We start from the raw sequence: 58160 nt of genomic DNA on the forward strand, positions 1-58160 counted from the left end.
GATGAAATTTCCCATTTACGTTTCATGTTTCACGCATGGGTTTTCTTACAATCCTAACAATTTATGTTTGGATTTTCTTACGAACCTAGCACTATTTAGGGACTAGCATGCCATTTCGGACACAGACTCAGTCTGACCCAGATTCGAGAAGTATAAGCACTCAGCATAATGTATTAGTTACTTCTAGGAAAGGACGCCAGTTAATATTCACCCACGGATTTGAAGGAGAATTTACAGCCCCTCTTAAAACTGATGTTATAATTAAGATCACTTTATTTGTCAAATGAACACAAGGTCTAACCAAAAACTTCCACTTTAATCCCAACTTTTTCGAAAGAACCACATACAGTCGTGGCCAAAAGTTTTGAGAATGACACAAATATTAATTCTCACAAAGTCTGCTGCCTCAGTTTGTATGATATCAATTTGCATATACTTCAGAATGTTATGAATAGTGATCAGATGAATTGCAATTAATTGCAAAGTCCCTCTTTGCCATGCAAATTAACTGAATCCCCAAAAAACATTTCCACTGCATTTCAGCCCTGCAACAAAAGGATCAGCTGACATCATGTCAGTGATTCTCTCGTTAACACAGATGTGAGTGTTAACGAGGACAAGGCTGGAGATCACTCTGTCAGGCTGATTGAGTTCGAATAACAAACTGGAAGCTTCAAAAGGAGAGTGGTGCTTGGAATCATTGTTCTTCCTCTGTCAACCATGGTTACCTGCAAGGAAACACGTGCCGTCATCATTGCGTTGCACAAAAAGGGCTTCACAGGCAAGGATATTGCTGCCAGTAAGATTGCACCTAAATCAACCATTTATCGGATCATCAAGAACTTCAAGGAGAGCGGTTCAATTGTTGTGAAGAAGGCTTCAGGGCGCCCAAGAAAGTCCAGCAAGCAGCAGGACCGTCTCCTAAAGTTGATTCAGCTGCGGGATTCGGGCACCACCAGCACAGAGCTTGCTCAGGAATGGCAACAGGCAGGTGCATCTGCACGCACAGTGAGGCGAAGACCTTTGGAGGATGGCCTGGTGTCAAGAAGGGCAGCAAAGAAGCCACTTCTCTCCAGGATAAGCATCAGGGACAGACTAATATTCTGCTAAAGGTACAGGGATTGGACTGCTGAGGACTGGGGTGAAGTAATTTTCTCTGATGAATCCCATTTCCGATTGTTTGGGGGGTCCGGAAAAAGCTTGTCCGGAGAAGACAAGGTGAGCGCTACCATCAGTCCTGTGTCATGCCAACAGTAAAGCATCCTGTGACCTTTCATGTGTGGGGTTGCTTCTCAGCCAAGGGAGTGGGCTCACTCACAATTTTGCCTAAGAACACAGCCATGAATAAAGAATGATATCAACACATCCTACAAGAGCAACTTCTCCCAACCATCCAAGAACAGTTTGGTGACGAACAATGCCTTTTCCAGCATGATGAAGCACCTTGCCATAAGGTGTCTCAGGGAACAAAACATCGATATTTAAGGTCCATGGCCAGGAAACTACCCAGACCTTAATCCCATTGAGAACTTGTGGTCAATCCTCAAGAGGTGGGTGGACAAACAAAAACCCACAAATTCTGACAAACTCCAAGCATTGATTATGCAAGAATGGGCTGCCATCAGTCAGGATGTGGCCCAGAAGTTAATTGTAAGCATACTAGGGCAGATTGCAGAGGTCTTGAAAAAGAAGGGTCAACACTGCAAATATTTACTCTTTGCATCAACTTCATGTAATTGTCAATAAAAGCCTTTGACACTTATGAAATGCATGTAATTATACTTCAGTATTCCATAGTAACAGCTGCCAAAAAAACCTAAAGACACTGAAGTAGCAAACTTTGTGGAAATTAATGTGTCATTCTCAAAACTTTTGGCCACGACTGTACATATACAAATTGGAGAGGTTGGAGCAGGGGGCTGCCACACTGGGCGCCCTGTGGACCAGTTGACATTCCTTGCTCAAGGGCACAACGGCAGGCAATGGCATCTACTATGATTTGATACCATCTACTATGATTTGATACCACCCTCCATTTGCCAGCTCTCCAACAGATTTTTCCCACCAGACCCGGAATTGTGGAATTGTTAGATATTACTGCCCTATCAGAACTAGAAGCATGTGAACCATGTGTGTGACCAATAAAATTTGATTTGCAACCCACCAGCTGCTGGCTCACCTCTAACAACTAGGCTACTGCCTTCCCTTTTTTCACCTGGCATGGGGCTTGAACCAGAGGTACCACAGATAGAACAATGAAACAGATATTTCACAAGATGTATGAATGTGAAAATCCGCTTGGTGTTTCCCGTCACTACCAAATATAGTTGTAAGAGTTGGCAGTGGGATGTTGGCAGTGGGAAAAGATGGAAGGAGATGGATTTTTAACTTCTGCAAATTTTCTCATCAATTAAACATTTGATCTCAGTACAGTTTTCTGTTCCCAAAACTACAATAGGTTATGAACAGAGGAAACTACTTTTTGTACACTTTAACCTTTGCCACAGTTGTAAAAAATTGGGTTGTTTAGAAGGGATGGAAAGGCGAATTGCGTTATTGTACACGTGAACTTCACAGTAGGCAGAAATATGCAGATGTATGCTAGAACGGGCTAATAGGATCTCGCTAGCTCGTGCGTGGCTCTGCCCACCTCCTTGCTTGTTCAGCCCACTATGAGTAATTTGTTCCCATTGTAAACGAAAGGCTGTGGTCTATATTGGCTTAGTCATACAAATATTTGCAGGTACCAACCGGCAACCAGTTCCGGCTACCGCCCCTGTCTACTGAGACTTCCTTCATGCGTTGGGACATTATATAAGGACTTAGCGCTAGAAAACTCAAGGCGCCCACGTGTGGCTCATGTGAAATACAATCCCGACGTCAATAATCATCGCTTGCGATACGGCTTTCGTAACACATGTATCGCTCATCAACGAGAAAGATAAAACAATATATTAACTTAATGTATCTGTTTTGAGTGCCATGATCAAGGGCTACTAAAGGCTAGCCCTACTATAGACTACTACTACAAAATGATACATCCACATATTTTGATATATTACCAACATGCATTGTATAAAGCTATGATCACTAAAGTCAAAATCAAGATTATTATCATTTTAGACATTCATAATATTGCAAATGAATGTGGGCGTCTTCTTCGACGAGGTACATTGATGGCGATTGACATCCAATATTTGTTGCATTACCGCCACCAACCACACTAGAGTATAAATGCAGTATACTTTGTAACACTACTCATCTGTTCCTACACCAGCCAACAGACAGATGGTGCTGCTCAATGACGTGTATAATATGCACAAGAAGGCGTTCCAGTTTAATTTCATGCTCTCCGATTGGTCATCGTTTGTGTCCAGGGAAAGCAACCGGGGCCCGCGTTGTTGGGTTGTGTACTTGTCCTCTCTGAAGTGATTCGTCGTGCGCTTACCGCCTCCCACGTGGCCGAAAGAAATAAACTTCTAGCTAGTTTACCAAGCATTCCATAATTTAGCTAGGATTCTCGGAGAAATGTCTAAAATAGAGTTGTTGGGATTGATTTTCAACCAGGGATTTAGAGCGGCTCCTGAGTTGTTTAGAGCCGTTGAAAAAACTACAACAAAGTACCAGGGAAAACATTCCCTATCGAAAGAGGAGAACGCCCGTCTACAGAAGCTGCTTGATATCCTCCTGAAACCGGAGATAAAGTTACATAGAACAGGTTTGTTACGCGTTGCATCGCAACGTTTTTTCTAAACATTTCATTTGGTAATGTTGTTGGTGTGGTCAACCTGGTGAAAGTTGATTGCATTTGTTTTGGAACCGGGCTGGCTCCCGGGCATGACCTATATGAAGCTAGCCGCCTTAAATAAACGTCCCTCATTGAAAGTATTTTTATTTATTTAACTAGGCAAGTCAAATAGTGAAATCATGGACTATAAGGCTAAACAAGGTTCGAATGTGACAAATTCCCAAAAAATACAATAATTAGTTAATAGAAAATAAATTAAATCAGTTAATTGCACTGTGAATGTATTAGACTAACATTTTATTGGGAGCATACTTATCACTATACAGCCTTGCCCATGGATTGTGGATCCATAAAATGGGTATCATACTACTCAGCGACACCTACAGAACATAACTGTTTAGCGTTTAAATAAACAGGGGGAAAAAACATCCTCACTGTCATCTGCGGTTTATTTTCAGCAAACTTAACATGTGTAAATATTTGAATGAACATGAGATTAAACAACTGAGACAAACTGAACAAGTTCCACAGACATGTGACTAACAGAAATGGAATAATGTGTCAATCAAAAGTAACAATCAGTATCTGGTGTGGCCACCAGCTGCATTTAGTACTGCACTGCATCTCCTCATGGACTGCACCAGATTTGCCAGTTCTTACTGTGAGATGTTACCCCACTCTTCCACCAAGGCACCTGCAAGTTCCCGGACATTTCTGGGGGGGTGGCCCTAGCCCTCACCCTCCGATCCAACAGGTCCCAGACGTGCTCAATGGGATTGAGATCCGGGCTCTTCGCTGGACATGGCAGAACACTGACATTCCTGTCTTGCAGGAAATCACGCACAGAACGAGCAGTATGGCTGGTGGCATTGTCATGCTTGAGGGTCATGTCAGGATGAGCCTGCAGGAAGGGTACCACATGAGGGAGGAGGATGTCTTGGTGTTTTTCAGAGTCAGTAGAAAGGCCTCTTTAGTGTCCTAAGTTTTCATAACTGTGACCTTAATTGCCTACTGTCTGTAAGCTGTTAGTGTCTTAACGACCGTTCCACAGGTGCATGTTCATTCATTGTTTATGGTTCATTGAACAAGCATGGGAAACAGTGTTTAAACCCTTTACAATGAAGATCTGTGAAGTTATTTGGATTTTTACAAATGATTTTAGCATCATAACTCATTGCAGGACTTTGAAACCACTGAAATTAGCCACATTTAAGCTTACCTGTCAACCTACTATGAGTATTAGACATTCACATTGCACTGTACAGCCTTATGTATAGATTAATTGATTCACAATATTCCAAACATGTTTAGTATCATTTTGTCAATATGACATGATTCCAATGTTTGTATAAATGTATCACTTTCAATTAGTAACTTTTTATTTTGAAGGCGAACCGCAAATTCCACTATTTTGGCTTATCCTTATTGTGGCTAGCTTCATAGGTCAGGGCGTGAGCCAAGTGCCCTGTTCAAAGCAAAGGGCCAGGGTCTTGGTCTAGAATCACGGTTTCAACTGCTCATACAGATTTACTTCGATACTGCAGTTTAACTGACCCCGTCCAGGAAAGACAATTTCCATAGACGGCCATATAGAGAAGTCAAATTTGAAAATGACTAAGACAGTCATCCTCGTACACTAATCATCTATTGAATTATTCTAATAATTGTCGCTCAAGCGTTTTTTTTTTCTTTCACTCAGACGAAGATATTAACATTTTATATTCATTCAAAGTCTACCATGTTTTTTGATGATGTGATGACATTGTCGCTGCTCCCTGTGTACACTCACGCTCAGTTCGCATATAATGTTGGTCCATATAAACCATAGAGAATGAGATGGGACTCTTCTGGCTATATTAGTATGGGCAGCGCGATTGTAGGCTTCTACCATTTTAATGTCATCAACTGGGTAGGACTTCCAACTTCATTGGCTGATCCCTCCTTGTGACCCTGTTGGAGGGATCAGCCAATTATGAAGAAGAAAATAGTCTCAATGGCACTACCCTTGCTGTCACCGATGCTATAATGGCACAGGTACAAAGATGAGTCCTCTAGCTCTATGGTATAAACCGAATGCAACCGGATATAGAAGTCAATGAATTGGCTATGCGAACGTGAGTAGATTACCTTGAATAGGGAGAAGCTATACGGACCCGCCAGGTGCCCAAATTGAAGGGGTATGTTGCGCAGATGAGACGAATGGATTCAGTTCAGTCAGTCCTTGAAAAATAGGGGTTGGGTTGTAGAGAATTGAAGGACCATGAATGTAATGAGAAATCTTAGGTGCAGTATAGCCCCTCCCCCTTAAACGATGATCGGACATCTTGTTCTCATTATACCTCAGTGGTTAAGGCCACGGTCGAAGTCGTCTCAAAACAAATGTTATGCAGTTCAGAGTAATGAGTAGGATTGTGTTTGTGCGAAAGTGATTACTTTGAATAAAATTACTGTTGTATATATATATATGTTGCACCATGCTGCCTTGTTGACAACATAACCGAGCAGCACAGGTTACTGCTCCACTTGAGAAGGTCACTCCTCCCTCTCTGCTTTTGCGTGTTCACATCACAGGCCATAGACCGGTGCCCTGCGGCTCAGCATAATCCAATCCACCCAATATCTATCTGCAGACTGCAGTTACTACAATGAACACCCCACAAGAAACGTCCATTAGCATTGCGTCATTACATGCTACGCCCCTTGCCATTTGAAGCTGCTTGTAAAAGTACTGTTGGTGACACAATTATCCACACTGTGGTAAGTTTAGCTTCGACTTCACACACAAAAAGACATTAAAGGCCGGGCGCTAGTTAAAAAGAGTTATGTTTCGATGTGCGAGCAAGAAATAACCTGTAATATTGGTCACCATCTGAATGTCACAGTGGCAATAAGCTAACGTTACTGCCTTCGGGAATGACACACCTGTGTTGTATTGAGGTGGCTGCCGACCTGAGGTGCTTCCTACTGGGCAGCTGTATCAAATCAAACTGTCACATGCGCCGAATAGAACAAGTGTAGACTTAACTGTGAAATGCTTACTTACAAGCCCTTAACCAACAGTGCAGTTCAAGAAGAAGAAAATATTTACCAAGTAGACTAAAAAAGTTATCATTAAAAGTAACACAATAAGAATAACGTGGCTATATACAGGGGGCACCGGTACCGAGTCAGTGTGCAGGGTTACAGGCTAGTTGAGGTAATCTGTACATGTAGGTGGGGGCTAAGTGACTATGCATAGGTAACAAACAAACAGCAAGTGGCAGCAGTGTACAAAAGGGGGGGGATGGGGTCAGTCAATGTAAATTGCCCGGTGGTGATTTTATGAAATGTTCAGCAGTCTTATTTATGGCTTGGGGGTAGAAGCTGTTAAGGAGCCTTTGTCCTAGACTTGGCGCTCCAGTACCGCTTGCTGTGCCGTGGCAGAGAAAACAGTCTATAACTTGGGTGACTGGAGTCTGACAATTTTCTGGGCTTTCCTCTGGACACCGCCTATTCTACAGGTCCTGGATGGCAGGAAGCTTGGCCCCAGTGATGTACTGGGCCATTCGCACTACTCTCTGTAGCGCCTTACGGTCAGATGCCGAGCAGTTGCCATACCAGGCTGCGATGCAACCGGTCAGGATGCTCTTGATGGTGCAGCTGTAGAACCTTTTGAGGACCTGGGGACCCATGCCAAATCTTCTCAGTCTCTTGAGGGGGAATAGGTTCTCGTGCCCTCTTCACGACGGTCTTGGTGTGTTTGGACCATGATAGTTCGTTGGTGATGTGGATACCAAGGAACTTGAAACTCTCGACCCGCTCCAATACAACCCGTCGATGTTAATGGGGGCCTGTTCGGCCCGCCTTTTCCTGTAGTCCACGATCAGCTCCTTTGTCTTGCTCACATTGAGGGAGAGGTTGTTGTCCTGGCACCACATTGCCAGTTCTCTGACTTCCTCCCTATATGCCATCTCATCATTGTCGGTGAATAGGCCTACCACTGTTGTGTCGTCAGCAAACTTAATGATGGTGTTGTAGTCGTGTTTGGCCACGCAGTTGTGGGTGAACAGGGAATACAGGAGGGCCCCAGTGTTAAGGATCAGTGTGGCAGACGTGTTGTTGCCTACTCTTACCACCTGGGGGCGGCCCGTCAGGAAGTCCAGGATCCAGTTGCAGAGAGAAGTGTTTATTCCCAGAGTCCTTAGCTTAGTGATGAGCTTTGTGGGCACTATGGTGTTGAATGCTGAGCTGTAGTCAATGAACGGCATTTTCACATAGGTGTTCCTTTTGTCAAGGTGAGAAAGGGCAGTGTGGAGTGCAATATAGATTGCGTCATCTGTGAATCTGTTGGGGCGGTATGCGATTTGGTGTGGGTCTAGGGTGTCCCCGTGTGGGCCCCGTGTGGCTCAGTTGGTAGAGCATGGCGCTTGCAACACCAGGGTTGTGGGTTCGATTCCCACGGGGGGCCAGTACAAAAAAAAGTATGAATGTATGTACTTGTAAGTCACTCTGGATAAGAGCATCTGCTAAATGACTTAAATGTAAATTTGTCCGGGAGGATGCTGTTGAAGTGAGCCATGACCAGCCTTTTAAAGCACTTCATGGCTACCGACATGATTGCCAAGGGGCAGTAATCATTTAGGCAGATTACCTTCGCTTCCTTGGGCACAGGGGCTATGGTGGTCTGCTTGAAACATGTAGGTATTACAGACTCATTAAGGGAGAGGTTGAAAATGTCAGTAAAGACACTTGACAGAGCTTTACAGTCATCCAGAACAGCTGGTGCTCTTGTGCATGCTTCAGTGTTGCTTGCCTCGAAGCAAGCATAAAAGGCATTAAGCTCGTCTGGTAGGCTAGTATCACTGGGCAGTTCGCGTCTGGGTTTCCCTTTTGTAGTCCGTAATAGTTTTCAAGCCCTGTCACATCCGACGAGCGTCAGAGCCAGTGTAGTAGGATTCAATCTTAATCCTGTATTGACGCTTTGATTGTTTGGTGTCACCTGTCACCGGCAGAAGTTACAAGTGGCCAAATGTTTTCCGATATGACTGTGTTAAAGTGCTTTTGAAGTCGGAACAATTCAACCAAAAAGATTTTAGCTAGCTAGATACGCTAAGTAACGTTGCTAATAATATAATTAGCTAAGTTGCTTAACATTGGCAATATGGTCAAACTAGCTACATTATCCACATTGATAAGTTTGACAATTAATGTCATCTTTTGGTTGAAAAGGTGTAAGAATCCCCCCCCCCCCACTTGTAATTTCAACTTGAACGGTCATTGAAGTGAAATTTCCCAATTGTAACTCCAAACTTCCAATAGCATGTGAACGCCCCATAGGTCTCTGTAAATCTTCTTGGAATAGCTAGTTAAATTCAATTTTTAGTTCCATGAGCAAACACAGAATCATATATTAAAGAAACCACGTCATATGTAAAAATGTCCACAAAGCTCTACATGTGCATTCTAATGATAATTGTTGTTCACAACACTTATGGAACTAGGACTATTCCCAGGTTTACTGAGACCCCTGTCTATCATGTCAATGTTGGAGTTCTAGCTAATTCATCCTTTCTCCTTCCCTTCAGACCTCCAACAGCTCAATGTCTCTGAAGTGGAGGTTCCCCCTGAGCAGCAGCACTGTGAGCAGGAGTGGAGCCCCAGTCTGGGGCAGGAGGACTTGGAGCCCACACAGATTAAAGAGGAACTCTGGACCAGCCAGGGGAGAAACAGGAGGAGAAAGAAAGAGAAACAGGAGGAATGTCAAGAGCTGGAGTATAATACTAAAGACTCTGTGTTCACTCCTCCCTGTGTGAAAAGTGACTATGATCAGTACCCAACTCGGTCGTCACATCTTAACAAAACCCAAAATAAGGAATGCAAAAATGGAGACTCGCCCGCTGAACAGATGAAAACAGAATCTCAAGAAGAGAACTCTTCAGAACCAGCCAGTGACTCTCAGGCCCTCTCTGCAGTAAACCCAGGCTGTTCTGCAGCTCAGGGTGATGACAATGAAAGTGTTCATAGGAAGGAGAGTGCAAAATCACTGTCTGCTTTCAAGACGCAGATATCAAAGAGGAGGCGGACAGAAAAAGGACAAAGCCCTGCTGGTCCTTGTTGCAAGGTGTGTGGAAGGCCTTGTCAGTCCTTTGGAGCTTTATTGATACATTTGAAAAGTCACAGAAAAGATCATGAACAAATTTGTGGAGTTTGTGGAAAAAACTGTCAATCCCTAAAATGTGTGATGGATCACATTTTACAAACTCACAGAACTAGGTTTTGTGATGTTTGTGGTAAAAGTTTTGATGCTACTAAGGATCTGGAAAAGCATATGAGGACCCACACAGGGGAGAAACCATATCCCTGTAATGACTGTGCTAAATATTTTGTCAGTATTGCAAATCTGAATTTGCATATGAAGACGGTCCACACAGGGGAGAAATCACACTCCTGCCATGAATGTGGCAAATGTTATGCTCAGAGTGGAAATCTGAATGCGCATATGAGGATCCACACTGGAGAGAAACCATATCACTGTAATGATTGTGGCAAAACATTCCGCCTTGGCACTTCCCTTAAAATGCATATAAGGACTCATACAAGGGAGAAACCATATCGCTGCCAGGATTGTGGCAGTTCATTTGCTAGGATGGAGCACCTGAAAAATCATAGCAGGATTCACACAGGGGAGAAACCATATAGCTGTCCTGAATGTGGCAAATGCTTCCTTCAGAATGGTAATCTAAAATTGCACATGAGAATTCACACAGGGGAGAAATCACATCAGTGTCAAGTTTGTAACAAATGTTTCACTTATAGCCATACTCTAACAGTGCATATGAGAGTTCACACCAATGACAAACCGTTTCACTGCCAGGAGTGTGACTTATGTTTCAGTCAGAGCTCCAACTTGAATCGGCACATGAAGAGACACAGAGGGGAGAAACCACACCACTGTCACGTTTGTGGCAAATCTTTCTCCACAGGTTTTCAGTTGAATGTGCATTTGAGAATTCACACAGGGGAAAAACCGCATGCGTGTCCTACATGTCCAAAATGCTTCAGCGACAGAGGGGCATTAAATAGTCATCAGAAAATACACACTGAGAAGAAGCCATATTGCTACGATTGTCTTAAATGCTTCAGATCAAAGCAACGCCTGAGAGAACACAAAGAGAGTATGCACAAAAACATGGCTGTGCCCTGTGTAGGGGAAGGTGATTTGACAGAAGATTGAGAGGGACATTCAGTTTTCTTGGGTGGATAAGATATGACTGAATTAACGCTTGAACTATGAGAACGTTGCCAGGCTAACAGGGCTGCTACACCGGACACGTAACATTTGCACAGCGTGATACATGCATATTCATTTAAATGAAATCAGGCGTAAGCACGCTGGCTATGCAAGTGGAGTCCTTGCTCATTTGACACAAAGGACATTTGAACTGTAGAACTGTATCTGTATTTAACTTAGTGTGTTATTGATGAGCTTTGTCTAGTAAGCATAAAGTTATGTCCGGCTTCAATCCGATCTCGCGTTGTTCCGATTTCAAGTAAATTTCAGATTGAATTGACGTATGCAGCGTTCAGCCTACCGTGAATGCAATATCCCCGAACATTGCCTTTCAAAGGTGCGTTGTCGGATTGAATCCTGGCCATAAACATCTGCAGTGTTCATATGAATCTTACAGCACTAAAGGGTGGTGATACACTTTTTAAAATTGCGGGCAAACATTTGAGGACTGAAATCAACATCCTCTGCATAACAATGGCTAACTGAACCTTCCCAAAGCAGCTGTTTTGATTATGCAGAAGATGTTGATTGTGCTCTTCAAGTCCTCACTGTCAGCCCTAGCTATGGAAACAATTTCCCTAGTATAACACAAGGGTGTATACTTTGGTATAACAGTCAAAGCAGCATAATGGCATTCCCCTAAACTAAAGAGGCTACAGGCATGCTAGTAGATACTCAGACTTCCAGTCATTGCGCTAAAACTAGTTGGTCGCGAAACTACATCCAACTTCCTTCATGCTGAACACAGACATAACAATGATATTGCCAAAATCCCGAAGTATTTTAGTCTAAAGTGGCTGGTCTCCTTTTCTGGGAAACCCTTCTGCAGGCTTCCAAATGAGTGAAGATGGAGAGGAAGTCTCTAATCGCATCTTCTTACTGAATAAGCCAAATATGTTCTATTATAGAGATAGTCGAGTGACCGCTCTAATGGAAATGCATGTCCTCAAAGATGGGAGGTCAGAGGGGAGTTAGTTAGCGAGGTAACTTTGGTCAACTGAGTACAACTCGGGATAACCGGTCATAAGAAAGTAGCTCACCTTTTAGCCAGCAAAATTTATATGGCAACAAATCCCTCAGAACTAACTCATGACTAGTTCCAATTACCCTTGAATGGAATGACTGTGCCACAAGTTGTGGTTCAATGCAATCAGATTCCTTCCCTCTTGCAAAGATCGCGTCACCATGCCCTTCATTTGATGAAGAGTACTGATTTAAATATTACATTATACTTTTAATAACAATGCATTTTAAACTTCACGCACAGTTGCGCTTTTGTATTACTTAATACTTATTTTATGGATAGTGGGAAAAAAGGTTGTGGTTGTGCATTGATAAACATTACTTCTAAAAACCTATTTTGCAAAATAACTTTTTTTCCCCGATTTCGGCGCAAAAGAAAATGTGGAACTAACTAGCCCATGGATTGATGTTTCATGAAGAGTTTGCCTAATGGTCGACCGATTAATCGGCGCCGATATCAAGCTCTCGTAGTTATGGCCAATTATTTTGCAATCCGTGAAGAAACTGCGTGGCAGGCTGACCGCGAGTGCAGTGTCAAAAGGACATTGTGGCTGCAATGAGCCACGGTAAGTTGCTAGCTAGCATTAAACTTATTTTAAAAACGATCAATCTTCACAATCACTAGTTAACTACATGGTTGATGATATTAGGTTAACTAGCTTGTCCTGCGTTGCATATAAATTAACAGGCATCGCATTATTATCATCTAATCACAGCCTCATTCAACTTCGCCAAACGGGTGATTTAACAAAAGCGCATTTGCGAAAAAAACATTCGTTGCACAAAATGTACCTAACCATAAACATCAATACCTTTCTTAAAATCAATACACAGAAGTATATTTTATTATATATTTAGTTTAAATAAATGCATGTTAGCAGGCAATATTAACTAGGGAAATTGTGTCACTTCTCTTGCGTTCAGTGCAAGCAGAGTTGGGGTATATTCAACAGTTTGGGCCGCCTGGCTCGTTGCGAACTGTGTTTCTCCCTAACAAAGACCATAATTAATTTGCCAGAATTTTACATAATTATGACGGTTGTGCAATGTAACAGCAGTATTTAGACTTAGGGTTGCCACCAGTTCGACAACACGCGTTGGTTCTGTATTTCACTGAAAGAATAAACATTTTGTTTTCTAAATGATAGTTTCTGGATTTCAATATATTAATGACCAAAGGCTCGTATTTCTGTGTGTTTATCATTGAGTCTATGATTTGATAGAGCAGTCTAACTGAGCGGTGGTAGGCAGCAGCAGGCTCATAAGCATTCATTCGAGCAGCTCTTAGCAATGGTTGTTGCACAGCGCTGTTTGACTTCAAGCCTATGAACTCCCGAGATTAGGCTGGCAATACTAGTCTTTTTTTTATTTCACCTTTATTTAACCAGATAGGCTAGTTGAGAACAAGTTCTCAATTACAACTGCGACCTGGCCAAGATAAAGCATAGCAGTTCGACCCATACAACAGAGTTACACATGGAATAAACAAACATACAGTGTGTGCAAATAAGGGAGGTACAGCATAAATAGGCCATAGTGGCGAGTTAATTACGATATACAAATTAAACACTGGAGTGATAGGTGTGTGAAGTTAGTGAGGGAGATATGGGTCTCCAGCTTCAGTGATTTTTGCAGTTCGTTCCAGTCATTGGGAGCAGAGAACTGGAAGGAAAGGCGGCCAAAGGAGGAATTGGCTTTGGGGGTGGCCAGTGAAATATGCATGCTGCGGGTGGATGCTGCTATGGGGACCAGTGAATGGAGATGAGGCGGGGCTTTACCTAGCAACTCGTAGATGACCTGGAGCCATTGGGTTTGGCGGCGAGTATGAAGCGCGGGCCAGTCAACGAGAGCGTACAGGTCACAGTGGTGGGTAGTATATGGGGCTTGTGACAAAAGGGATGGCACTGTGATAGACTGCATCCAATTTGTTGAGTAGTGTTGGAGGCTATTTTGTTAAGGACATCGCCGAAGTCGAGGATCGGTAGGATAGTCAGTTTTACGAGGGTATGTTTGGCAGCATGAGTGAAGGATGCTTTGTTGCGAAATTGGAAGCGAATTCTAGATTTAATTTTGGATTGGAGATGCGAGTCTGGAAGGAGAGTTTACAGTCGAACCAGACACCTAGGTATTTGTAGATGTCCACATATTCTACGTCAGAACCGTCCAGAGTAGTGATGTTGGACGGGCGGGCAGGTGTGGGCAGCGATCGGTTGAAGAGCATGCATTTAGTTTTACTTGCATTTAAGAGCAGTTGGAGGCCACGGAAGGAGAGTTGTATGGCATTGAAGCTCGTCTGGAGGTTAGTTAAGTGTCCAAAGAAGTATACAGAATGGTGTTGTCTGCGTACAGTCACCAGCAGAAAGAGCGACATTGATGTATACAGAGAAGAGTCGGCCCGAGAATAGAACCCTGTGGCACCCCCATAGAGACTGCCAGAGGTCCGGACAACAGCCCCTCCGATTTGACACGCTGAACTCTGTCAGAGAAGTAGTTGGTGAACCAGGCGAGGCAGTCATTTGAGAAACCAAGGCTGTTGAGTCTGCCGATAAGAATGTGATGATTGACAGTCGAAAGCCTTGGCCAGGTCAATGAATACAGCTGCACAGTATTGTCTCTTATCAATGGCAGTTATATCGTTTAGGACCTTGAGCGTGGCTGAGGTGCACCCATGACCAGCTCGGAAACCAGAGCGGAGAAGGTACGGTGGGATTCGAAATGGTCGGTGATCTGTTTGTTAACTTGGCTTTCGAAGACCTTAGAAATGCAGGGTAGGATAGATATAGGTATGTAGCAGTTTGGGTCTAGAGTGTCTCCCCCTATGAAGAGGGAGATGACCACGGCAGCTTTCCAATCTTTGGGGTTCTCAGACGATACGAAAGAGGTTGAACAGGCTAGTAATAAGGGGTTGCAACAATTTCAGAACGAGAGGGTCCAGATTGTCTAGCCCGGCTGATTTGTAGGGGTCCAGATTTTGCAGCTCTTTCAGAACATCAGCTATCTGGATTTGGGTGAAGGAGAAATGGAGGAGGCTTGGGCAAGTTGCTGTGGGGGGTGCAGGGGTAGCCAGGTGGAAAGCATGGCTAGCTGTAGAAAAATGATTATTGAAATTGTCAATTATTGTGAATTTATCGGTGGTGACAGTGTTTCCTAGCCTCAGTGCAGTGGGCAGCTGACAGGAGGTGCTCTTATTCTTCATGGACTTTAGAGTCCCAGAACGTTTTTGAGTTTGTGCTACAGGATGCAAGTTTATTTAAAAAAGCTAGCCTTAGGCTTTTCAGGGAAGTTATAAGAACATCCAAAGGTATATGAAATACAAATGGTATAGAGAGAAATAGTTGACACGTCATAATTCCTATAATAACTACAACCTAAAACTTAACTGGGAATATTGAACCACCAGCTTTCATGTGTTCTGAGCAAAGAACCTATATGTTAGCTATTCACATGGCACATTGCACTCTTTCTTCTCCAACTGTTTTTGCATTATTTAAAACTAAATTAATTGTATTAAGTTAAAATTAAAGTTCATTCAGTATTGTTGTAATAGTCATTTAAAATAAATCGGTATCGGCGTTAAAATCAGTCGACCGCCTACTTTCGAATAACCATGTGCGACACGCACGCGCAGTTAAAAGCCTGCGACGCTAACTGAAGCTGGTTCGCTTTAGAAACCCTGAGTAGATCTATACCGAACAAAAATGTCAAATCTAGTTTTATTGGTCACAGATGTAGCGAAATACTTGTAAAGTGTTGGTTCCATATGCACAAAAAGCTTTTCTGTTTGTGAGCATTTCTCCTTTGCCAAGATAATCCATCTACCTGACAGGTGTGGTATATCAAGAAGCATGATCATTACACTGGGGACAATAAAAGGCCACTAAAAACGCACGCAAATGGCATGCTGAATACCCACCAGATCTGTTGCTAGAGAATTGAATGTTATAAGCCACCGCTGCCGTTTTAGAGAATTTGCCTGTGCATCCAACCGGCCTCAATTGCAGACCACTTGTAACCTCCACATCCAGCTTCTTTACCTGCGGGATCATCTGGGACAAACTGAGGAAACTGGGTTTGCACAAACTATCAGAAACCGTCTCAGGGAAGCTCGTCGTTCTGACTGCCTTTTAGTGGGCAAATGCTCACCTTCGATGGCCACTGGCAAAAGTGTGCTCTTCACAGATGAATCTGTTTCAACTGTACTGGGAGGTTTGCTGATGTTAACAATGCCCCATGGCGGGGTAATGGTATGGGTAGGCATAAGCTACGGACACAATTACACTTTATTGATGGCAATTTGAGTACACAGAGATACCGTGACGAGATCGAGGCCTACTGTCATGCCATTCATCCGCCACCATGTTTCAGCATGATAATGCACAGCCCCATATCGCAAGGATCTGTACACAATTACTGGAAGCTGACAATGTTCCAGTTCTTCCATGGCCTGCATACACGTGTCACCCATTGAGCATGTTTGGGATGCTCTGGATCGACAGGCGTGTTCCAGTATATCAGACATTGTAGAGGAGTGGGACAACATTCTACAATCAACAGCCTGATCAACTCTATGCAAAGGAGATGATTGTTCTGCATGATGCAAATGGTGGTCACACCAGATACTGACTGGTTTATCTAATTTCCTGGGTAACTAAATTGCTGCATTTAAATTTTTGTTCAATGTAGCCTGCTTTTTAGGATACCCCTCAGGTTGGACCATTCTAGCCAATGAGAGGGCAGATACGCATGTGAACAGGCACAACTCCAATAAAATAGTTTCCCCCAAGTTCCAGAAATTCCACGTGTCCACTTATTCCGATGCATTCGTAACAACCTGAAACTTACATTCGATCTAATAAGCCTCACGTAGCGACCAAATTCGACACTCAAAATTCCTCACGACTGATTAAGCTCCCTCTGTTGCACTGAACACAGTAAAACACACCAATGCGTCACATCTCTAGAGTTCTGAATCATTACTGCATTTATTTTTTTTGCAGAGGTCAGAATTAAGCAAAATTGTACACACACACACAGAATGACAGTGCACAGCCATATTTAAATTCAAGTATTGCAATTCATACAAGCCAGTTGCTGCTTGGGCCTTTCCAACTGCCTTCCCTTACACCTTTTGAAAAGGTGTTTCGTTATGCTTCAGTCTTAAAAAAATAAAAACTTGTCATGGCTTATCTCTTATTGGTAAATACAGCAGTAGTCCAGCCAACCCATGGTCATTCTCTGAAACTATGAATAATATACATCTGAGCACTGCACTAAGAAAGTGATGTTGGGAAAATGCTAGATATCCTGCGACTAATTTATATAGCAGCGAACCATTCCAAGTAGAAAGTCAAGACTAATCTCCCGTCTGTTTTTACCACCCAAACCCCCTTTATTGAGAACATTTATATACCATATTAAAATGTAGTACACGGGTTGTCTTTATGTATATAGAGTATCCCCCTGAGGGTGTCACGGTACATTATGTGTGCGTTGATTGTTGGAGACAAAACAGTTATGTAGATTGCTGTGCGGACAAAGACAGTTAAAAGTTGATAGCTTTCCCGAAGGAGGCTGCAAGGTTAGCTTCTCTGAAGGCCTCGGACACAGTCTGGAAGAGGGGTAGATGGGAAAAGAGGTTAGATTGACTGGCATCTGACAGTTGGGTGGTGTGGTTCCACAAAATGTGGATGCGTGTGAATGACATGGTTGAACTTCTATGATATGACAGTGTGTAACTCACAGGATGGGCGTGGCAAACTCTGGCAACGTCCTCGCAGGACGCGCCGTACTCCATGGCGAGCGTCGCCTCGTTGATTATCTCTCCTGCCCCCTAAACACAAGGGTCACCATAGTTAGAGTACAACTCTATACGTTATAGCCCAAATTCTCTCTGCTAAGGAGCCTGAGGCGACATGACTCACAGAGCCCAGGATGTGAGCGCCCAATATCCGGTCGGTCTCCTTGTGGCCGAGGATCTTCACCAGGCCATCGGTGTCTGCGTTGGTTTTGGCTCGGCTGTTGGCGGCAAACGGGAACTTTCCCACTTTGTATGGGATGCCCTGGGAAATAGAGTTGGAGGTTAAAGTTCTGTTTCAGTGTTGATACGACACGTACAATACTTTGTCTCCTTTAGGAGGTCAACAATTTTGGGGAAGGTATCTCGCCACCCTGTGGCTAACTCTTAGACCTGAAGAGATTTCAATGTAGCAACATTTTAGCAGCTGAAATATAAACAAATAATTTATCATTATATATAAAAAGCCATGTCCACTACTTAATTTGGTCAAAATGATTAGTGTTTATGTGGTGAGGTTGGTGTTGTGTGCATCACCTCCTCTTTGAGCTGCTCCTCTGTCTTCCCCACCCATGCCACCTCAGGGTGTGTGTAGACTACAGAGGGGACACAGTTGTAATCGATGTGCACGGCGCCCCCGGCCATGCCTTCCACACAGATGATGCCCTCGTCCTCCGCCTTGTGAGCTAGCATGGGCCCGGCAATCACGTCACCAATGGCATAGATACTTAGAAGGGAAAGAGATAACATTTAGTCCTTTTTGAAAGAGATCTTGGTGAGGCGGTTGGAGTAGTATGTGTATATTGAAAAAGCAGGTATTGAACAGTGTACAAAATATTAGGAACGTCTCTTTCCATGAGACTGACCAGGTGAAAGCTATGATCCCTTATTGATGTCCCTTGTTAAATCCACTTCAAATCAGTGTAGATGAAGGGGAGGAGACAAGTTAAAGAAGCATTTTTATGCCTTGAGACATGGATTGTGTGCCATTCAGAGGGTGAATGGGCAAGCCAAAATATTTAAGTGCCTTTGAACGGGGTATGGTAGTAGGTGCCAGGCGCTCCGGTTTATGTCAAGAACTGCAACGCTGCTGGGGTTCACACACAACAGTTTCCAGACTTTTTTTTTTTAAACCTTTAACTAGGCAAGTCAGTTAAGAACCAATTCTTATTTACAATGAAGGTCAAACCCGGACGACGCTGGGCCAATTGTTCGCCGCCCTATAGGACTCCCAATGACAGCCAGATGTGATGCAGCCTGTATTCAAACCAGGGACTGCAGTGACGCCTCTTGCACTGAGATGCAGTGCCGTAGAATGCTGCGCCACTCGGGAGCCCTAACTTGACACAACTATGGGAAGTATTGGAGTCAACATGGGGCAGCATCCCTGTAGAACGGTTGACACCTCGTAGAGCCTATGCCCCGACTAATTGAGGCTGTTCTTTGGGCAAAAGGGGGTGCAACTCAATATTAGGAAAGTGTTCCTAATGTTTTATACACTCAGTGTATATTACACAGACAAACTCCCTCCATCTTGGGGATGTTGTATATTACAGAGGTGTGGTGCGCTAATTTAGGTCTACCTGGGTACTTTGGTCTGGAAGCGGTTGTTGACTGGTATGCGTCCCCTGTTGTCCAGCTCCAGGCCCACGTTCTCCAGGCCCAGGTTCCTGGTGAAGGGCCGTCTGCCGATACACACCAGCAGCACGTCACACGTCAGAGTCTCGTTCTTCCCGCCGGCTGCCGCCTCCACACTGGAGACAACACACACGGTTAGGTTTGATTAGGGCTGTCCCCGAAAGAAATTAATCTTGGTCGACAGTAGTCATTTGTTCTTTCGACCAATCGATTGGTTGAAATGTTTTTTTCCCCCTATTGTGTGTGTGTGTATGTATGTATGTATGTATGTATGTATGTATATATATATATATATACACACACACATACATACAGCTGAAGTCGGAAGTTTACATACACTTAGGTTGGAGTCATTAAAAATTGTATTTCAATCACTCCACAAATTTCTTGTTAAACTATAGTTTTGGCAAGTTGGTTAGGACATCTACTTTGTGCATGACCTAAGTAATTTTTCCAACAATTGTTTACAGACAGATTGTATCACAATTCCAGTGGGTCAGAAGGTTACATATACTAAATTGACTGTGCCTTTAAACCGTTGGAAAATTATGTCATTGCTTTAGAAGCTTCTGATTGACTCAAATGGTGTCAATTAGCCTATCGGAGGTGTACCTGTGGATGCATTTTAATGCCTACCTTCAAACTCAGTGCCTCTTTGCTTGACATCATGGGAAAATCAAAATAAATCAAACAAGACCACAATTTTCTTTGTAGACCTCCACAAGTCAGGTTCATCCTTGGGAGTAATTTCCAAACGCCTGAAGGTACCACGTTCATCTGTACAAACAATTGTACTCAAGTATAAATACCATGGGACCACGCAGCCGTCATACCGCTCAGGAAGGAGACGCGTTCTGTCTCCTAGAGATGAACGTACTTTGGTGTTAAAAGTGCAAATCAATCCCAGAACAACAGCAAAGAACCTTGTGAAGATGCTGGAGGAATCAGGTACGAAAGTATCTATATCCACAGTAAAACAAGTCCTATATCGACATAACCTGAAAGGCCGCTCAGCAAGGAAGACGCCACTGCTCCAAAACCGGCATTAAAAAGCCAAATTACGGTTTTGCAACTGCACATGAAACAAAGATCGTACTTTTTGGAGAAATGTCCTCTGGTCTGATGAAACAAAAATAGAACTGTTTGGCCATAATGACCATCCTTATGTTTGGAGAAAAAATGGGAGGCTTGCAAGCCGAAGAGCACCATCCCAACCGTGAAGCACGGGGGTGGCAGCATCATGTTGGGGGGGTGCTTTGCTGCAGGAGGGACTGGTGCACTTCACAAAATAGATGGCATCACGAGGCAGGAAAATTATGTGGCTATATTGATGCGACATTAGTCAGGAAGTTAAAGCTTGGTTGCAAATGGGTCTTCCAAATGGACAATGACCAAGCATACTTCCAAAGTTGTGACAAAATGACAACAAAGTCAAGGTATTGAAGTGGAAATTCACAAAGCCCTGACCTCAATCCTATAGAAAACCTGTGTGCAGAACTGAAAAAGCATGTGTGAGAAAGGAGGCCTACAAACCTGACTCAGTTACACCAGCTTTGTCAGGTGGAATGGGCCAAAATCCACCCAACTTATTGTGGGAAGCTTGTGGAAGGCTACCCCGAAACATTTGACCCAAATACTATTTGAGTATGTAAACTTCTGACCCACTGGGAATGTGATTAAAGAAATAAAAGCTGAAATAAATCACTCTACTATTATTCTGACATTTTACATTCTTAAAATTAAGTGGTGATCCTAACTGACCTAAGTCAGGGAATTTTTACTAGGATTAAATGTCAGGAATTGTGAAACAGTTTAAATGTATTTGGCTAAGGTGAATGTAAACTTCCGACTTCAACTGTGTTCATGTATATACACACACACCCTATGTTTGAATACAATCAACTATATGTAGGCTACTGAGCTTGTCTGATGCTTTAAGAACTGCGATTAAAAATGAAGACATAAATTACTAAAGCCAGAGATCAACAACCTAACCAGAAGAAAACCTGTTCCCGACCTGCCTGCCTTTGCAGATTCTTGCTGTTAAGCGCCTGAAGTTGCCGGTAATAGGCTACACCAGTGGTCGGCAACCTTTTCAATTTGGAGTGCTCCTTATTCTAGTTATCCTACCATTTCTTCAGGAAACAGCAGAGGGAGTACCCCCCTATCCACATCGACGGGACAGTAGTGGAGAGGGTAGTATGTTTTAAGTTCCTCGGTGTACACATTACGGACAAACTGAATTGGTCCACCCACACAGACAGCGTTGTGAAGAAGGCGCAGCAGCGCCTCTTCAACTTCGGGAGGCTGAAGAAATTCGTCTCGTCACCAAAAGCACACAAACTACAGATGCACAATCGAGAGCATCCTGTCGGGCTGTATCACCGCCTGGTACGGCAACTGCTCCGCCCACAACCGTAAGGCTCTCCAAAGGGTAGTGAGGTCTGCACAATGCATCACTGGGGGCAAACTACCTGCCCTCCAGGACACCTACACCACCCGATGTCACAGATCATCAAGGACAACAACCACCCGAGCCACTGCCTGTTCACCCCGCTATCATCCAGAAGGCAAGGTCAGTACAGGTGCATCAAAGCAGGGACCGAGAGACTGAAAAACAGTGGCTGCTGCCAACATACTGTCTCAACTCCAGTTCACTTTAATAATGGAAATTGATGGGAATTGATCAAAAATGTATCACTAGCCACTTAATATAATGTATATGTATATACTGTACTCTATCATCTACTGCATCTTGCCATCTTTATGTAATACATGTATCACTAGCCACTTATGTTTACATACCCTACATTACTCATCTCATGTATATACTGTACTCGATACCATCTACTGCATCTTGCCTATGCCGTTCTGTACCATCACTTATTCATATCTTTATGTACATATCCTTTACACTTGTGTGTATAAGGTAGTAGTTGTGAAATTGTTAGGTTAGATTACGCGTTGGTTATTACGGCATTGTCAGAACTAGAAGCACAATTATTTCGCTACACTCGCATTAACATCTGCTAACCATGTATATGTGACAAATAAAATGATTTTTAATGATCTGTGTGCCAGTTATGATATTCATATGCACATTTTTGTGGAACAATTACATTTATAATAAAGTCTTCATATCTCGAACTCAATGTCATGTGGTTAATCAAAATTCTAAATGAAACAAATGTATAAGTAGCTTCTATTGCCAATATGTAAAAATAGCCTACAAAGCCAACAAATAAAAACATTGCAGCCAGAAAATATTCTGATAAAAATATCCTACAAATCACATTGACAGACACAGCTGTAGGCTATTTTGTGCAAGGGATAAGAACTAATCAGATAGACCTATTTTATGACATTTCCAACAGATCAGAGCACAACATTTGTCATTTTTTCCCCTCTTCAGGCTGAGTGGTAATCGATAAGGGAGAGCGAGCTAGAAAGATTTTTCAAATAGGCTTTGTTGAGGAACTATTGTCATTCTCAATGGATGTAAAAACAGACTGTTTACTTGCTGTTTGAGGAGAAGAAAAACGTTCTTTGAGAAGCTCCACAGTGATGTTGAGTTGAGACAGTCAGAAATAGTATCAGATACCCAAATGGGCACATTTATAGGACTACATTTGTGCGCAGGCCAGGTAGACTAGTCCTACTTCTATATTCGTATTCACTGGGTGTCCTTACTCAAGATTGACAGGAGCGCGCAAAACAAAAGACAATGAATAAATTGACAACTCGTAAATGGAATAAAATAAACAAAAACTTTTAGCCTAGGTTGAGCTCTGCAAACATGTTCACTCCTACAATGACAAGGCTTTATTAATAATATATTGACTACATTAATCAAATGTACTGTAACCAAATAAGCATTGTAGATTAGAAATTATGATAAATCTACTACTGGTGATACTGTTGTGCCATCCCTGCGGCCTCCATAATGGATTAGTCCACTCAGACAGGTGTCTCGTGTGCCATAATTGTAAAAAATATATTTGCCACTGCTCAACAAAAAAATTATAATCTTGGTCGACCAACAGCCTATCGACCAAACAATGGAACAGTCGACTAAATGGGGTCAGCCCTTTAGTATGACCTAATGTTTAACCAGAAACTTGCAAGCACATTCATTTCAGTGACTTAGTTCATTCAGATCCACACACAAATACACTTCACTGGGGGATGGAACTCACGCCACGTCGATCTGGCCGTCGGGCCTCTTGGTGGCGCCCATGACCTTGGTGCCCAGCTTGAACTTTATGCCTTGCTTCTGAAGGATGCGTTGGAAGTTCTTGGAGATCTCCATGTCGATGCCCAAGCCGCCCACGTGGCCCAGGAACTCCACCGCTGTCACCTTGGAGCCCAGACGCTGCCACACTGACCCCTGGTGAACAGGAGGCCAAACAGGATGTTAGACTGGACCCTGGATATTCCCTAAGAGATGCCTGTGGGGAAATCTGCACAGAGTGATCTGGCAGCTGGAGGGTTACTGGCTTCAATATCCCTGTATACTATCTACCACCGTTGTGCCCTTGAGTAAGACACTACCTCTTAGTGCTCCAGGGGCGTTGCTCTACCGCAGCCTCTGATGTGTGTCAGGTTGGGTACTGAGACAGCAAAACACTTAAGAACATCAGTGCAAATGGACAAATAAAGCAGTTATGTATGGACATTTACTCTTTACAGACCATGCTGTAATCCTGTGTGTGTGTGTGTGTGTGTGTGTGTGTGTGTGTGTGTGTGTGGTCCCTCACCAGCTCCACCCCGATGACTCCGGCTCCGATGACGATGAGATGCTCAGGCACCTTCTTCAGGTCCAGGGCTCCCGTGGAGGACACCACCGTGTCCTCATCAACCTGACAACACATGAGGTTAGGAGAGTTAGGACACGGCTTTGCCAAGGACAACTAACATCTGGCCGCCTGCTACAAACTACTACTCAAGAGTACAGTAACGTACCTCGATCCCCGGAAAGGGCGTGACCTCGGAGCCAGTGGCAATGAGGATGTTCTTGCTGTTGATGACCTGCATGCTGCCGTCCTCGGCCGTGGCCGTCACCTGGTTCTTGCCCGTGATCTTCCCATAGCCGTTCACGTGTGTCACCTGAGGAGAAACCGCCACATTACATCATCAGTTACATCAATTAAAGACGGGGTCAAGTTCTGACCCTGAAGTAACACAAAAAATACAGAGGGAAGCATCAAAACAGCCTGCTTTGGTATCAAACTGATGGACTCAAATTAGAAGTGGGTTTAAGACAAAGGACAAGTCCATTGACAATGTAATACCCATAGAAGGTTGCGCCCATTCAAAGAAGATAGAGGACAGTCAAAACTGCTGTTTCAAGCTTATCCTGCTGAGGCGAAATCTCTTGGCGCAAAGCTGAAGGAGCTTAGTCATACTCTTGCTGTCAGGGGTTTTGGTGGTTATAAAAGGATAGAACGTGGGTTGTACTTGAAATGGAGTTGATTTCAGCATGCTATTTGGAGCCCGCTAACAGGTTCTACCACTCCCATTGTTTTGCATGAGCTAATGCAACACTGTCTGACCCATACTGACTAACTAATCTGATACTGACTGGCAGGATCCCTATATTAGTTGCCAATTATCCAAAAAGTGAGCAAAATGTCTAATTTGTGAACTAGGTCTATCATTAACAATGTAAGTAGGGAGGGAGTGACTGTAGGTAAGGCCTCACCTTGTTCTGTTTGAATAAATGTGCAATGCCTCCTGTCAGTGCTTTGACTGCCCCGCTCTTCTGTGACATCATCTTCTCCAGGTTCAATGTGATCCCCGAGACTGGTACAGACAGAGAGAGACAGAGGGTCAAGTGAAGTTCATAACTGGCATCCCAAAAAACTCAAAAGCCTTCACACCCTTCAGTTCTCTAGGCCCAGGGCTGGTAGTGACCACTGCTCGAGTCTAGCCAATGTTAGCTCTTACTTTCAATGCCTCTGCTTTCAAAGTCCTTGCCATTGGCCTGGTGGTACAGGTAGGAGTTGTTCAGCAGGGCCTAGAAAGTGACAGGAGAAAACCGACGTTCTACATTTATCCTCAACTCACAGATGAAGCTGTGCAGTGTTGCACATTAACACCCAGTAAAAGCTATATAAACTCCTGATGGACAACGTTTACCTTTGAAGGGATACAGCCGACATTCAAACAGGTCCCGCCTAGGGTGGGATTCTTTTCCACACACACCGTCTGTAAAGTAGAAAACGTAGTTGTTAGACAATTCTCACAAGATGGGCATTACTATTAAATAGGCATGAGCCTAAATTTACTCCTTGCGCTTCGTTCACTCGATAGAAATCAGAATGAATGGTTAGCCTAGTTAAAACCAAATTGTATTAGTCACATGCGCCGAATACAACATTCACGATTAGTAAAGGGCTGTTTAATAGTTTTACATGGCGTTAAGAATGTGTCAAACTCATTCCACCTTACTGTGAAATGCTTACTTACAAGACCCTAGCCAACAACGCAGTTTCAAAAAAATATGGTTAAGAATAAGAGATAAAAGTAACAAGTACTTAAAGAGCAGCAGTAACATAACAGCAAGACTATAAATAGGGGGGTACCGATACAGAGTCAATGTACGGGGGCACCGGTTATTTGAGGTAGTATGTACATGTAAGTAGAATTATTAAAGTGACTATGCATAGATGACAACAGAGAGTAGCAGTGGTGTAGAGGGGGGGGGGTGGCAATGCAAATAGTCTGGGTAGCCATTTGACTAGATGTTCAGGAGTCTTATGGCTTGGGGGTAGAAGCTGTTTAGAAGCCTCTTGGAACTAGACTTGGCGCTCCAGTACCGCTTGCCGTGCGGTAGCAGAGAGAACAGTCTATGACTAGGGTGGATGGAGTCTTTGACAATTTTTAGGGCCTTCCTCTGACACCGCCTGGTATAGAGGTCCTGGATGGCAGAAAGCTTGGCCCCAGTGATGTACTGGGCCGTTCGCACTAGCCTCTGTAGTGCCTTGCGGTCGGAAGCTGAGCAGTTGCCATACCAGGCAGTGATGCAACCAGTCAGGATGCTCTCGATGGTGCAGCTCTAGAACCTTCTGAGGACCCATGCCAAATCTTTTCAGTCTCCTGAAGGGGAATAGGCTTTGTGGTGCCCTCTTCACGACTGTCTTGGTGTGCTTGATCATGTTTAGGGAGTTTGTGGCACCACACGGCCAGGTCTCTGACGTTCTCCCTATAGGCTGTCTCGTTGTTGATCAGGCCTTCCACTTGTGTCATTGGCAAACTTAATGATGGTGTTGGAGTCGTTCCTGGCCGTACAGTCATGAGTGAACAGGGAGTACAGGAGGGGACTGAGCACGTACCCCTGAGGGGCCCCTGTGTTGAGGATCAGCGTGGCGGATGTGTTGTTACCTACCCTTACCACCTGGGGGGCGGCCCATCAGGAAGTCCAGGATCCAGTTGCAGAGGGAGGTGTTTAGTCCCAGGGTCCTTAGCTTATTGATGAGCTTTGAAGGCACTATGGTGTTGAAAGCTGAACTGTAGTCAATGAATAGCATTCTCACATAGGTGTTCCTTTTGTCCAGGTGGGAAAGGGCAGTGTGGAGTGCAATAGAGGCTGCATCATCTGTGGATCTGTTGGGGCGGTATGCAAATTGGAGTGGGTCTAAGATGATGGTGTTGAAGTGAGCCATGACCAGCCTTTCAAAGCACTTCATGGCTACAGACGTGAGTGCTACGGGTCGCTAGTCATTTAGGCAGATTACATTAGTGTTTGTTCTTGTGCACAGGCACTATGGTGGACTGCTTAAAACATGTTGGTATTACAGACTCACAGGTAGAGGTTGAAAATGTCAGTGAAGACACTTGCTAGTTGGCCAGCGCATGCTCTCAGTACACGTCCTGGTAATCCAGCTGGCCCTGCGTCCTTGTGAATGTTGACCTGTTTAAAGGTCTTACTCACGTCGGCTGCGGAGTGCGTGCACTGTCTTCAGGGACAGCTGGTGCTCTCATGCATGTTTTAGTGTTATTTGCCTCGAAGCGAGCACAGTAGTAGTTTAGCTCGTCTGGTATGTTCGTACCACTGGGCATCTTTCGGCTGTGGTTCCCTTTTTAGTCTAATGGTTTTTAAATTTTTTATTTAACCCTTATTTAACCAGGTAGGCAAGTTGAGAACAAGTTCTCATTTACAATTGCGACCTGGCCAAGATAAAGCAAAGCAGTTTGACACATACAACAACAGAGTTACACATGGAGTAAAACAAACATACAGTCAATAACACAGTACAAAAATAAGTCTATATACAATGTGAGCAAATGAGGTGAGACAAGGGAGGTAAAGGCATAAAAAGGCCATGGTGGCAAAGTAAATACAATATAGTAAGTAAAACACTGGAATGGTAGATTTGCAGTGGAAGAATGTGCAAAGTAGAAATAGAAATAATGGGGTGCAAAGGAGCAAAATAAATAAATAAATACAGTAGGGGAAGAGGTAGTTGTTTGGGCTAAATTATAGATGGGCTATGTACAGGTGCAGTAATCTGTGAGCTGCTCTGACAGCTGGTGCTTAAAGCTAGTGAGGGAGATAAGTGTTTCCAGTTTCAGAGATTTTTGTTTCAGAGATTTTTGTAGTTCGTTCCAGTCATTGGCAGCAGAGAACTGGAAGGAGAGGCAGCCAAAGGAGGAATTGGCTTTGGGGGTGACCAGAGAGATATACCTGCTGGAGCGCGTGCTACAGGTAGGTGCTGCTATGGTGACCAACGAGCTGAGATAAGTGGGGACTTTACCTAGCAGGGTCTTGTAGATGACCTGGAGCCAGTGGGTTTGGCGACGAGTATGAAGTATTTCGAAGCCCTGCCACAGCCGACGAGCGTCAGAGCCGGTGTAGTATGATACGATCTTAGCCCTGTATTGACGCTTACCCCTGTTTGACGGTTCAGATGGAATAGCGGAATTTATTATAAGCTTCCGGGTTAGAGTCCCGCTCCTTGAAAGCAGCAGCTCTAGCCTTTAGCTCAGTGCGGATGCTGCCTGTAATCCATGGCTTCTGGTTGGGGTATGTACGTACGGTCACTGTTGGGATGGCATCAACAATGCACTTATTGATGAATCCAATGACTAATGTGGTGTACTCCTTCCTCAATGCCATTGGAGGAATCCCGGAACATATTCAAGTCTATGCTAGCAAAACAGTCCAGTAGCTTAGCATCTGCTTCATCTGACCACTTCTTTATTGATCTTCACTGGTCACTGGTGCGTCCTGCTTTAACTTTTGCTTGTAAGCAGGAATCAGGAGGATAGAATTATGGTCAGATTTGCCAAATGGAGGATGAGGGAGAGCTTTGTATGCATCTCTATGTTTGGAGTATAGGTGGTCCAGAGTTCTCTTTCCTCTGGTTGCACATTTATCATGCTGATAGAAATAGTTAAGAGTTAGCTTTACCTTGAAACCAAGCTGGGCTGCTTTGATTGCGGCAACATATCCACCAGGACCAGAGCCCACCACTGTGACATCAGCATCAACTGCAGGAGAGCAAAGAACATGTTTATCAGAGGGGCAACAAGTTAACTTCTTATGGCTGCAGGGGCAGTATTGAGTAGCTTGGATGAAAGGTGCACAGAGGTGCCCAGAGTAAACTGCCTGCTCCTCAGTCATAGTTGCTAATATATGCATATTATTAGCAGTATTTGATAGAAAACACTCTGAAGTTTCTAAAACTGTTTGAAATATGTCTGAGTATAACAGAACTCATATGGCAGGCAAAAACCTGAGAAGTTCCACTTCCTGTTTGGATTTTTTCTGGGGGTGACAGATTTTCAACCAAGCTCTCATGGAAATTACAACGAGATATGGATGAGTTTTCGCTTCCTATGGCTTCTATTGACTGTTGACATCTAGTGGAACTTTGTCTGATGACTCTAATGTGAAGGGGGGCCGAAGGAGACAGGAATTAGTCACCACTGCCACGAGCTGACCATGCGCGTTCACATGAGGAGGACCTCCGTTCCACAGCTCATCTGAAGTCAATCTAATTCTCCGGTTGGAACGTTATTCAAGATGTAGGTTAACAACATTCTAAAGATTGATTCAGTACATCGTTTGACATGTTTCTACTGACTGTTACGGAACTTTTGGACATTTCGTCAAGTTATAGTGGACGCGCTTTGTGACTTTGGAATTGTTTACCAAACGCGCTAACCAAAGTAGCTAATTGGACATAAATAACGGACATTATCGAACAAATCAAGCATTTATTGTGGACCTGGGATTCCTAGGACTGCATTCTGATGAAGTTCATCAAAGGAAACATTTATCATGTATTTTCTGGTTTCTGTTGACTCCAAAATGGCGGCTAATTTTATTATATTTCTGAGCGCCGTCTCAGATTATTGCATGGGTTGCTTTTTCCGTAAAGTTTTTTTTAAATCTGAAAAAAGCGGTTCAATTAAGGAGAGGTATATCTATAATTCCATGTGTGTAACTTGTATTATCATCTACATTTATGATGAGTATTTCTGTTGAAACGATGTGGATATGCAAAATCACTTGATGTTTTTGGAACTAGTGAATGTAACGCGCCAATGTAAACTCAGATTTTTTTTATATAAATATGAACTTTATCAAACAAAACATGCATGTATTGTGTAACATGAAGTCCTATGAGTGTCATCTGATGAAGATAATCAAAGGTTAGTGATTCATTTTATCTCTATTTCTGCTTTTTGTGACTGCTATATTTCGCTGGAAAAATGGCTGTGCTTATTGTGGTTTGGTGGTGACCTAAAAATCGTTTGTAGTGCTTTCGCTGAAAAGCATATTTGAAATCGGACACTTTGGTGGGATTAACAAGATTACCTTTAAAATTATATAAAACACATGTATGTTTGAGGAATTTTAATTATAAGATTTCTGTTGTTTGAATTTGGCGCCCTGCACTTTCACTGGCTGTTGTCATATCGATCCTGGTAGCGGGATGCAGCCATAAGAAGTTAAAGAGGCACATACTGGTATTGCATTCACATTGTGAATATGTTTGCATACAGTTTGATAACTGCAGTGCAGCAAATTATCTAACTGAACATTGGATTGCCTGGAAACCCAGCATTCTATGAATTGCATAGAATTTTACATCAGGAAGAAATTAGCGTTTGAATCAGTGAAGTTCTCTCACAACCGCTACAAGCCTGAATGTTGAATAAAATTATATTTTAACTTACTTTACCGGTTGTCCATCTGGATAGTCCTTTTGGCAGTAGGAATGTGAGACAATATATCCACAGGAAAGTATAATTACATCAACGTTTGAAAGCGCAAGTAGTGCTTCAGGTGATAGAAATCTGAAAGTACTACCTGCGCTTTCAAACATTGATGTCATTATACTTTCCTGTGGATATATTGTCTCACATTCCTACCGCCAAAAGGACTAACCACATGGACAACCAGTGAAGTACGTTAAAATATAATTGTATTCAACATTCTAACTTGTAGAAGAAGTCGAGAGCGGAAACTTCCCTGATTCAAACGCTCATTTCTGCCAGATGTAAAATTCAATGCAATTCAACATCAGGCTTCCAGGCAAGACATTGGAGTGATAAATGTTGACTTACTTTGTGCTTTGTCAGAGTATGTTCTGACAGAGAGAACAGTTGCACCCTGGAGCCTATTCGGGAGCTGGTGGCTACGCTGTATGTGATAGGAGAGGATAAATTGGGACAATCAGAAAGATTTTACTATAACGTCAGCATTTGCTGTAGGTATGTAGCTCTTCTGTGTGACCGGCTGTTGTCATACATGTCGAAAGTCAGTATAAAATGTTGGTTATCTCTTTCTAACTCAGTGCTCTAGAATGAGACAAATTCCTGTAAAGAAAGCGGGTAATAAAATCTTAACGTCAACAGATAGCAAGTGTTAAAGATGATTCTCACTACAGTAGCTTGTTTTCAAGTATTGACCAAATATATACAGTTGAAGTTTGAAGTTTACATACACTTAGGTTGGAGTCATTAAAACTCGCTTTTCAACCACTCCACAAATTTCTTGTTAAACTATAGTTTTGGCAAGTTGGTTAGGACATCTACCTTGTGCATGACAAGTAATAAAAATAAATAGTTTACAGAGATTATTTCACTGTATCACAATTCCAGTGGGTCAGAAGTTTACATGCACTAAGTTGAATGTGCCTTTAAACAACTTGGAAAATTCGAGAAAATGATGTCATGCTTTAGAAGCTTCTGATAGGCTAATTGATATCATTTGAGTCAATTGGAGGTGTACCTGTATTTCAAGGCCTACCTTCAAACTCAGTGCCTCTTTGCTTGACATCATGGGAAAATCAAAAGAATTCAGCCAAGACCTCAGAATTTTTTTTTTGTAAACCTCCACAAGTCTGGTTCATCTTTGGGAGCAATTTCCAAACACTTGAAGGTACCACGTTCATCTGTACAAACAATAGTACTCAAGTATAAATACCATGGGACCACGCAGCCGTCATACCGCTCAGGAAGGAGACGTGTTCTGTCTCCTAGCGATGAACGTACTTTGGTGCGAAAAGTGCAAATCAATCCCAGAACAATAGCAAAGGACCTTGTGAAGATGCTGGGGGAAACGGGTACAAAAGTATCTATGTCCACATTAAAACAAGTTCTATATCAACATAACCTGAAAGGCCGCTCAGCAAGGAAGAAACCACTGCTCCAAAAACCCCATTAAAAAAAGCCAGACTACGGTTTGCAACTGCACAAGGGAACAAAGATTGTACTTTTTGGAGAAATGTCCTCTGATCTGATGAAACAAAAATGGAACTGTTTGGCCATAATGACCATTGTTATGTTTGGAGGAAAAAGGGGGAGGCTTGCAAGCCGAAGAGCACCATCCCAACCATGAACCACAGGGGTGGCAACATGTTGTGGGGGTGCTTTGCTGCAGTAGGGACTGGTGCACTTCACAAAATAAATGGCATCATGAGGCAGGAAAATTATGTGGATATATTGAAGCAACATCTCAAGACACCAGTCAGGAAGTTAAAGCTTGGTTGCAAATGGGTCTTCCAAATGGACAATGACCCCCAAGCATACTTCCAAAGTTGTGGCAAAATGGCTTAAGGACAACAAAGTCAAGGTATTGGAGTGGCCATCACAAAGCACTGACCTCAATCCTATAGAAAATCTGTGGGCAGAACTGAAGAAGCGTGTGCGAGCAAAGAGGCCTACAAACCTGACTCAGTTACACCAGCTCTGTCAGGAGGAATGGGCCAAAATTCACCCAACTTATTGTTGGGTGAAGGCAATGCTACCAAATACTAAATGAGTGTATGTAAACTTCTGACCCACTGGGAATGTGTTGAAAGAAATACATGCTGAAATAAATCACTCTACTATTATTCTGACATTTCACATTCTTAAAATAAAGTGGTGATCCTAACTGACATAAGACAGGGAATTTTCACTAGGCTTAAAATGTCAGGAATTGTGAAAAACTGAGGTGAAATGTATTTGGCTAAGGTGCGTGCAAACTTCTCCCTTCAACTGTAGCTAAATGTACTGCGTTAGTTAGCTAACAACAGTGCTTAAATATAATTTGAATAGCTACATAATGAATAAAATAACTTTACAAATCAGGTTGAATGCTGAGTCACTGATGTACCATTTGATGCAGTCAAAGCAGAGGGCAAGATGGTGTTCTTTACATCCACAAACAAACAAGCCCGCGAGCTTGACAGCCAGTCGGGCATGATGTCAAATTTGACATTCGCGATGGGATGCTTGTTGGTTAATGGTACTTGGGTAGCTAGCTAGTTAACGTTACAGTAACGTTAGCTTGATTGGAAATGTATGATTTCGTAATGACATTAGCTTATGAAAGCAATTTAAACCTAACCAGCAACAATGTTAGCACATTACACACACCAAGGCTCGCTTGGGCGGGCTAGAAAGAGCGAACTAGCCAACACTGCTAGCCAATTTAGAGTTCTAGCTAACCTAACGATAGGCTAGTTAGCTAATGAAGTAATGGAGGGGTTCAGCTAACAAGGCCTGGACTCCATAAATCACGTTGAAAAACTACCAAAGTAACTCTACAAGTTGTCGCTTGTAGTTATATTTATTTCGGACAACATGAACTATTAATTGGCATGTCATTATTTTTTCCTTACCGTTGCCAGAGTGCGATATACTTGATTCCAGCTCTGCATTTTGTCGGTGTCCCTTTACAGGCTGTGTAACCTACAGCAGGCGGATCATCCAAGGACTCACGAAATTGCGCGTGCGCAGTAACAATCCAGGAAACGCAAATACTGCCGGTCGTCCAAACAAGCGTTATAGAAATATTTCACCCTTAAAAAATAAAATAGGTAGGAGGACTTAGAAATGTTGTAAACCGTGATTGACTACACACTCCAGCACAGTAGGTGGCGGGATGCAGCTTTAACGTTGGTTAGCGGCCGCCATTGTATCACAGAAGAACAAAAATAAATTAGACACCCTGCTGTTCAAACAAATAAAAGACACACCCTCTTCCTTATGCCCTTGGGGGAATCCCCATCACAATCTTGGAGGCCGATCCAAATGACTAGCCAAGGAAGAGAAGTTTGCAATGTGAGCCCCTCAGCCCTCCTTTTTAGTCGAGTTTGCGGGTCTCCAATTATGTTCACTGGTCACCCCCAAAGCCAATTCCTCCTTTGGCCGCATTTCCTTCCAGTTCTCTGCTGCCAATGACTGGAACGAACTGCAAAAATCACTGAAGCTGGAGATTCATATCTCCCTCACTAACTTTAAGCACCAGCTGTCAGAGCAGCTCACAGATCACTGCACCTGGACATAGCCCATCTGTAAATAGCCCACCCAACTACCTCATCTCCATACTGTTATTTATTTTGCTCCTTTGCACCCAGTATCTCTACTTGCACACTCATCTTCTGCACATCTATCACTCCAGTGTTTAATTGCTATATTGTAATTATTTTGCAACTATGGCCTATTTATTGCCTTACCTCCCTTATCCTACCTCATTTGCACACATTGTATATATACTCTTTTCTATTGTATTATTGACTGTATGTTTATTCCATGTGTAACTCTGTGTTGTTGTTTGTGTCGCACTGCTTTGGCCAGGTCGCAGTTGTAAATGAGAACTTGTTTTCAACTATCCTACCTGGTTAAATAAAGGTGAAACAAATGTAAATGTAAAAAATTGTGACTATTGTATATCCGCAAAGAAAAGTCCGCCAAAACTTAAAAACAACATCAGTGGAGATGTCAACACACAAGTGTAAGTAAAAACTAATGTAAACAGGTTAGAAATTGTGCTACTAATGCACTTGATGGCACAAACACGTCTCATAAAAGTAAATGTTTTTGTTTGGTGAGCTTTTGGAAATTGTAGAAATGAAACATTTTCCTTCTTCAGATGTTCCACAGCTAGGCAGGCAATGTATTTGTTAGCTATCATACAGTAGACCTATATTAATAATTATATAGTCAATATAAGTAGACATGCAATTGACATCATTAATTGACTGGAGTGCATATAAAGCACCCACAAGCTACCAGTAGCTGAAAACACAATCATCTCGGGATGAATGAGTGACGAATTTCCAGGCAATTGCGGTCCATTTAATAATGATTCCTTCCTCCCTTGCCCTGCAAGTGTATACTCGTCAGACGTCATGATATGTCATCAGAAGTGTCCACTTAATTTGAGGGCTGAGGGGATAGGGTGTGCCTTTAAGTGTTTGGACAGTTGCCGGTGTGTGTCTTCAACAGCTGTAAAGTACTACTTAAGTAGTTTTGGTGGGTATCTGTACTTTACTATTTATATTTTTGACAACTTTTACTTCACTACATTCCTAAAGAAAATAATGTACTTTTTACTCTACATTTTCCCTGACACCCAAAAGTACTCGTTACATGTTGAGATGCTTAGCAGGACAGAACATGAAAATGGTCCAATTCACCCACTTATCAAGAGAACGAGTGGTTATCTCTACTGCCTCTGATCTGGCAGACTCACTTAACACAAATGCATTGTTTGTAAATTATGTCTGAGTGTTGGAGTGTACCCCTGGCTATCCATACATTTTAAAATCAATACAATTGTGCCATCTGCTTTGCTTGATATAAGGAATTTGAAATTATTTATACTTTTACTTTTGGTACTTATGTATATTTAGAAGCAAATACTTTTATTCAAGTAGTATTTTACTGGGTGACTTTCACTTTTACTTGAGTAACTTTCTCTTAAGGTATCTATACTTTTACTCAAGTGTGACAATTGGGTACTTTTCCCACCACTGGTCTTAAACATGAATGTAACTTACACATCAGAGTGTTAATGCAATAGGCATATTAGCTACCTCGCATAGAATATTGTCTATCCTAAATAGTATTTTAGACAAAAGGCCTTGAAATGTCATTGTTTTGCAGTCAATCATGAAGGTTCTTAATGTAACTGTGTGTGAACCTATTACTGTCACATTTCTAATACGGTTGTATTTTGTCCACGGCTGTGGCCAGTGTTCCTGTAAGCCTGGCTTTGGTGGTAGAACGTGTTGTGAACAGTGTTGTGGGAAGCTACTCTGAAAATTGTGTTTATCAAGCCACCAATTACTTCACACTGAAAGGAGTTAAGCTACACATAAAGTAGCTAAACATAAAGTAGCTAAAGTTACTTTGAAAAAGTAGTTCACTACCTCAACTACTTTGTGAACAATTATGTCAATCTGAAATATCATAGAATACAGTACAAATTGCAAAAACAGATCACTATGGAGTCAGATGTTAACAGAATTAGTAATGTAGCCTATTAAACACAATTGTTTGAAGTGCGTATTATGCAGGTCTGATGCTGAAAAAGGAACTTCTTACCTACTTTACTTTAGCCAAAGAAGTAGTGTGTAGTTAGCTACACCGCTACATGGTAAAACAGTAGTGTGTAGTTCCAGTAGTTAGCTACACCGCTACATGGTAAAACAGTAGTGTGTAGTTCCAGTAGTTAGCTACACTGCTACATGGTAAAACAGTAGTGTGTAGTTCCAGTAGTTAGCTACACTGCTACATGGTAAAACAGCAGTGTGTAGTTCCAGTAGTTAGCTACACCGCTACATGATAAAACAGTAGTGTGTAGTTCCAGTAGTTAGCTACACCGCTACATGATAAAACAGTAGTGTGTAGTTCCAGTAGTTAGCTACACCTCTACATTGCAAGAAAGTAATTAACTACTGAAAACACTACCAATATTTGAATCTAGTTCAACTACCACCAAGCTACTGCAAAATGTAGTTGAATTACTAGTTGAACTACATGTAGTTCACTACTCCCCAACACTGGTTGTGAATGCAGAGCTGTTCTAGGAAGACCCTGAAGTCAAATGCAATGGTGTCTTCTTCGATGTGGTTTAACGGTGGTTGGCATCCAATAAATGTTGCATTACCGCCACCAACTAGACTGGGTTATAAATCCCTTACACTTTGCATGGAAAAAATAAACAAATACCCATCCATCTAACCCTACACTCATTTAAAACCTACCACCCTATTCCACTATTTAAACCTATCTAGTCCTACCTCAGACCAACGGCCTGGAAGGACAGAACACCACCACTCGACACACCCTGTAACTCTTCTGATGTCAAATCTCGTACACCCAAAAACGCATCTGCAGCTCCTACCACAACTTCTATTTTCTGTGACTTACATCCCTGCATTACAGTTGATAACCATTGCTATGAACGCTAAAACGGCAATCTTACTGAAGCATATATAATTCTGAGTCGCACCAAACAACATGCATCACAAACACCGGTAATCTTCCCCTTCTGTTGGTCCACTTTCACATTTACCGCTGCCCGAGTAATCATTCTTTTCAATGGCAACATTTTCTTCAGAGCAAAACGAGTCACAGCTCTTGTCCCCATTCGTGTGGCGAGGAGCGCCTGCTCCCTCTGACCAGCACCCAATTCTGTTTTCACCCACACTGAAACCACATACTGTATGGATCAGCCAAAAGGCATGGGTCCACTTTCTCCAGAAATGTCACTCCTACCGTCAAACACACCTTTATCCTGACCATCAGCGCAAGCCTTAGGCTCAGAACTTCACCACACATGCCACCTCCGATAATTCACCTTCATTCACTTCCATTTCGTCTCCAGACCTCGATTGGCGTACAGCTCACTCTGCTTACACTTCCCATCATTCTTCTTTGAAAAACCATCTCCATTTTTTTCTGCTATCTTCAACTGATTCAAGGTCACCGTCTTCCTCCCTTACTCTCTTTGACCTCCTCCGCTTCTCTTTTTCCCTCCATTCCTCCTCCGTATTCCAAGTATACGTGTCCTTATGATAATATTGCCACTGCAATGGTGAGTTTGCACATCTTACTATATTGTGTGTGCTTGTGTGCATGCTGGGGTGTTTTGTTTGAGTTTGTGTGAATTTAGAAAGGAATCAAATTGATTCCACTCTCTTGTCCCTTATTGCTGAGTTTGAATGCGTTCAATTAATTCATGAATGAGAATATGAGATTACCAATGAGTGATGTTTGTTATTGATTTGTCCATTAGATATTAAATAGGAGTGCAGGAATCTAGGAGTCTTTACTTTATCATAATTTTACAAATGACATTTTCCCTGAGCTCTGGGCTGGCAAGTAGGCCTACAGAGGCAGAAACTGATCTTCAAACCAGAATGTCTTTGTAGTCCTCCAAATGTATTTATTTGTATAGACTTCTCAAGCACTAACCCAAAAGATACCTTTGTAAAAACCACACGCCTGGTATTGTGATTGACTGCTGAATAACCATGTCACAAAAGTAACAGATCAAAAAAGAGCTGCCTTTTGAATTCCTCCAGGTGCTCAGACCGTGGGCTACTCAGCATTGGTCCATGTCCGTCTGACATCACAGACCGTGTTAACCAGGCCTAACCAGGCCTACTGCTGCAAGCTGCTCTGTTTCTGCCTAAACTCACTGATTGTGTGTCCAGAGAAAAGGGTCTATCTAGCGAGGTGCTGACTAGGCCTGAATGGGGCGCAGCAGGAGTACTCTCCAAACTCAGATTAACTCGGCGGAACCCGTTTTAAAGGTTGCCGTGGGCCCAGCGGTGGTGGTTGTGTGTGTTTGAATGTAGGCAGTTGACAGTGAATGGGACTGAAGTTATGTTGCTATGGATTCAGTTATACTCTGTGTCACTGTCAGAAGACCTCATAGCGATTATTTTTAAGTGAAGATGCATTCGCTATACAAGATATCATCTTTGTAAAACTAGATTTTTAGCCTAATTGAGTTCTCATTGATTATAATGTTTATGCCACAGTGCTGTATGATTATATACTAGTGTTATATCTAGATACATATTTATTCTTGGCCTAAATGTAGTTTTGAACATTGCCATAGTAATACAGTATGTTAGCCTTGATTGGCCTCAAATTGAATTTTGGTAAAGTGACCACTAGATGGCACTACTTGTATACATAGAGATACAGCCCTAAAACGGATGTACTGTACTGTAAAACATCTTCTCATCATTCGACGCATGGACCCCAAGGAGAGTGAGTTGGGGGAAAGTGGAACAGATTTGCAAAAAGTTGTACAACCATTTTGAATATTTTTCATATCTCCTTTTAAATATTATGGCAGCTGAGCCTTTGGGCCTGTGGGTCTATTCAATGTTGGAGTGTTTTGCCACTACTCTGCAGTTTTTTTCTCTCAAAATATTGTCTAAAAAACAATATCTAGGTCAAAATTGACTGAAACATTTCAACTATCAATTTTCCACTTCCCTTTGCCAAAAGTATAAATTATGCAAGTGTTTGGTTCCATGAAGTTATTAATTTTTGAAGACCATGTGCTACCTACTGCTGTTTGTGTGTTGATTATAATTAGCAGTTCTTGAAAAGTTACACTTCAAGGAGAGCCGACTAATTCTACCTCGTGATCCTTACAGGTCTTGAACCAACAACTTTGGCATTGCAAGAATCATGCTCTTTCCAACACACAGAACACACAAAGCCAAAGTGCTTATTTAAGTGAGTGTTTTTAATGGCTTTCAACTACCCCTATCAAGGAATGTTAATAATGCCTTTATCATCTGAATTGCAGACACATTTATTTAAACAACACCAACAACACGCTCAAAGACACACCCAAACACACAGAGAAGACTGCTTTTAAAGTAAATTGTGTGAATTTCAAGAGCCAGCATTCATGTCTTGTCTCAAGTCTTTTCACGTGCTCTCCAAAACAACCACCAAGCCCAAAATAAGTCCACTTCCAACACGACATGAGTAAAACGAGCATTCTAGAGCCATCCATTTGGCAAAAGGCTGCCGCTTGTGACTTGGTTACACTAAAGGCCTCTATTCTACTACAGCCTGTATTGTTCTCTGAGATGGAATAAAAGTAAAAGAGGTCTGATTAAAAGGGGGTGCCTTATGATTCCCGGTGCAAAACAGCCCTGTGCAGATGTACGGGGCAAGGGGATTAGGCCCTAGGACTCTGTGACTCTCCTTTTTACCCATTCCAACCCCCCCCCCCCATTGTTGCCGGGCAGCCTTGGGGTGGTAAGCTGCTGGCTTGCCAGTGGGGCCCGTTGTACAGTGTGACAATGGTTCACCCCCCAGCCTAGACTGAGGATGTGATAGGGGAGCTAATGTCACCCCATGCGAGGCACAGGGTGGGGTGGGTAGGAGGGGTGAGTGTGTGTGTGTATGTAGAGGGGAAGGGGTAATCAAATCAAATTTTATTAGTCACATGCGCCGAATACAACAGGTATTTCACCTTATAGTGAAATGCTTACTTACAAGCCCCTACCCGACAGTGCAGTTTCAAAAAATACGGATAAGAATAAGAGATAAAAGTAACAAGTAATTCAAGAGGAGCAGTAAAAAATAACAATATATACAGGGGGGTGCTGGTACAGAGGGGGCCTTTTGGACCTAGCCTTTAGGACCTAGCCTTGGCGCTCCAGCACCGCTTGCCGTGTGGTAGCAGAGAGAACAGTCTATGACTAGGGTGGCTGGAGTCTTTGACAATTTTTAGGGCCTTCCTCTGACACCGCCTGGTATAGAGGTCCTGGATGGCAGAAAGCTTGGCCCCAGTTATGTACTGGGCCGTTCACACTTCCCTGTGTAGTGCCTTGCGGTCGGAGGCCGAGCAGTTGCCATACCAGGCAGTAATGCAACCAGTCAGGATGCTCTCGATGGTGTAGCTGCAGAATCTTTTGAGGATCTGAGGACCCATGCCAAATCTTTTCAGTCTCCTGAGGGGGGAATAGGTTTTGTTGTTCCCGCCTCACGACTGTCATGGTGTGCTTGAACCATGTTAGTTTGGTGGTGATGTGGACACCAAGGAACTTGAAGCTCTCAACCTGCTGCACTGCAGCCTTGTCGATGAGAAGGGGGGAGTGCTCGGTGCTTTTTTTCCTGTAGTCCACAATCATCTCCTTTGACTTGATCACGTTGAGGGAGAGGCTGTTGTCCTGACACCACACTGCCAGGTCTCTGACCTCCTCCCTATAGGCTATCTCGTTGTTGTTGGTGATCAGGCCTACCACTGTTGTCATCTGAAAAGGTAATGATGGTGTTGGAGTCGAGCCTGGCCGTGCAGTCATGAGTGAACAGGGAGTACAGGAGGGGGCTGAGCACGCACCCCTGAGGGGCCCCTGTGTTGAGGATCAGCGTGGAGGATGTGTTGTTACCTACCCTTACCACCTGGGGGCAGTCCGTCAGGAAGTCCAGGATCCAGTTGCAGAAGGAGGTGTTTAGTCCCAGGGTCCTTAGCTTATTGATAAGCTTTGAGTGCACGATGGTGTTGAACGCTGAGCTGTAGTCAATGAATAGCATTCTCACATAGGTGTTCCTTTTGTCCAGGTGGGAAAGGGCAGTGTGGAGTGCAATAGAGGCTGCATCATCTGTGGATCTGTTGGGGCGGTATGCAAATTGGAGTGGGTCTAGGGTTTCTGGGATGATGGTGTTGATGTGAGCCATGACCAGCCTTTCAAAGCACTTCATGGCTACAGACAGGCAGGTTACCTTAGTGTTCTTGGGCACAGGCTCTATGGTAGTCTGCTTAAAACATGTTGGTATTACAGACTCGGACAGGGAGAGGTTGAAAATGTCAGTGAAGACACTTGCTAGTTGGTCAGCGCATGCTCTCAGTACACGTCCTGGTAATCCATCTGGCCCTGCGTCCTTGTGAATGTTGACCTGTCTAAAGGTCTTACATCGGCTGCGGAGAGCGTGATCACACAGTCCTCCGGAACAGCTGGTGCTCTCATGCATGTTTCATGCATGTTTCAGTGTTTCAGTGTTTCAGTGTCATGCATGTTCCAGTGTCCGGTAGGCTCGTGTCACTGGGCAGCTCTCAGCTGTGCTTCCCTTTGTAGTCTGTGATGGTTTGCAGGCCCTGCCAAATCCAACGAGCGTCAGAGCCGGTGTACTACGACTCGATCTTAGTCCAGTATTGAGGCTTTGCCTGTTTGATGGTTCGTCGGAGGGCATAGCGGGATTTCTTATAAGCTTCCGGGTTAGAGTCCCACTCCTTGAAAGCGCAGCTCTAGCCTTTAGCTCAGTGCGGATGCTGCCTGTAACCCATTGTTTCTGGTTGGGGTATGTACGTACGGTCACTGTGGGGACGACGTCATCGATGCATTTATTGAGGAAGCCAATGACAGATGTGGTGTACTCCAATGCCATTGGAGGAATCCCGGAACATATTCCAGTCTGTGCTAGCAAAACAGTCTAGTAGCTTAGCATCTGCTTCATCTGACCACTTTTTTTTATTGATCTATTCACTGGTGCTTCCTGCTTTAATTTTTCCTTGTAAGCAAAAACCCTGCTCATAAGCAGGGTAGGTATTGATTTGACGTGTCACGTTCCTGACCTGTTTTCCATTGTTTTTGTACGTGTTGAGTTGGTCAGGGCGTGAGTTGGGGTGAGCATTCTATGTTATGTGTTTCTATGTTGGGTTAAATGTGTTGCCTGATATGGTTCTCAATTAGAGGCAGGTGTTTGATGTTTCCTCTGATTGAGAACCATATTAAGGTAGGCTGTTCTCACTGTTTGTTTGTGGGTGATTGTCTTCCGTGTTTGTGTTCGTCACCACACTGGACTGTTTCGTTTGTTTAGTCTGTTCCTGTTCGTGCGTTCTTCGTGTTATGTAAGTTCTCATGTTCAGGTCTGTTTAACGTTGTTTGTTGTTTTGTAGTTTGTTCAAGTGTATTTTCGTCTTCGTTATTATTATTAAAATCATCATGTCTACATACCTCGCTGCGTGTTGATCCGATCCATGCTCCTCCTCGTCTGAGGAGGAGAACGATGTCGACAGCCGTTACAGAATCACCCACCAAACAAGGACCAAGCAGCATGAAAAGCAACAGCAGCGATCGCAGGATTTCTGGACATGGGAGGAAATACTGGACGGTAAAGGTCCATGGGCTCAACCTGGAGAATATCTCCGCCCTCGTGAAGAGCTGTAGGCAGCTAAAGCCGAGAGGCGGCGGTATGAGGAGGCAGCACGGAAGCAGGAGAAGGATCTGGGCTACACTACGTGGGAGGAGATCGACAGGTGGGCGATCGACCCAAGGAGAGTGCCGGAGCCCGCCTGGGATTCTCTGGCACAGTGTGAGGAGGGATACCGGCGAATGGAGGCAGCACGACGACGCGGTAGAAAGCCTGTTAGTCAAGCCCAAAAATTTCTTGGGGGGGGGGGGGGGGGGGGGGGGCTAAAGGGTAGTCTGGCGAAGTCAGGTAGGAGACCTGCGCCAACTTCCCGATCTTAACGTGGAGAGCGAGAGTACGGGCACACACCGTGTTATGCGGTAGAGTGCACGGTGTCTCCAGTACGTGTGCTTAGCCCGGTGCGGGTTATTCCACCTCCCCGCACTGGCAGGGCTAGATTGAGTATTGAGCCGGATGTCATGAAGCTGGCCCAACGCATCTGGCCACCAGTGCGTCTCCTCGCCGGCATACATGGCACCAGCCTTACGCATGGTGTCCCCGGTTCGCCTACATAGCCCAGTGCGGGTTATTCCACCTCCTCGCACTGGTCTGGCTACGGGGAGCATACAACCAGGTAAGGTTGGGCAGGCTCAGTGCTCAAGGGAGCCAGTACGCCTGCATGGTCCGGTATTTCCGGCACCACCTCCCCGCCCCAGCCCAGTACCACCAGTGCTTACACCATGCACCAGGCTTCCTGTGCGTCTCCAGAGCCCTGTTCCTCCTCCACGCACTAGCCCTGTGGTGCGTGTCTCCAGCCCATTACCACCAGTACCGGCACCACGCACCAAGCCTCCTGTGCGTCTCCAGAGCCCTGTTCCTCCTCCACGCACTAGCCCTATGGTGCGTGTCTCCAGCCCATTACCACCAGTGCCTACACCACGCACCAAGCCTCCTGTGCGCCTCCAGAGTCCTGTGCGTCCTGTTGCTTCTCCCCGCACTAGCCTGAAGGTGAGTTTCCTTAGCCCGGTACATCCAGTTCCGGCACCACGCACCAGGCCTACAGTGCGTCTCAGCCGGCCAGAGTCTGCCGTCTGCCCAGCGGCGCCTGAACTGCCCGTCTGCCCAACGGCGCCTGAACTGCCCGTCTGCCTAACGCCGTCTGAACTGTCCGTCTGCCAAGCGCCGCATGAACTGCCCGTCTGTACTGAGCCTTCAAAGCCGCCCGTCTGTACTGAGCTTTCAAAGCCGCCCGTCTGTACTGAGCCTTCAAAGCCGCCCGTCTGTCATGAGCCTTCAGAGCCATCTGCCAGACAGGAGCCGCTAGAGCCGTCCGCCAGACAGGAGCCGCTAGAGCCGTCCGCCAGAGAGGAGCAGCCAGAGCCTTCCGCCAGACAGGAGCAGCCAGAGCCTTCCGCCAGACAGGAGCAGCCAGAGCCTTCCGCCAGACAGGAGCAGCCAGAGCCTTCCGCCAGACAGGAGCAGCCAGAGCCGCCAGCCAGACATGAGCAGCCAGAGCCGCTAGCCAGCCATGAGCAGCCAGAGCCGCTAGCCAGCCATGAGCAGCCAGAGCCGCCAGCCAGCCATGAGCAGCCAGAGCCGCCAGCCAGCCATGAGCAGCAAGAGCCGCCAGCCAGCCATGAGCAGCAAGAGCCGCCAGCCTGCCATGAGGAGCCAGAGCCGCCAGCCAGCCATGAGCAGCCAGAGCCGCCAGCCAGCCATGAGCAGCCAGAGCCGCCAGCCAGCCATGAGCAGCCAGAGCCGCCAGCCAGCCATGAGCAGCCAGAGCCGCCAGCCAGCCATGAGCAGCCAGAGCCGCCAGCCAACCATGAGCAGCCAGAGCCACCAGCCAGCCATGAGCAGCCAGAACCAGCCAGCCAGGATCCGCCAGAGCCAGCCAGCCAGGATCCGCCAGAGCCAGCCAGCCAGGATCCGCCAGAGCCAGCCAGCCAGGATCCGCCAGAGCCAGCCAGCCAGGATCCGCCAGCCAGCCAGGATCCGCCAGCCAGTCCGGAGCTGCCACTCAGTCCGGAGCTGCCCCTCATTCCGGTGTTGCCCCTCATTCCGGTGTTGCCCCTTAGTCCGGTGCTGCCCCTTAATCCAGTGGGGTTAATTTGGAGGGTGGCCATTGGGAGGAGGCTACGGAAGCGGGGATTGACTATGGTGGGGTGGGGTCCACGTCCGGAGCCGGAGCCGCCACCGTGGACAGATGCCCACCCAGACCCTCCCCTAGACTTTGGTTGTGCACCCGGAGTTCGCACCTTGAGGGGGGGTTCTGTCACGTTCCTGACCTGTTTTCCATTGTTTTTGTATGTGTTGAGTTGGTCAGGGCGTGAGTTGGGGTGGGCATTCTATGTTATGTGTTTCTATGTTGGGTTAAATGTGTTGCCTGATATGGTTCTCAATTAGAGGCAGGTGTTTGACGTTTCCTCTGATTGAGAACCATATTAAGGTAGGCTGTTCTCACTGTTTGTTTGTGGGTGATTGTCTTCCGTGTTTGTGTTCGTCCCCACACGGGACTGATTCGTTTGTTTAGTCTGTTCCTGTTCGTGCGTTCTTCGTGTTATGTAAGTTCTCATGTTCAGGTCTGTTTAACGTTGTTTGTTGTTTTGTAGTTTGTTCGAGTGTATTTTCGTCTTCGTTATTATTATTAAAACCATCATGTCTACATACCTCGCTGCGTGTTGGTCCGATCCATGCGCCTCCTCGTCTGAGGAGGAGAACGACGTCGACAGCCGTTACATGACGATTCATCACAGCATCCTAGTTTGCTCCTGTAAAATCTTCCTTCCATGAAATGAGAATGACACTGGCGTTACTGCATCCTTGTCATTGTTGTTTTCATACCTTTCTGTTTGTTTTAATAACATTTTTATCAAATGTCTTACTTTAAAAGAAATATATATTACTGAGGGGGGATAGAGAACAGAGAAAAGCCCATATTCTAGCCATGGATTTTGGGAAGGAATGTCATAGAAATTGGACGTTTTTTATTCTCCGGGCTCTTTTGTTTGAAAGCTGAGAAAGTCCATTGTGAGTGCAGACAACTTGAGAAAGAGTATTGGAGCTGTTGTCTGCCGGTGCTACTCCTCAGGTCTAGTGCTCTGAATGAGGGAATGCCATCGGAAGCAGCCAGCCCAATCAGGGGACAATACTACTGGGCAACTTTGAAGATTAACAACAATTAAAAATGCAGCTACACTGTGTTATTTATGCTTATGTTATTTAGTTTCATTTTTAGAGAGGGTGAAATAGAGATATGTGAGTTGTGCTATCTTTAGATTCAACAGGTTACAGAGAGGGAGAGTAAAAAACAACATAATGGTTACATATGCTACAACAAGCACTCAAAAACACAGCATTACTTTACACCTTATGGAGTATAAAAATGTGTCACTTGATCACACGCATGCCGAACCACATCAAGAGAGCCCTAAGAGTAACAAAATGTTTTTCAAAATAAGTTTAATAATGACTTTACACTTAAAGAAACTTCTGAATCCAAATCAATATAGTTAACTGAACTCAGAACTTCTTAGTTCATTTTCATCTCAGCCCAGAATCTCTCTCACTTAGTGTTGCTAGGAAACCATGGGACACTGTTTGAAGTTGCACTGGCGCTTTCTTTCTGGACTAGCCTGGCTAACGTTCACAGCTTCCTCAATTGGAGACAGCATGTATAAAAGCAAAATGATCAGCCAACCAGCTTTCTGAAGACTGTGTAAGCAGTTTGGAGTCAGGGAATGTCTGCTTGTTGGCAGCACTGTCTTGTGGTTCTGTTGTGCCTTAAGTACCAAGCAAACATCTCTTTCATCTACTGTGAATGTTTCAGAAGAGCCAACATCCACATTTATTGAATTGGGAATTTAATCTCATTAAGAAATACTTATTATTCCTTTTAGTGCAAATTGTTTGGCTCCTTGATGTCACGCGCCACTCATTGACTATAGCTCAGCGTTTAACACCATAGCCATCACTAAACTAAGGACCCTGGCATTAAACATCTCCCTCTGCAACTGTATCCTGGACTTCCTGACAGTCCGCCCCCAGGTGGTGAGGGCAGGCAACAACACATCCACCACGCTAACCTTTAACACGGGGGCCCCTCAGGGGTGCGTGCTTAGTCTCCTCCTGTACCTCCTGTTCATCCACAACTGTGTGGCCACGCACGACTCCAACACCATCATTAAGTTTGCTGACTACGCAGGGGTGGTAGGCCTCATCACTGTGAGGTGTTCCAAAAACATGTGTTTTCACATGATTTCGCGTGACGTGTTACAAAAAACAGTTTTCATATGTGGTGTGAAATCATGTGATTTTCCACATGTAAAATCATGTGGTTCAACATATGATAACATGAAACTACACTGTTAGTCATTGCTGTACATTTTTAGGTACATTTTTGTCATTTTACGGTACATTTCTATACTGTGAATAGCAATGCACTTGGGTACTTTTTGGCCCGTCCTGAAAATGAACTTGGCACTCCTCAATTGCAATTACGTTTAAAGTAAAGATTCACATTTTAAATGTTATATTGTTTTTGTACATATCTGAGCGATGTTCTATCGATTCCCTTGGTCATTTAATATTTTCATGTGTATCTGAGCTATTGCTGTTCAAGCAGGCAAAAATTCAGCCGGTATGACATAGCATTGCGATAAGGCCGCTCTCACTACACTGTAAGTTAATAGAAATATGACTTCTAGATCGGTAAAACGTCTTTCATACATGTAAGATTTCAATACTGAACAATGCGGGAGGTTGTCTTCTCACGAATGAACCATTGATCATATTTCTGCGATATTCCTAGCTCGAGAAATTTGTAATTTAAGAGAGGGTCTAACACATTTCTCCTATTTATCTGCCTCTTCAGTCCAGGGTGCACTGCATCGTGACTTTGCGAATGTCAGACTCCACTCTGTGAGGCACATCGATCTGCAGGTTGAACATGGTGAGACCATTGTCTCCTAAATGTATTTGTTTAGGTGATTTTACAGCTAACTATCCACTTCAAATGCTGATAATGACTTTGGTATTAGTATGTGTCGCTATGTTTGTTAGCTAGCTAGGTAGACAGCCAACCCATTGAGAGAACGTAACATTGTGGGTTTTGTAGTCGACTTAAGCTGCAACAGATTTTCACAAATATTTTCACATTGTTACCAACCTTAATATAATGACAAAAAATATTGTTCTCAAATATTAGTGTTATGTAACACTGTAAATCATAGTTAAGAATGGCGCCATACTGGATGGGAAATCGAGGGGGGAGGGATTTGCCTCTTCATCAACAACAACTGGTGTACTGACTCGGCCGGTCGACCCATTGTTCACCCATCTTGGAAAACCTGATGGTCAAATGCTGACCCTTTTACTTCCCGAGGGAGTTTTCAGCTGTTGTCATGACTGATGTATACATTACATTCCTCAGGACAAGAAAAATATCAAGGTGGCACTTAACGAACTGTACGAGGCTTAACCAAGCAGGAAAACGTACATCCAGAGGCTGCTTTTCTAGTTGCTGGGGATTTTAATTCCGCGTCATTAAGACACGTGATGCCAAACTTCCATCAACACGTCTCCCTCGCCACTGGGGGCAATCAAGTCCTACACCATTGTAATAGTTTTTTTATAAAAACATTTAAACCCCTTTTTTCTCCCCAATTTCGTGGTATCCAATTGGTAGTTAGTCTTGTCTAATCGCTGCCACTGCCGTACGGACTCGGGAGAGGCGAAGGTCGAGAGCCGTGTGTCCTCCGAAACCCAACCAAACCGCACTGCTTCTTGACACAATGCCCACAAAACCCGGAAGGCAGCCGCACCAATGTGTCGGAGGAAACACCGTACACCTGGCAACCGTCAGCGTGCACTGCGCCCGGCACACCACAGGAGTCGCTAGTGTGTGATGGGACAAGGACATCCCTGCCAGCCAAACCCTCCCCTAACCTGGACGATGCTGTGCCAATTGTGCGCCGCTCCATGGGTCTTCCGGTCGCAGCTGAAAGTTCTTGAGTCAATAAGTATTCAACCTATGGTAAGCCTAAACAAGTTCAGGAGTACACCTTAAGTTGCATGGACTCACTCTGTGTGCAATAATAGTGTTTAACATGATTTTTGAATAACTACCTCATCTCTGTACCCTACACATAGAATTATCTGTAAGGTCCCTCAGTCGAGCAGTGAATTTCAAACACAGATTCAACCACAAAGACTAGCGCCGTTTTCCAATGCCTTACAAAGAAGGGCACATAAAGGAAACTGCTCAGTGATTTTCCATGAGGCCAATGGTGACTTTAAAACAGTTACAGAGTTTAATGGCTGTGATAGGAGAAAACTGAGGATGGATCAACAGCATTGTAGTTACTCCACAATACTAATTTAATTGACAGAGTAAAAAAATAAAAGTGTGGCAATGCAATTAACATTTTGTCCGGCGCCAACAGAGATGGCTGCCTCGCTTCGCGTTCCTAGGATCCTTTGTTTTTTTACGTGTTATTTCTTACATTGGTACCCCAGGTAATCTTAGGTTTCATTACATACAGTCGGGAGGAACTACTGAATATAAGAGCAACGTCAACTCACCATCATTACCATCATTACGACCAGGAATATGACTCTCCCGAAGCGGATCCTGTGTTTTGCCTTCCACCCAGTACAATGGATCGGATCCCAGCCGGCGACCCTAAACAACGACGCCTTAAAAGGAGCAAACGAAAGCGGTCTTCTGGTCAGGCTCCGGAGACGGGCACATCGCGCTCCACTCCCTAGCATACTACTCGCCAATGTCCAGTCTCTTGACAACAAGGTTGATGAAATCCGAGCAAGGGTAGCATTCCAGAGAGACATCAGAGACTGTAATGTTCTTTGCTTCGCGGAAACATGGCTCACTCGAGAGACGCTAATGGAGTCGGTGCAGCCAGCTGGTTTCTTCATGCATCGCGCCGACAGAAACAAGCAATCTTTCTGGTAAGAAGAGGGGCGGGGGGGTATGCCTTATGATTAACGAGACGTGGTGTGATCATAACAACATACAGGAACTCAAGTCATTCTGTTCACCTGACTTAGAATTCCTCACAATCAAATGTCGACTACATTATCTACCAAGGGAATTATCTTTGATTATAATCACAGCCGTATATATTCCCCCCCAAGCAGACACATCAATGGCCCTGAACTAACTTTATCTGACTCTATGTAAACTGGAAACCACACATCCTGAGGCTGTATTCATTGTAGCCAGGGATTTTAACAAGGCTAATCTGAAAACAAAACTCCCTAAATTCTATCAGAATATCGATTGTGCTACCAGGGCTGGTAAAACCCTGGATCATTGTTATTCTAACTTCCGCGATGCATATAAGGCCCTCCCCCGCCCTCCTTTCGGAAAAGCTGACCACGACTCCATTTTGTTGCTTCCAGCCTACAAACAGAAACTAAAACAACAAGCTCCCGCGCTCAGGTCTGATTCCACGTTTCAAGACTGCTTCGATCACGTCGATTGAGATATGTTCTGCATTGCGTCCAACAACAACATTGACGAATACGCTGATTCGGTGAGCGAGTTCATTAGAAAGTGCATCTGCTACGTTATACCCACAGCAACGATTAAAACATTCCCAAACCAGAAACCGTGGATTGATGGCAGCATTCGCGCGAAACTGAAAGTGTGAACCATTGCTTTTAACCAGGGCAAGGTGACCGGAAACATGACCTAATACAAACAGTGTAGCTATTCCCTCCGCAGGGCAATCAAATAAGCTAAGTGCCAGTATAGAGACAAAGTAGAGTCGCAATTCAACAGCTCAGACACAAGAGGTAAGTGGCAGGGTCTACAGTCAATCACGGATTACAAAAAGAAAACCAGCCCCGTCGCGGACCAGGATGTCTTGCTCCCAGACAGACTAAATAACTTTTTTGCTCGCTTTGAGGACAATACAGTGCCACTGACATGGCCCGCTACCAAAACCTGCGGGCTCTCCTTCACTGCAGCTGAGGTGAGTAAAACATTTAAACGTGTTAACCCTCGCAAGGCTGCAGGCCCAGACAGCATTCCCAGCCGCGTCCTCAGAGCATGCGCAGACCAGCTGGCTGGTGTGTTTACGAACATATTCAATCAATCCTTATCCCTGTCTGCTGTTCCCGCATGCTTCAAGAGGGCCACCATTGTTCCTGTTCCCAAGAAAGCTAAGGTAACTGAGCTAAATGACTACCGCCCCGTAGCACTCACTTCCGTCATCATGAAGTGCTTTGAGAGACTAGTCAAGGACCATATCACCTCCACCCTACCTGACACTTTCTCCACACAGAAGACACACAGGTTTTCCAGCTACCTCCGTGAACATATACTCCGACTCCCACCTTGTTTGAAACCCCCGGTTCTCAGTGTCCACCTTCCGTTTTGCCATTTTTGATGGGTATCTGAAAGTTAATTTTACTGTGGTGCTGACGACTGCTGTGCCAATAAATATTGAAATGAAGCAGCCTACTGCTCGGTGCGTCACCGTTGCATTGTGGGAAATGTAGTATTGGTGCGTGTAAAAGATCTGCGGGCTGCCGGCTTGCTGCGGTCTGCGGGCCGGTTCTAATAATAAATCAAGATCATCCCAGGGGCCGTAAAAAACCTTCTCGCGGGCCGGATGTGGCCCGCGGGCCTTGACTCTGACATATGTGCCCTAGACCCACTCCAATTTGCTTACCGACCCAATAGGTCCACAGACGACGCAATCGCAACCACACTGCACACTGCCCTAACCCATCTGGACAAGAGGAATACCTATGTGTGAGAATGCTGTTCATCGACTACAACTCAGCATTTAACACCATAGTACCCTCCAAACTCGTCATCAAGCTCGAGACCCTGGGTCTCGACCCCGCCCTGTGTAACTGGGTACTGGACTTCCTGACGGGCCGCCCCCAGGGGGTGAGGGTAGGTAACAACATCTTCACCCCGCTGATCCTCAACACTGGGGCCCCACAAGGGTGCCTTCTGAGCCCTCTCCTGTACTCCCTGTTCACCCACGACTGCATGAACATGCACGCCTCCAACTTAATCATCAAGTTTGCGGACGACACTACAGTGGTAGGCTTGATTACCAACAACGAGACGGCCTACAGGGAGGAGGTGAGGGCCCTCGGAGTTTGGTGTCAGGAAAATAACCTCATACTCAACGTCAACAAAACAAAGGAGATGATTGTGGACTTCAGGAAAGAGCAGAGGGAGCACCCCCCTATCCACATCGACGGGACAGTAGTGGAGAGGGTAGTAAGTTTTAAGTTCCTCGGCGTACACATCATGGACAAACTGAATTGGTCCACCCACACAGACAGTGTTGTGAAGAAGGCACAGCAGCGCCTCTTCAACCTCAGGAGGCTGAAGAAATTCGGCTTGTCACCAAAAGCACTCACAAAGTTCTACAGATGCACAATCGAGAGCATCCTGTCGGGCTGTATCACCGCCTGGTACGGAAACTGCTCCGCCCACAACCGTAAGGCTCTCCAGAGGGTAGTGAGGTCTGCAGAACGCATCACCGGGGGCAAACTACCTGCCCTCCAGGACACCTACACCACCCGATGTCACAGGAAGGCCATAAAGATCATCAAGGACAACAACCACCCAAGCCACTGCCTGTTCACCCCGCTATCATCCAGAAGGCGAGGTCAGTACAGGTGCATCAAAGCAGGAACCGAGAGACTGAAAAACAGCTTCTATCTCAAGGCCATCAGACTGTTAAACAGCCACCACTAACATTTAGCGGCCGCTGCCAACATACTGACTCAACTCCAGCCACTTTAAAAATGGGAATTGATGGAAATTATGTAAAAATGTACCACTAGCCACTTTAAACAATGCCACTTAATATAATGTTTACATACCCTACATTACCCATCTCATATGTATATACTGTACTCTATATCATCTACTGCATCTTGCCATCTTTATGTAATACATGTACCACTAGCCACTTTAAACTATGCCACTTTATGTTTGCATACCCTACAGTACTCATCTCATATGTATATACCGTACTCTCTACCATCTACTGCATCTTGCCTATGCCGTTCTGTACCACCACTCATTCATATATCTTTATGTACATATTCTTTATCCCTTTACACTTGTGTGTGTATAAGGTAGTAGTTGTGGAATTGTTACGTTAGATTACTTGTTGGTTATTACTGCATTGTCGGAACTAGAAGCACAAGCATTTCGCTACACTCGCATTAACATCTGCTAACCATGTGTATGTGACTAATAAAATTTGATTTGATTTGATTTGACCTACATTTCAAAGTGCAGTAATGATTGTACCTAATCCTGCATTTGTGGGAAGTGGGAATTTACCACATACGACTGGGAAAAATACACTTGAAGGGCCCTCCAACTGGTAAATATTAGTGGGAAATGCATCTACCATCCCTGAGCACCGACTTCCCCCACATGCTGAAATCAACTACGAAATTACCTTGATAACAGCATTTTCGGCAGTTAAATGTAACAAAACATTATTTGTAAAAAGCAAACTATTAATATGTATGACAATTGGGTACTTCTTTGACAACTGACTAGCTACGAATGAAATATCATATGGCTGTTTGGTATCACATGCACTTATGTCAGCCTATAACACAGCTGCAGATGTGACAGTATACAAGCTAAATATTTATGAACAGAATACAATAGAACACATTTACTGGGATGACGTTACCTCTCATGGGAGACCAGAAGAACTAGCTGAAAGCAATGCCTCGAATAAGCCTCTCCTGCAATATTCTGATAGGCTGCTAGAGTATGCTGCTAATCAGCAAGTGATGTACACGTCAACACAAATATCAGTGAAGGCACAGTAGGTTACTGGCAACATATTGGCAGTATGTTATTGTGACTTTTATGATAACTTCCTGACAAGTATTTTCCAGTTAAGAAATTACAAATTCACAGCAACAAGTTGCCATTGTGTTACTGGAAAATGCACAATAACCACTTCACAGTGCAGCTCATTACTACCACAATCTCTTGCTAATTTTGCAGAACAGTGTCAAATGCATTGCTTATACGGGCATAAATCAAACACTTAAACTGCTCCAGCACTTCCACTGACGGTTGTCACAAATACACATACATTTAACCACGCCCCCAAATATGTTTTTCCCCCCTCATCAATCTACCCACAATACCCCATAATGAGAAAGCAAAAACTGTTTTTTAGAAATTTTAGCAAATGTATTAAATATAAAAAAACTGAGGCCTCCCATGTGCTGCAGCGGTCTAAGTGCTTGAGGAGTCACTACAGACCAGGGTTTGATCCCAGTCTGTGTCACAGCCGGCCGTGATCGGGAGACCCATGAGGCGGTGCACAATTGGCCCAGCATCATCGGGGTTAGAGGAGGGTTTGGCCGGCCGGGATTTCCTTGTCCCATCGCGCTCTAGGGACTCCTTGTGGTGGGCCGGGCGCGTTCAAGTGGCCTATGGTTCCCAGCTGGACGGTGTTTCCTCCGACACATTGGTGCGGCTGGCTTCCGGGTTATGCGAGCAGTGTGTCAAGAAATAGTGCGGCTTGGCAGGGTTGTATTTCGGAGGACACATGGCTCTCAACCTTCGCCGCTCCTGAGTCCGTAGGGGAGTTACAGTGATGGGACAAGACTGTAAATTCCAATTTGGGAGAAAAAGGGGTAAAAGTACCAAAACCCCCCCCGGAAATATCACATTTACATAAGTATTCAGACCCTTTATTCAGTACTTTGTTAAAGCACCTTTGGCAGCGATTACAGCCTCGAGTCTTCTTGGTTATGACGCTACAAGCTTGGAGTTCTCACATTTTTCTCTTCAGATCCTCTCAAGCTCTGTCAGGTTGGATGGGGAGTGTTGCTGCACAGATATCTTCAGGTCTCTCCAGAGATGTTCAATCGGGTTCAAGTCCGGGCTCTGGCTGGGCCATTCAAGGACATTCAGAGACTTGTCCCGAAGCCCCTCCTGTGTTGTCTTGGCTATGTGCTTAGGGTCATTGTCCTGTTGGAAGGTGAACCTTCGCTCTGGAGCAGGTTTTCATCAAGGATTTCTCTATACTTTGCTCCGTTCCTCTCTCCCTCCCTGACTAGTCTCTCAGTCCCTGCTACTGAAAAACATCCCCACAGCATGATACTGCCACCACCATGCTTCATCGTAGGGACGGTGCCAGATTTCATCCAGATGTGACGCGTGGCATTCAGGCCAAAGAGTTCAATCTTGGTTCCATCAGACCAGAGAATCTTGTTTCTCATGATCTGAGAGTCCTTTAGGTGCCTTTTGGCAAACTCCAAGCGGGCTGTCATGTGCCTTTCACTGAGGAGTGGCTTCTGTTTGGCCACTCTACGACAAAGGCCTGATTGGTGGAGATGGTTGTCCTTCTGGAAGGTTCTCCTATCTCTACAGAGGAACTCTGGAACTCTGTCAGAGTGACCATCGGACTGTTGGTCACCTCTCTGAACAAGGCCCTTCTCCTCCAATTGCTCACTTTTGCCGGGCGGCCAGCTTTAGGAAGAGTCTTGGTGGTTCCAAACTTCTTAAATTTAAGAATGATGGAGGCCACTGTTCTTGGGAACCTTCAATGCTGCAGACATTTTTTGGTACCCTTCCCAAGATCTGTCCCTTGACACAATACTGTCTCGGAGCTCTACGGACAATTCCTTCGATCTAATGGCTTGGTTTTTGCTCTGACATGCACTGTAGGACATGTTTTTGTTTTGTCATTGTGGGATTGTGTGTAGATTGATGTTCCAAGCAATGAGCATGAACCTGTTGGCTCTGCAGAAACATTGAACGACTTCCAACCAAGAAGTTGCAAGTTCAGATCCCCAAATAATTATTGTCTACTCTATGTCAAGTGTCCTTGAGCACTGCTTGTGTTACATTGGTGGTGATAATTGTACAATTATTGACTTGATTCTTGGCATCTTTTATCAAGGTGCAGAAATGCATTATTGCCAATAAGTCTGTGGCCATATGTCTTTTAAACTCACTCAGATCTGGTGGTGTTGGTGTAGCTGCACTGTAGCAGGACATTACAGGTTGGTAGTGAGCAAGGGGTTATTAGTTCAAATCCCATTTAAGACTGAATCCCAATGTTGTTCACATAACAAAATTATACAAGATTTTACAGTAATTTAAATTATAATACAGCAGCATACTGTCATTTTTATTGAAATAACACCTTGAAGTTGTTGTATAGTTTTATTTTTAGCGCATCTTTATGCAATATGAAATATGTTCTTGCCAATAAATATATAGCCAATCTCCATTATGTTCATAGACCTGGTTGCTCAGCAGGAATTTCAGGTAGCTAGCAACCAAGAGGTTGTGAGTTTAAATCCCAAGTTAACAGCATACTGTCCTTTAACAACTTAATTTAGCTTTAAGGTAGGTAGCCTAGCGGCTAAGAGCATTGGGCAAGTAACCGAAAGGTTGCTGGTTTGAATTCCCAAGCCGACCAATTGAAAAATCTGTCAATGTGGCCCTGAGCAAGGTGCTTAACCCCAGTTGCTCTGGATAAGAGCATCTGCTAAGTGACACAAATGTAAAAATACATTAACTACTCGTATATTTAGTGTCTTCACTGCAACTAGACAAAAACCTCCAGGGGACAATAACACAATGTCCTAAAAACGTCCCTGGAACAAACTGGGAACTACACAAAACATGCAGGGAACCATGACTGACTGAATTAATGTCAATTATGCCTTTTAAAAGGAAAGTATTCTACATGACAATTGACATCTTGGCTTTTACATGTGCTCAAATGCCACAATTTTGTCACATTTATTTCACACGAGATTGTTTTTTCACAGGTGTTCACATGTCACGTGCAGTTTCATGTTCTCACATGTTGACATTTGTATCCCCATGTTGTCACATTAATTTCACATGAAATCATGGTCTCAAGTGCTCAAATGTTGTCAAATGTTGCTTCACATGTTGTCACATTAACTTCATATTAAATCACATGATCACATGTGAAATTCATGTGTTTTTTCCATAACGGGAAGGCCCTAAAAATTGTCAAAGTCTCCAACCACCTAAGTCATAGGCGGCAAGTGGTACCAGAGCACCAAGTCTGAGACCAAAAGGCTCTTCTACCCCCAACAGTTAATCAAATGGCTACCCAGACTATTTGCAATGACCCCCTTTTTTGGAGGGGGCACTGACATTCTTGCACTGGCTTTATGCACACTCACTGAACTCTACCCACACACTCACAAATACTACACTGACACTCCAACCCACACATACAAAACACACACACGCATATTGACGCCACACACACACACACACTTGCCACATACAATGCTGCTACTCTGTTTATTATCTATCCTGATTGCCTAATCACTTTTACCCCTACCTACATGTACACTACCGTTCACAAGTCTAGGCAGAGTTGCAAAGAAAAATACATATCTCAGACTGGCCAATAAAAAGAAAAGATTAAGATGGGCAAAATAACACAGACAGTGGACAGAGGAACTCTGCCTAGAAAACCAGCATCCCGGAGTCGCCTCTTCACTGTTGACGTTGAGACTGGTGTTTTGCGGGTACTATTTAATGAAGCTGACAGCTCAGTTGTGCACCGGGGCCTCACACTCCTCTTTCTATTCTGGTTAGAGCCAGTTTGCGCTGTTCTGTGAAGGGAGAAGTACACAGCTTGTACGAGATCTTCAGTTTCTTGGCAATTTCCCGCATGGAATAGCCTTCATTTCTCAGAACAAGAATAGACTGATGAGTTTCAGAAGAAAGTTATTTTGTTTCCGGCCATTTTGAGCCTGTAATCGACCCAGAAATGCTGATGCTCCAGATACTCAACTAGTCTGAAGAAGGCCAGTTTTATTGCTTCTTTAATCAGTACAACAGTTTTCAGCTGTGCTAAAATAATTGCAAAAGGGTTTTCCAATGATCAATTAGCCTTTTAAAATGCTAAACTTGGATTAGCTAACACAACATGCCATTGGACACAAGAGTGAGGGTTGCTGATAACGGGCCTATGTACAGCTATGTAGATATTCCATTCGTTTCCATCTACAACAGCTACAATAGTCATTTACAACATTGACAATGTCTACACTGTATTTCTGATAAATTTGATGTTATTTTAATAGACAAAAAATTTGCTTCTCTTTCTAAAACAAGGACATTTCTAAGTGATCCCAAACTTTTGAACAGTAGCATACATATTACATTTACATTACATTTAAGTCATTTAGCAGACGCTCTTATCCAGAGCGACTTACTAGTACATTCATTCATACTTTTTTTGTACTGG

At 44.1% G+C, this 58160-nt stretch overlaps 2 protein-coding genes across 2 annotated transcripts; one reads left to right on the top strand and one right to left on the bottom strand.

Moving 5' to 3' along the window:
- The first annotated feature begins 3382 nt into the window (after positions 1–3382).
- LOC129855078 (zinc finger protein ZFP2-like) lies at positions 3383–16915 on the top strand. Its single transcript, XM_055922370.1, has 2 exons — positions 3383–3718; positions 9313–16915. Exons 1-2 carry the CDS (start codon positions 3529–3531, stop codon positions 10959–10961), a joined length of 1839 nt encoding a protein of 612 aa, XP_055778345.1. The 5' UTR covers positions 3383–3528; the 3' UTR covers positions 10962–16915.
- An 84-nt stretch (positions 16916–16999) lies between these two features.
- Positions 17000–33708, bottom strand: dldh (dihydrolipoamide dehydrogenase). Its single transcript, XM_055922372.1, has 14 exons — positions 33594–33708; positions 31051–31126; positions 28886–28965; positions 25612–25680; positions 25420–25489; positions 25175–25275; positions 24436–24579; positions 24231–24332; positions 23670–23860; positions 19419–19589; positions 18373–18562; positions 17963–18100; positions 17782–17871; positions 17000–17649 (listed from the first exon to the last, which is right to left on the bottom strand). Exons 1-14 carry the CDS (start codon positions 33630–33632, stop codon positions 17584–17586), a joined length of 1527 nt encoding a protein of 508 aa, XP_055778347.1. The 5' UTR covers positions 33633–33708; the 3' UTR covers positions 17000–17583.
- Between the last annotated feature and the right edge of the window lie 24452 nt (positions 33709–58160).

The sequence above is a fragment of the Salvelinus fontinalis genome, chromosome 5 (assembly GCF_029448725.1).
Source record: "Salvelinus fontinalis isolate EN_2023a chromosome 5, ASM2944872v1, whole genome shotgun sequence".
Lineage (NCBI taxonomy): Eukaryota > Metazoa > Chordata > Actinopteri > Salmoniformes > Salmonidae > Salvelinus > Salvelinus fontinalis.

Excerpts from the sequence above, each read along its gene's own strand:
- LOC129855078 (XM_055922370.1), top strand. The coding sequence starts at position 3,529 with ATGTCTAAAATAGAGTTGTTGGGATTGATTTTCAACCAGGGATTTAGA. Across the intron at positions 3,719-9,312 it reads GATAAAGTTACATAGAACAG|ACCTCCAACAGCTCAATGTC; the intron begins GTTTGTTACGCG and ends CCTTCCCTTCAG.
- dldh (XM_055922372.1), bottom strand. The coding sequence starts at position 33,632 with ATGCAGAGCTGGAATCAAGTATATCGCACTCTGGCAACG. Across the intron at positions 25,490-25,611 it reads TCGGCTGTATCCCTTCAAAG|GCCCTGCTGAACAACTCCTA; the intron begins GTAAACGTTGTC and ends GTCACTTTCTAG. Across the intron at positions 19,590-23,669 it reads GACGGCCAGATCGACGTGGC|TGTGGAGGCGGCAGCCGGCG; the intron begins GTGAGTTCCATC and ends TGTTGTCTCCAG.